Here is a 72089-nt window from a genome sequence, read left to right as displayed (position 1 = left end):
GTGCCAGTTGGAAGGACAGAAATAGGGACAGCGACAGGAGGGGGACACCTGGCTACCAGCCAGTAAAGAAAGAGAAGTGGCAATAAGAAGTCATCCAAAAGTACCAAAACCAAATGATAAATCTCAGGTGCTTGGTCAGGATAAATGGAACAGATGAACAGAGAAAAGGATCACTGCTAGGGAGGTGCAGCTATTTTGTGCTGAAATTTCAATTCCCTCTAATCCAAAATAACACAGATTTCCATTATTATTAATTTCCTGATCACCTCAAACCCTACCTCCTGTTTGAATCCAGAATCACTTCAAATAAAATTAGGAAGGTTTAGGACTGCTTTTCTAAATGCACAGATCTTCTCAAGGAAACACTCCCACAGCTGAGGGTCTCAGCTCTGCTGCTCATTGTACACTCAAAATATCGTCAGTCCACAGTATACAGTTTGGACAGTTGTATGCAGACAGAGAACTGTGCAAAACCTCTGACTATGGTTTTCAGAAGTAACTAATGATGTAGAGGGTGCTTTCAGTGCACAACTTAGGATGGCTTGAAAATGTCTAATTCGCAGAAAATCTAATTTTTCTGCTTTGTTGGATGCATCGCAACTACACACTTAAAATTATGCAGTGATATTGATATCTTGTTCCACACAAACCCACTCAGATAGGCTATCAGGAGACTGTATCACATCCTACATCTTGAAGCTTAAGCAAGTACTCACTGCAAAGTATGAAGTCCTTTTCAAGCAAAACTTCACTCATCACTTTCTCACGAGAGAGAGAGTCTCAGGGATCAGTACTGAAAGAATAACCCAGTTATATTCTTTGCAAAGCATGAACATAAGTTGCTTCACTAAGCACAGAGGCTTTAGTACTAATGACAGACAGGTGATGAAATTCCCATGCACTAAGACAATGTTGTAGATTTATGTCACTATCTGATGTTATTATTTCAAAAAATCTAATAAAATAATGTGAGTTTTAGTCATATAATTGTAAATAACTGTTGATCATGTGATCTCATTTAAAACTGCTCACTATATATGGTATACATGGTTATGCCTGGCAGCGTATATATATGTATAGTCACCTGATAGCTCTTAAATGCAAAGTGTTTGCCTGTAAAGGTGTGCACAAAGAGGTAAGAGAGAGGAAGGCCAGAAAAAGTATGTCACACAGCCATTATAAAAAGGATGTCTTACTATTTGGCTTGATCTGGTTATTTGTGTTCAACAGACTCAGATAAACTAATATTCTGCATTTATAGACATCCTAGTAAAGTACTGTAAAGCAACACTGAATAGGCCTGAAAGCCATCTACTCAGTTCATACTCCCATGGCAACACTTTATAAAACGTTGAGTTTCATCAGATCCTGAATTGAAAAGACTGATTTGCTTGTCATGATGAATAGAGTCTAAAAGAAGTTTAAGGAACAATTGACCCTGAACAGAGCTGCAGCAAAGTCTTCTGGCCATCAGGCAAAAGGCAGCTCAAGATTTCCAAGATAACTCAAATTGCCTCAGTTATGAAAAACAGCAACATAGCTCACTGTGGACTGAAAGACTCAAGAGGATTTTCATATCTAAGACGAAGATAAAAGCTTCTTTAAAAGCTGCATTTGCATAAAGATAGTTAAATCTCCACTTTCATATGCGTGACAGAAGAAAAAAAAATCAATATAGATTTGATTTTGGAGCATTTTCGTTCTTATTTTCACTTTTAAATACAATTCTTCAAATTTAATCCACATTGGGATTCTCAATGAATGAAAGAGAAGAAAAAATGAATCAGTGCTGGCATCTCAGAGTGAATGGGCATGGTGATTGTGCATCCTTGCCAGCACTTAATGATGCACTGCATCTCAGGTTGCAACGCTGGCAGGGGTGGGAGCAGGGGGTCCCTGAAGGATGCAGTTACAGCCTACAATATGCAGTATGATTAAGCTTCTGCTGTCCATTTGCATCACTCTGCCCATGAACACCTGCAAATTGCATGTCTAGAACAACTTCCTCCCAAAAATGAAAACCTCAGTTAAGTCCTTACCTGAACACATAGGAGGTTTAAAAGTCTGTTTCTACCCACCCGCTTTTCAGGCATTCTCAAACTTTTTAATTCTTGGATGTACAGAGACCTTATCCTCTGTGCCTATGCTGAATACACACAGGTGTCATCCCAGATATTTCCAAAGTCTTTAAAAGCAATTAATGCTAGAAAGAAAAATCACAGCTCCCAGCTAGCCCCCACCCTCTGTGATGGTTTTATTTCAAGGATCCTAGCTAGGTCATGGTATCCTAGCAAGTGACAGTGTTGGGCAATAAATTGCTGATAGACAGGCTTGGTCCCCACCAACTGGAACAACATCCTGTCTGGGGCAAGTAGCCTGAATGAATACCTTACAAAAACTTTAACATATGACATAGCAAGGAGCATCTGCTCAGCACAGGCTTAAGACAAGAGCATGCAATTCTTTACATGAGCCTCTTGTAGTTTTTATGTGTATTGCATTGAAAATGATTCAGTGAGAAAAAAATACCAGAGTGTAACATGATAGATATAAAAACCTTACCGCTGAGTTGAGGCACTGAATGAAGTATTACAATTGGATTTTTGTATGATTGGATTGGAGTAAGCTGATATTTTTTTTCAGCTAGAAATACACAGCTAAACTGAAATTTGAAAACATATCAATTTCTCTGAGATTTTCATCAAGAGTGAAGAGTGAAGTCATACAAAAGTCATGTTGCTAAAGCTGAAATATTTTGTTGTTTCAATAAATTCGGACTTCTAGACCATCTCAAAAAATTTCCAATATAAAAATTCTTTGCTAAAACAAACATAAACTGGTGCATTTAGATTCACTCATTACATAACACTTGATGTATGACATGTATATATTAAAAATATAGATATATAAACAACTATATATATATATATTCTTTTTTATGTAGGTAATACACTTATGTAAATCATGGGATTCTTTTTCATTTTAATCATTTAATAATGTGGTGTCATATCAACCTGTCAAATGCAAATAGGTTGTTTAAGTCTTCTGTCTCAGTGAAAAAGAGCAAGCTGAGGAGCATTGCCTGACCTGTAAAAGGCAGCAACTCCTGCAGGCCAGGCTCAGCTGCACATGGGCAACTAAGCAGTATGAAATGCCAATTGCAGCTGTTGACTGACATTGTATTTGCCCATCACCACCTGCCTAAAACACTTTAAATGCTCATTAAGTCCATTAAACTCCAGAGGTGACTGGATGGTTATATGTACCCAGCACCAGTGTAAACACAACATGTAAGTCACATGCTTCTGTTTTCAGGCCATTACTTCAAATTTGGCTAATGAAGAAGGAGTACTTTTACACCAGTGCATTCCAAGGTTAAGCTGCTTTATAGCATGCAAACCCAATCACCTCAACTGGCTGTGTTCCCTCTGGCAAGGAGAAAAGCTGGCCATTAAATTGCTATATAAAGTGATAGTGAGACCGTTGGCAATGCTCAAGTTAAGGTTGTGTCAGCAATAGCCTTTCCATTACAAACGCCCATTTTTCAAGGGGTTTTATGCCTTGAGATAAAATCCAATTGTAATTCTTCATTCGGTGCCTCGACTCGGCAGTGGGGTTTTTGCATCCATCATGTTGCAGTCCTGGTATTTTTTTTCTCACAGATTCATTTTCAGTACTAAACACAAAATATTACAAAATAGACACATGTAAATAATTGCAGCAAGCAGAATGAGTACTGCTTCTGCCATCTTTCTTAAAAAGAAAGGAGGAAAAGGCCTCAAACTCTCTGCCAGCAAAACTTCCCTTTTTACCTCAGGATATCTACCATGTATCAGCTATTCTAAGCTAAAAACACAGTAGAGACAAAATCTTCACCCTTGTGCAAAGATACCTTCTGCATTGCCTTCACTTCTATTTTTACCTCAGGCTACCTGAAATCCATAGTACCCTGAGGTAAAATACAGCTTTTGTCGTAGTAAAGACAAGCCCTAACAAGGATCCTGATCCTATGAACAGTTCGAAATAGGTTTATTCTCAAAGAGGCATTAACACCCCGACATCAGGAGCTATGTCTGCAAAAACGATCACAATCCTTGTTAGGATGAATGGATGTACTGTAGTGTTTTTTCTTATACTCGACTTTAGAGACAGCTGAGGCTTCTTAGCATGCAGAGCAGCTGCCTGTAAAAACCTGGCTGGTGCAAGGGGTTGCCTGGAACAGCACAACTTTGTTTTCTTGTTTCAACTTAGATGATCCTTTATCTCATCTGAGCAGGCGTTGTAATGTTCTTAGATGGTGGTTAATTAGAAGTCAATGCTGGAGTTGGTAACTAAGATGCCATTTATGTAAGAACAAGTAAACTGAAAGAAACCTTAGGTGAAAAGGGCTGATGAAGAGAGAGAAAAATCTGTCTACCCAACTACCTGCCACTGCCTATCTGTCTAACCAGCTCAACTGCAGCACCCATGATGCTTCCAGGACTGCCGCACTTCAGCACAAAGTTAAGAGTGCCAGATATGGTTATAAAAGCCACGAGGGTTTCCTTTGTCACCTTGCAACTATAGCTGAGCTAACCAGGCTGCTGTACCCCTGAAGACAGTCCTCCAAGCGCAGGCTGCTTGTGCAGCAGTGTGAGGGCTCGGTGTGTGTGCCGTGCTCCCGATGCACCACAAACTCAAACGGTTAAGCAGGCAGGAGGGCAACAAAATCTGAGACATCATTTCTGTGTCTGAAAGTTCTAGGCCTTTCAATAGTTTCTGTTTTTTCTATTCAGACCACTTTATCAAAGTTACAGAGAGAACTGCTAAGTAAAGAACTGCTAAATAAATTTTCTGTCTGTGTGTTTTTAATGAGAAAATGTGGTCAATGAATATTTCCTGTGAGTGATATTTTAAATTTGATAACACTCAGGCTTATTTTTTTTTTCTCCATCAAAAAATCAAAGCGCCTTATTTTGCTTTGGGTTGTAATAATTCCAATAATAACATTTCATTTCTGTTTTGAAGCTGAGGCATGACATCTATATACAGCTTTATACAGCTAAGTTCTACCACAATGTGTATTCTGCTGTGGGTCTCAGTTTCTTTTGTTAAAACCTTTTCATTTTCTACAAATAAAGATTTCTGGAGCGAAGACTTACAAGTCTGGCCCAATGAGTGCAAAGAAATTATTCAGAGAGAAACAAGTCGAACAGACAAGAAAGAGACTGAATCTGTAGCCGGGAGGTTTGTGCTGAGAGGGAATTGAAAAGAAGAAAGGTAAGAGCCCCAGCAGATCAGTTCAACAGTTTTCTACGCAGACTGTTGCTGAACTTTGACAGCACAGTTGACATTGCCCAGAGAAGAGAGACACTCACGATCACTTATAAATTAAAGACTTGACCTTTCCAGCGTATATTCTTGTATACTGTATACACCAGTTGCCTAAAGTCTTCAAGTGTTACAGCAGCATGCTTTACTGTTCTAAAGGTTCTGTGCAGTGCTGCTTCTCACTTTAATTATCTCAATTATTTAAGGGTAGCATCAGCAACATTCAAGACACATTTAAATAAGTCTCCTCATTGTGAACAGGACTAAATATTTAATGAGAACACCATCAGCATGGCAAACAAATATGCTGACCTTGAAAATTTTCAAAGCCAATGGATACAAGACCGAATACAAATATTTATTTAGATGAAAATTTACTGCACTTGGCTTTATCATTCCAAGTTACCCACATTTCAATTTTCCTAAATATACTCAGAAACCAGTTTGTGACAGAAAGGAGAAGAGTGGATATTGTTGCCATGGAAACAAAAACATTTTTCTTCTGCTCCAAAAATGTTGTCTATTAGAGAGAAGTGAGGGGGAAAAATAACGTGTATATAATTAATTTTACTCTCTGTCATGTTTTTCAGATTTCAAAGGAATGTTTCTGTTAGGGTTTTCAGAAGTAGAGATACTTAACCACAGTGGCAATCTTTACAGGCAATGGGGTGCACCTTTGCTAATGTAGTGAAGCGAAGGTGCATTTCTCCTTTCTATCCCCATGCTTCAGTTGGAATTCTATTTTCTTGCTGTTGTATTGGATAGGACATTCAGAGAGTAGCTAGATCTGCATTTTATATTTGGATCTTAGAGCCATTGTCTCTTGATGTATTGCTGTTAACCAGTCAAATAAAAATGAGAGAGATTTTTTATGAGCAGACAGTTTGTTAAAATGCGGGTGATCATTGTTTATTCCCTAAAAGCTTTGCCAGCTTATTCTTCCTCAGACTGAGCTCCTTCCTTTGTTCTACAGACAGATAATCCTGGACTTTAACTCCAGTGGTAAAGCTTTCATTTTCTTCAAAACTACTCTGAGTTCTGGCATTCAATAAAATTAGTCTTTTGCCCTAAGTCAGGACAGAACTACAACTCCCCTCATATACTTCTGCATACAAAAAGCATTTAAGCACCATCTCCACTTAGATGACATTTCCATCAGCTTGATTTATGTGCAAGAGAAGAATCAAAAGGAATATATTTTTATGAAATTTATTCTTATGAAATTTTCTAATTTGTCCTCACACCCATGTAGAAGATGTTGATGGAGAAGCACACTGAAATATTCAAGTATCTTCCACTGTTTCAGTTCCCTCTGTTTTGGAAGTAGTAGATACTTTGTGCTCCTCCTGTCTTTCAAGAGTGCATCATAGGTAATTCTGTGATTTCTTATTATTTTTTTATTGATTTGAGCTTATTTGGTGCAGTCACTTGTGATTCTGCAACACATGCTACATCATCTCTTTGATTCTTTTCTGAGTTAATTGAAGAGTCTGATCATCCACTTCCAACTAGTTTTTAAGTACCCTCAATTATTTTTTGTTTGGGAATTGATTTAGAGTTGAAACATGTCTCAACTAATTGCAAGACACAATACTACAAAGCTGTATGAATTAACAAATATTAATGAATACTTAACATCTATCCTAGATACCAATATTTATACACATACACAGAGGATGCTGCTAGAGGCTGAACGGGAACAATGCAATTTATCCAAAGTCTATATTTCTCTAAACTAAACTAAAATCAGCAGGAGGAATATATTTCATTCAGACCAGCTGTTCAGCATCTTCTGTAACAGGACTTTCTAGATGACCCTTATGCTAGCAGAGATTGTGCTTCTAGCTGGTATTACTCAGCATTCAGTGTGAGGTATTTCTCCAAAAGCTTTGACTGCTGTATCTATCTTAAAAACAACAACAACAACAAAACACTGCCACCACCACCAAAACAAAACAAAAAAAAGCACTTTTAATTTCTCCTGTTTGTCATTCAAGTTATGTGTCATAAATTTGCCAAGTCATGCAAACCAGCACCAACTCATATTCTGGGTATCCCAAAATTTTCACAGGAAAAATGTGGTTAGAAACACTTAAAGAGTAAATGGTGCTGTTTTTCAGTATCTTCCATCCATAAAGTTTGGCTATGTTGTGGTATCACAATTCTGCTGTACAGCCATCAGAAAACCAAGAAAAAAAAATCTGGGGGAAACAACGGGAGTGAAGAAAACCATATGTGACTGGTTTTAACTCCTACTCAGAGAATTGTACCTTCATCAATGACTACAAGTCGCCCCCTCATAAAATGTATCAAGCTCTCATTTTTATGTGGAGGGATAGTACCACACCAGAAATGCAACCACTCACTGAGAAAAAGGGTGATAATAAGAATGGGAAAACCATTCAGACAAGCAAAACCAATGCAAACACAAACATTCCACCTATTCCTTGAAAGAGGTTGACAAGGTGAAGAAGTGTAAACACATGGGGCCTACATTTCCCAAAATAACAAGTGATGGCAGATGCTCAGCTGGCACTGACACATCAGGTAGCCATCACTCTGGGAGGGCAGGTGCTTTCTGAAAACTGGGTGCTTTTAAAAAGATTGACAAAGAAAGCAGTCAAACATTGAGGTGTCCAAAAAGATTAATTTGTTTTGCAAATACTGATTTTGCCTCTTTCTCCAAGTCTCTTATTCTTTTCTCTTTGTATGTGTCTTTATTTCTTTATTCTGTCTGAAGCCAGAAAAAGGAGGAGAAAAACAGTATGGGACTAGAATAGTGAGTATATATACATGTACTAACTGTATACATCCATATCAGTCAGCAGGCTAATTTTTAGATGCCATTTTGACTGCATCTTTTGTTTTTTGATTGATTCTGGTTAAGGATATTCAGGAGGTTTTCAGTAGAGATACTATGAGTGGAAAACACAACTTTGATTCTGCTCTATTTAAATTAGTCCTGGCTGTGTACCAAGAGGCTTCACTTTGGTCTGGTGAGAGAGACAAGAGTGAAACGGAGAGCAAACATGCTTTTCAATGAAGAAAGCCATAAATCTATTTCTGGTGCATAACTTTAAACATCAGATCTCTTTATTTTTTTACTCCAGGAAGGCTGAAGGAGGAAAGTAGGAGGCCTGAGAGCTCTGGGTCACTGGGTGTCCATTAACAATGGACAAGATCATCCTAGATCAGTGAAAGAGAGGATTTTGCATCATACCTTTTGCAGCTTTTGCCTTGCTCTGTACTTACCAGCAGCAGAGAGCCAGTCTTATGCAGACAGTTCATTGAAAAGCATATGACAATTTGCTTTAACTGTCGTAGTCTCCAAAGGTTCAAACTGTAAATTAGACAAGAAGTTGGATGCAACTAAGGTATCAAGAGCTTGTGTGGACCTGTGTTGGAAGGAACATTAAAGCAGCTGGGTCTCACATAGCAGAAAGGGATCTTTGACATTTTCATACTCTAAAAAGGTGCATCACTGAATCATCTGGAACAGCCTTTGTCCATTTTGCATCTGCTAGCAACAGAGGGTTGCTGGGCACCCAGGACTGGACTGATGAATCAGTCTGCTGCCTGACACAGCCAGGACTCTTAGCCAGAGGGGTTGCTGTTACTACAGCTTAGCTCTGTTTTGCAGAAATTTAAATTTTGGAGCATTATTTAGTTTTCACAGAAACACTTTGCATAGGAACATCTAGCACCTTAGGCTTACTGCCTCTTAGCTATGCCCATGCTAGCACCGGGAAGCTGTGAAAGCAGGGAAAGCTCCTCACTGGGCAAGCTGGTGATGCTAACCACGTGCATGCTGTACTTCTGTGTACAGTTTAAGCACTTGCTAATCTTATTGTAGTGAAGAGTAGGGATTGCATGTGGTTTTGTTCACAGGGACAATATTATCAGTCTATGGGAATGCACTGCAGACTGAAAACTACAACAGGCTGTAGAGATTTCTGAGCTGACTTTAAACAAGCAGCTTGGGTATCAGAAGCAGCCTGGTGCGGCAGCCCAGAGCTCAGTGCGGCCCAGTTTAATCCTTTTAATTGTGTTTGATTTTATCAGATATATCTAAATGCTTCTTAATAACCTGTGCTTTCATCAGTGTTTTCTCTACGTCTTGTTCTTTGTGAGCAGTACTTAGCGGTTTATAGGCCTTCAGAGAGAGGGCTGACGGCAGCTGTGAAGTAATCATAGAGAGCAGTGACTCAGATTTCTTCCTTTTTAGATATTCAGGCCCAATGCCACACATTCATGATGGAAGTGACTTATACTTAGGTACTACATGATGGTAAAAATCAGTCTAATTGTCATACCTTAAAGAATAAAAGGAGAAATGTCAAATGGCCTCCAACTTATCAAGATGCTAAAGACATGGAAGGCTGACTGACTTGAGATAGTTATCACATCTGTACCCGTGCCACAGGCGCCGTTCCAGCTCTGCCCCTCAGCATAGGCTCTAGCATCACTAATTGCAGCAGACCCTGCACCCCACCAAGGGCTGTGCACCTGGGTGCCTATAGCTGGCCTTCTGTGTGTCAAATGGCATCATCACCTGCTAGAAACACAATGCCATGCACCCTTCCAAGGGCTCATTTGAGGCTGTGCACGTAGGTTCCCAGGGGATACCACAGAGGAGCCAAGGTCAGAGAGAAGCCGGTGGCACAAAGGGAAGAAACACTTCAGAGGAAGCAGAAGGTTCATTGTGTTTTCTGCATGAGCACATCTTTATACCTTTCCCTACTCCCTATGCAGCATCAACACAAAGTTAATAGAGCTTCGTCCTGCATTTGATTTGCCAGCCTCCATCCTCTGTCTAGAACCTTCCCTTAAACTGAAGACAGAGGGATACAGCTGGAACCAGCCTGCCCAGAAATTAACAGTCAAATAAAATACACCGAAGAGAACATGGGGCAGGAGAGGATATCTTATGCAGACATCCCCTGCTCGGCAGTCTCTGGAAAGAAGCATTAGATATTTTGCAGGATATAGAACAAATCTGGAAGAACTTATGGGGCTGATTTCTAAATCATAGAGGTAAACACGTGAAAGAAAGTGATAACTAATCAAAAAGGAAAAAATAATAAAAATAAAATATAAAATTCCTAAATATATGTGTTAGCCAAAGAAAATATGTGACTGTGCACTGTGGACAAGGGGACATGTGGACATTCATCAGAAAAATCCAGTTTTCATGGGACCTGTTGGCGACGTTGCTATAAAGGCAATAGCTCTGTTACACTCCCAGTCTGCACATCTGGAAACGGATCTGGGAAAACACTGAAATACGGACAAAACCAGCATAAAGCTTCCTTACCTCCTTCCTAGTTCTTGCATTTGATCACATGATTACAAATTATCTTTCCTGCGAGAGTGCAACTTGATCTAGACACAGAAATCCCACTGACATTAGGGTAGAACATGGCCAGTCATTTGCTGCTGTAAATTGCAGAGTACTAATGGTTGAAGATACCGTGTTATTCCATCTGTAATTACTATATAATTTGCAGCATTACAAGAAGATTGCAGTGCAGAAGACAGAAATGAGTGTCTTGTGGCTATTCTGTAATAACATGGAATTTACTGTATAAAGTCTTGGTCAAATTTCAGTCTATAATTATACAGCATTTTACATAGTCGTTTGTCTGCACCCAGTAACATAAAGAAGAAACCAATAGCGAGGACTGATACAGGTGTATTTGAAGCACAAGCTTCTTGAAATCTCTTTTCTAATGCTTTCTGGTAAATTTCTAATACTTTTGAAACTATTTGTTACATTTTGCATATTTTAAAAATAATCACATAGTGTCTGAATATTTAAAGCAGATCGACCTAGATGGACCTCAGCTTCTTTCTGTTCTAAAGTTTCTTAAAAGGATAATAGTGCTATTTTGAGAGACAGAGAATGTATCGGTCTCATAGCCTGTGAAGAAAAATGCCTAAACTAAGTATCTTGTCTGCTTTTATTTCCTTGTTTCTCAATACATCTTATCAGGAACACTGCTTCAAAACAGGCATTGTAAATTCTCTGAATGCCAAAATAAAATACTTTGGGTCCATAGTTCAGCCTCAGAAGATGAAAGAGCCCAGGAAATGGAGAGTCCATGCTGTGTTTTCAATAGGCACCTCAGGAACAAAAGCAGCTCCATTCTGAAATGTGCCAACCCTGCCCATGTGCTGCAGATTTATGGTTTTAGCTGCACAATGGAATTTACTGACCATGAATATTTGAAGCCCTTAGCTCACCTTAAGGCACTCAGTGGACCCAAGTGCCACAAAGGCAGCACAGAAAATTGCCAGGGAGGGCACAGGCATCAGGAGGAGACAGGAGAGCTGGTGAGATGAAAGAAAACCATTCAGTGGGGAGCAGTTGTGGGACAACAATGACAAGGGGTTGGTCTTCATCCTTCACTGAATTTAATGGCATCACTTCCACCAGCTTTTTCCCACAACACAGGTCAGACCTTGGACTTGAAGGTAAAACCTAAATGTCCCAGAGGACAGATGACATCTCTATGGATGTCAAACCGCAAATGAGGGAACATGCTGCAGCCACAGTGGCAACCTCTACCATTATGTCTTAATTACTTTACCAGTAGAGGGCGTGTGTGTAGAAATCTAAAGACCTTCATGTGGTTTATAACCACACTTAAAATGTTATTGCTCCTCCCATAAACCGTTGCAAAGGTTTGTCTTAAAAATCAAAAGTTTGTAAAAAAAAAAAAAATCTTACTATGATTTTAGAGCAATGTAAAATAGTATTGGTCTGCTATGAAGTACTCTCCCAGTAGGTCACAATGCATCTTAAAAAGGAGATTAGTACCACTATTCCAAGTTTAAAGAAATAGTCTAATATTTTCCCCCATGCAGAAAGCTTAGAGAGAGAGAGAAATAGAGAAATAAACTGCTAACTGGTTGTCTTCCATTTTACTCAAAGATACTAAAGTTACTAAAGTCAGGTGAAATGAGACAAGGTTTTCCACTCCATTTTCTCCATCTCAGGGAAAAAAAAAAGAAAAGTAGCCCAGCGCTAAATTTGTCTTCTGACAGCCTGGTCATCTGAAGCTAGGAGAATACGAGAAGGAAGGATTCCCAGCCATGTGCTTCAGTCTCATAATTTCTCTTCATTGCCTGTTAGTGGCTTCTGTGACCAACAGACCAGGTTCAGATTCTCACAATTTTTATGGCATACTTCTTCCCCATTTGGAAGCTAGGAGGTGAGGTGTTACCTCCCAGAGAGACAGGTACAGAGCCTCACAGAGCTGTGCACAGACTTTTTGCCACAATCAGACCATAAGGGGCAGATGGAAGTGAATGATATAGCTGCAATCTTTCATCTCAGATCCTTTGCATGTGAGGGGGTTAATGGAGTGAGCTACTTCTTTGCTGTTCCCAGCTAGAGCACTTGTAGCAAATACACTGTGGTATCTGTCTGGTATTTGGGGATGTTGCCATGGTCAGAGGAAAGCGCAGGATACCTCAGCTCCTGGTACCTGCAGCTGTGCTGAGGTTTCAGGATAACTGTAAGCTTTCCTCATATGCATCTGTAAATAGCCAAATTCACCTTCCCAAAGTGATGGTGGGAGAGGTATGATCTAATAGAATCTTCGGTTAAGACTTCTCTCTTCTTACAGCAGTAGGGATATTTTGTCTCCACTGTCCTTCTAGCTACTCAGACAAGATACTAAAGACTAAGTGTTCAGTTCTGTAGCTGACACAAGATTACCTAGAAATATTCTTTTCCTCATGAAATGAGATAGCTCTTATGAGTTACCAGAGTCATCTTAGGAATATGCTGCATCACACTGATGCAGGAAATCTGTATGAAAAGCATGAAAACAACATGATCTGGAAAGCTTTCAACTGCTTGCAAATTTGATTTGTTTTTCAAACAAGCATATGGATGGTTTAAGGTTTAATTAGGAAGTTATTTTGGTATATGGGCGTCTGAAGCCAATGAAGCAGAGAGCAACTCTATAGTCTTTGTTCTGGCAGGTAGGTGATCTGTCCTATTGCCACACCTTGCACAACATCCATCCCATCTGAGAGCTGATGCATGCAGTCATAGCCACTTGTATTAGCAGAGGAAAAGGAAGATCAGGTCCTGCTCATTCGCATTATGCCTGTGCTACCTCACCCTTGGTCTCTGGTACCCTTGGCGAAGAAATCTAGATGAGGTTCAGGAGATGGTTCTTTCTAGGGACTAATTTCTATATAGTATGCATGCAACTGCACCTCAACTCTGTCTGACCGTGGGTACAAACTTCCCCACTCTCTTTATACCACAGCTGAGGGTGCACAACATGTGTCTGGGAAGTCACACTAGAAAAACACCACTCTGACATGCTGCAACACAGTCTTCTCACTACTCACTTACAACTGGAAACAACAACAACAACAACAACTACTACTACTACTACTACTACTAATAATAATAATAATAATAATAATAATGTTGTTATTATTATTATTAGTTAATTAATTATTAGTTGCAATTTACAGAGTCCAAATGCTAGACAACATTCATTTCAGAGAAGAATGGTTTTGACCAAAGTGGACTTGAAGCCCACCGTACCACTAGGCCTGAGACTGGTCATCAGGATGGAAGCCATCAGCACAACTGCAAATTCAATGTAGATATTACCATAGTCTGCACCTCATGTCCCTCTAATTCTTTCTGTGAATAAGTACCACCTCAGAGAGATGAACTAACCTGACACTGTATGTAATCTCAATCAAAAAGTTGTTCAGCTAAACAGGAAGTGGAACAATGCCATATTAGTTACCTACATATAGACTTACTGACATCATTTCCCATAGGAAATCACATTACAGTTTGGACCTAGTCATAGTTTGGTTTTGGAATGAAAAGAAGTAGCTAGCAACAGAAAGTTTAGAGGGCACTATGTCCTGAAGACAAATTTATGGCAAAGCCATAAAGGGAAGAATCAGGGGAAGGAAGGGTAGCTGTCTCTTCAGGGAGACAGCCAGCAGCCCTGTTTTCATGCTATGTAACCTTTGCAGTGTAGTTCTGCAGCTACAGTATTTGATGGGAGGAGCCGAAAGGAGTTCCTGAGAAAGACCAAATACACAAAAATAAATGCCATGTGTGCAAATAAAAGTAAAACTGGCTAAAGGCTCAAAGGGATAACCCAAGGTCAAATTAGCAAAATTTTGAAGGTCATTTAATTTCATTAACTCATATGCAGCAGCTTCAAGTAATTTTTAAGCGTGTTTTGCCTATAAAATGTATGTTTTCATTAAATGCATCATTACTTTTACGGCCTCTGCAATCAATCTCCTTTTTCCTCCTTTTTAAACATGAGAAACCAATCAGACATAGACACAAACATTTATGTTGATGAGTTTCTTTCTAAGTGTATGTGATAGCTTAGAGGCAAGAGAATGAGCTATCATTTCATGACATATGATAAAAGAGATTGTTTTAACTACAAGAGGAGAAATACACTTCAGAAAACATGGCCTGACACCAGAGAAGGGTAAAACATCCATGGATGATGGGAGGCTATAAGACTATTTTTTTATTCATGTATTTCTTTTTCTTTTAGTATGTATTGCTCACTCAGTATAGGACTCAGTACCTACAAATATTTCTTTTTTTTTTTATAGTGTTTACACAACATATGCAGCCCTGTATACAATGCACAGGCCTGACATTTCAATTCCTCTCTTCTATTATTACCCAAAACCTTGAAACACACCATCATTTTATCTCCAACCGTGTCATCACCATTTCATCAAACTTCTTCAATCAGTGCCAGCAGTGACTCTTTCTAAGGAATTTTTTCAGAGAAATGCAATCAGGAAAGTGCTCAGTATCAATATAAGATGCCATTTTCCCCTAACCTAACTCTGTGAAACAGAGAAATAATTTTCAGTCAACCTTTCAAAAATTCAATCCATGAGACAGAAGCAGTAGGGAAATTTTGCACAGAATAAGAAAACTGTTTCCTATTTAGACCTGTAGCATACCCTACATTATCAGAGAGGACAGCCGGTTGGGATATTCTGGGAAATGGAGGAAAAGGTAGAAATTGTAAGTTCAAGGGAAGCTGTGAAGAACACAGTGCAACAACAGCTCAGGGTCTCTCATGTCCAGCAGAATTTATTAGCAGCAACCCTGTTCTGGCTGATTTCTTCTTCTTATGCTGAAAGTCTCTGTAGTTTATATAGATAAAGAGTTTGCAGAGTTGTGAGGCAGGGGAATGATTCAGCAGCCTGTGTGCTATCCTGGGCAAGCTTGCTTGGCAGACACAGTCACTGGCTCGGCTGCCACCAGGGCCTGCTGTCACATCAGGGGCCTCTCAGACGTCCATACCTGTGGCCCCAGCACAGTGACTCTCACTCTGCTGCTCCTCAGCCAGCTCTGGTCCTCAGGCTGCACACAGCACAGCCACGTAAGCGCGACATCATGCCCGAGTTTAAAATAAAAATCCCCAGGCTACAGCTGGCTCCATGCACAGCTACCTGGCATGTTGCCCCATGTGTGATACTAGTTAATCCACAATCCAAGTAAATCTTGTATGGATAATTGTGTTGACTAAATTTATAATGAAAAGCAGTAATCCACAGCTTGCAATGTAAACATTTAATAATAACTGTAGCAAAAAAAAAAAAAAAAAACCACAAAACAAAACCAAAAACGACCTATGCCAAATACAATTATGTGAGGTTAGTACATACATGTACAATTTTTGCCAAAGAATAAACATTAACTTTACCATTTCTGACCTGCTTAGAAGCCAAACTGCAGGAACTATCTCTTATATGCTTGCAGTACCTGACAGAGTGGGGCTCCGCTCTCAACCTAGGCATTATAAATAACTATAATTAAATGAATGGCTGAAATCACCATCCCCATTACTGCATTCCTTTTTCCCCCTTTCTCATCCCTGTGCTAAAAACTGTATACCTCACCTCAAGCATAGAAATAAATGATTCAGAACCAGTTTATCACAAACACACACTTTCTCATTGCTTACAGTGGAAATATTTGTTCATGCATTTTTGTTTAGACACCCTATACTTCAGGAATTCGGTGTGCCTTCTGGCCTCTGGGTGACTCATTACACAGCACATCTATATAGCATAAGCAACCAGAGGCAGGCAATGAAAATAATTAGGTAGTCCTGTGGTTCTAGAAAGCTCAAATAGTAATTAAAGTAGACGGCTCTGCAGAATAAATAATTTTTAAAAGAGCAAATTAGCAAGTGCATTCCTGCTGGTTTGGAAAGTAAATGCAGTGGTTAGCGCAGTGGTGAATGCGTGGGCTGGAGTGTTCCCTCTCCCTAGAGGTAAAGAAGGGAGGGAAAACTTTGACCATTCATAACCCACCACAGTTGTCCACTGTGCCCACAAAAACTCTAAGAACACATACTCCTGCTCCTGGGAATAGTGGGCTGGGGTTAAGAGAAGAACCTGAGAGCATTTCACACCTCAGCCAGACATTAAGCCCCCTGAATCCAAGCCTCTGTCTCACATCAGCTTGTACAGTCTTTGAATTTGAGGTCTTTTCAATGGAATAAGGAAAACAATATTGAATTTATTTACAATGGACATTTTTCTGCTTCCATTACGCGTAAAATCTCAAAATGCATTTTCTTTTATGTAATGTATTTAAAATAGAGTGCTTGAGTTGTTAAGATTCCAGTTTTCAACACTTTGTCAATGCAAATCTGCTACTTTCTGTTTGAAAGGGAATCAGAAACATGGAGATAATCGCTTAATTAAAGAAAAAGAGAGGGAGAGGCACCTGCAAGCTTACTCATTTTGCAATAGCGTTTTGCAATACATATTTGAAAGTCAAAGGATGTTTTGAAACACCAAAATTATGTCTGTGGCCACCTCCAGTTTATCAGGGCATCACAATCAATCAAGGATTTAAGCTGACATTTTGGTAGTGAACAATAATTGAGAGAGAGAGAGAAATGAGAAAGGATCTTGAAAACAAAGAGGAGTGACTCATGTTTGACTGAGAGAAAAAGGGTGACAGCTGAGGAATCCAAAGAGACAGTTGATTTCAAATTAATAGAAAAATGATCTTTTCAGCAATATTGTGAATGGATGTGAGCAAGGCAAGAAGGCAGATATCAAAGGGGGAGACTCCAGGAGTAAAGATGTGAAGAAAATCTGCACTAGTAATGTGTATGCATGGATGGACAGGAAAGGTTTTCAGTCTCAGAGGCTCTGTGTGGAACCAATCTCCAAGATGCAAACATTCCTTAAAAGTGAGGACATAAAAAATCTCAGCAGGTCACAGAAAAAAAAAAAAAAAAAAAATAGAGTGACAGCTGTTGTTCAGCAAAAGCACCCAGAGGGGTGGTTAAGGACGTATTCTGTCCAGACACACAGCCCATGTATTTTCCTTTGCACAGTCACTGCCACTGACATGAGCTGGGTTTGTCTTCCCTATCGCTTGCCACTCACAAGCTATTTGTGCCCAGATGGACAGCACCGTATGACACTTGGCACAACCTGTGTCAGATTTAGCAACTACTTCTTTAATCAACTAAGGAGACTTGAACTGAAACTGATTAATATGAATACACATAGGCAGTGTTTAAGTAAATTACACATAAACTGCAAATTAAGAAATCATTCTATGTGTGCTATGAAAGCTTAAATCTTTCAGAAAACTTTTATCAAATCAAATGAAGCACATCTTAAAGCAGAAGTGTCTTTGTGTGAACAGAGCCCTGCTTGATATAAATATCTTCAGACAGTCATTAGATGGTCACTCTTCAAATCCAAGCGTGATACCAGAATTCGGACCTGCACTAATGCAGCTGCCTGTGAGGTGGGTAAGTTTAAAGTCAGCTTAATATAAAAAAAATAGTTGAAATGTTTCATTAACATTCCTGCTTCAAGAAAATATTCCTTGCTGAACTTATGTGTCTAATAATTTGTTTTGTTTAATTGAGTTGATCTTTTTTTTTGCTGAAGACAAGCTTAGAGTCTCTGTGAAAATCTGCTTGAGAAATTAATACAGATTGGAGTTTTCCATGACAAATTTTAGCTTTTAACTTTCTGTCATTTCAGCTCAAGGGTGCCTGAAAGATGTTGTGAGCGTATTACTTTTAATTAAAAAAGTGTGGTTGTTTTGATTCTCTTGCAGAACACTTTTTCTTCAAACTAGAAGAAATAATTCATCATGGGGATGAGACCAAAGCAAGAAAACTTTTACAGGCAAAATGAATTTCATTTTACCTGAAAACAGCAACTACAGCAGGAACCATTATACAGTATAAGTTATAGCAGTAACCAAACAAGAGTGCTAGAATACTCAACATACATTTGATTTTGCAGCTTTTACTGGGTTATCCATCAGCAACCAGTCAGGCTGTATTTGAGAATCTACATAAATGTGAAGTTTCATAATAACCTTTTTCTATTGTTAACACAGTGAAATATCAACTGCAATACAATTTTATAGTAAAATTTTATTCAGGATCTTTCTCCTTAACAAATCTGTGTGAATCAAATGTTAATTTTATTTCGATATTGCTTTGTTAATTCAATGGAAATACCTGTTATATGGACTATCATATATACTAGACTAGACTGTTATATAGACTAGAAAATCTTGTTTAAATGCAATCCATGCCATGCTTTTAGGGCAACTAAAGGAATAAAAGTATATGTGCACACACTTTCAAGTTAGTATAAAATACTAAATGCAGAAATTGCATTTTACCAAGGCCAGCTCAAAACTATATTTCAAAATCTGTGAATTTTAGTTGAACTCCAGGATTTCTCATTAGGGAAGGGACTCTAACTTCAGCACAATCAATTCTGCCTGCAGAGCCTCTCATACGAGCTTATGCAAAAGCAGCCCCCCCGCTGCTCTGTGGAAGGAGGCCACACATCCTGGTTTCCAGCAGTACCCAGCAACCTCAGCAACAGCTGCCTCAGCTTTCCATGGCACACATCAAACAACCTGCATTAAGCCATCCCAAAGAATAGCTTTTCAGTTATTAAAATAGTTCAGTGGAGGAGGAAAGCATGAAAGATCTGAAACTTCATCCTGACAGTGTATGAGCTCAAAAAGAGATAACCAATTTGCTGGAAGCATTTGCTAGTAAATTAACCCCTAGGGATTTTTCGAAGATGAGATGGAAACATCTCATAGCCTTGGAGAAACACTCAACAAGAACTTTAGTGCAAGCCAGAAATATCCCTGGCTTCCTCAACTGTACTTCTAGTATAATGGTACAGTTTTTATAGACTGTTTATCCAAACTGTTACAGGCAGGAGAACTCAGCAGAGTAGGGCAGATCAGCACCTCTCAAGCAGATACTCCCACAGCTCATCTGTGGCATGCAGTGTTGCCTTAACGCAAAATTATTCTAACTTAGTTATCTGAATTAGCTAAAAATAATATTCAGGAAAACAAAGCTTCTCAAAATCCAGATCCAATTTCCCTATCACTAGCTACAAGAGCAAAACACTGTGAAGCCTGAAGTCACCTCTTTGCCCAGCTCACACTGAGAGGGTGCTTACAGCTGCACCCACTCAGACATACAATCTGCTCTTATCCACATGTCAATACTTAGCATCTCCAAAGGAGAGTAAAGCAGAAAGACTCATATGCTTAAGCAAAGGAGACATCTTCGACCTGGCCCTTACCTATGACCAAAGAAGGATGGGTATCTGAAATTAACGGAGGAGTCCTGATTTGTCACACTTCTCCATACTACTCTAAAAAACATACTTGCCTAGTATCTGCTAAACAAAATATCTAAGGCTCCTCGAGAGAAATGAGAATGTTTTTGTGCTCTCTAAAATCTCAGCAGACACTTATGCAAGGAAAAGCTTGCCACAAATCAAGTGTTTCTGGAACAAATCTAAACCTAATTGAAACAAACTACATGGTTTCACTATGACACCAGAAATTTCCTCTAAGCAAGCCACAAACACCCAAAGTGTGACACAGATGACAGCATCTCTACAGTTTACACTCAGCCGTAACAAAATTTAGCCAAGAGCTCATCTACCTGCTTCAGCTGTTGGTGATCAAAAAAGAGAATTTTGGAGGTCAGCTAAGGACAAGAAACATGCTATGTGCCCTTTTTATTCTCCACTCTCCATGGAGAAGGCAGTGAGCCACTGGAAAGCAGCACTAAGCAAGAGGAACAACAACAACAAAAACTAGTTTCTGAGCATTTTTCTGGGGCATTGTTTTGGTTTTAAGTGCCTCTGGCAAAGCAGAAAAGTTCATGAGCAAGCTAGCCAAACATTTTATTGTTCACAGTGAACGCTGAACTCCCACTAAGATTTGCAAGGTGCAAATAGTGTTTACAAAACACATTAGCAGAGCTATCCAAGCCCTAATATCTGATTTTTAAAGTGCGAATATTAACTTACAATCAAGTTAACTTCTACTAAAAAACAGCTAAAAGCCAAGCACAGGGGCAGAGCTGTTCCTCCTGCTGAGATCTGAGGCTCCTACCTCAGGTCCTGATTCAGCTAAGTGCCCACATGCCTGCAAAAACCCCACATGCTCAGCTGGAGCTGTCAACTGACTTCCCGGACTGTGATTCACTGTCCTGTTTGTATGACCCACTATATGCCAGACCACAAGCTAAAGAAGAGAATTAAATTAGCCCACATGAAGGAAGCCAGCTGAAGACTTCAATCTCTGTTGTACTTCTTAGGTGAAGCTGATAGCAAAATGAGCAAGAAGAAAAATACTGAAGATTTAACAAAACCCATTTTTATTTACAATGTGCAACTACAGAGAAATGTTAATAACCTTCTCTGATTAAAAAAAAAAAGCAGCACGGGTTGTCATCCCAGACCCCTGAAGACTTCCTAGAGCAATTGTACTGCAGGTGTGACTATCTGCTCAGAGAGCTCCCTACACAATATGGTAAACCTTTGATCCAGTGGTGATGTGGGAAGGGGTGGATCTTTCATGCTGTGGGCTTTTGACATCCACTTCACAATCCCTGAAGTGCAGTACCAGAGACAGGACAACCCTGAATATGTTTGGGGCACCAACAGAGCGGCTGCAAGCGCTGCAGAAAGAAGGACAGGAGAGCTCTGCGATGGTGGAGAAGCAGAGGCTGGTCAGTGCAAAGGAAAAGCCTAACTTGTAGCTTAATATTAAGGCAAAAGTAACATACCTCTCATGTCAACATAGGAAAGGAACTGCTCAACCATGTAAGATAAAAATGAAATGTATACGCAATATAAGCTGTCATTTACTGTCATGGAGAGAAGCTGCTTTTGTTCACATTCATGTTACTACTGCAAAAAGGGGGAATTGCTTCTCTTCTTACCACTCCTTTGAAGAAAGAGAGGATATATATGAACAGCAGTTCATGAGCCTGATAAAACCATTTAAAACAAGTATCAAGAAGAAACAAAGTTCCTCCACGTAAGAATTACCAAAGGAAAAACAAATTTTCTTGATATTCTCAAAGAATTTTAGGACTAGCAATGTGTTGTGGATGTAAATTAAGGTAACTATATGAATCTTAAGCTGATATTGACTCCTAAACAATTAAAAAGCCAGTCCTCCAGCAGATGATCCAATGAGTGTGTTAAATTTTGGAGAGATGCAAATTACTTTTGTCCATAGCAACAAAAACTTGACATACATACATATATACATACATACATACATACATACATACATACATACATAAATAAATGTCAACCAGTAATTCCTCCAGTCCAGGAAGCTACTGCAAACTGTTCATAATGAGCTAAAAGAGAAGCAATAGGCTTGCCTTGGGGACAGACAGACTTTAACTGAATAGTCTTCAGTTCTGGTGTCTGCAAGAATGTTTCTTCTCATGGTTACATTCAATTTTTCCCAATTGCCATCGCCATTCTGCACAAATCATTTCTGCCTGATCTTCTGGTACCTTCTGATACCACTTGTTCCACATCCTTGCTCATTTTCCCCTAAATTCATACCCTGTTTGTTTTCTTTCTCTCTTCCTAATCTCTGCATCTCAGCTGCACATCTTTCCCTCTTGAAAAGATTTAGCCCAAATGCCTGTGATGAGGTCTGAGCTGTTCAGATCAGTATCTTCTAGTGGTATGTATTGAACAAAGTGAAGGGCTCATCTCGCCACCTGCTCTGTCTATAATAAATAGAAAGATATACAAAAAACAGCAGGAGAGAAGATAAAAGTCTATTTGCAAATAATAAGGCTCATTAGCCAGTTAATTTCCTAAAGACAGTTCAGTAACTTCAATCTTAAATGGAGCCATCTTGGTCAGGTAGGAAAATACTAGAGATGTTTGTGCATTTGGAGAAAACTAAAGGGAGTTTGAGGAGACTATAATGTGCTTTCTAGAATTAATACATATTTTACAAGTATATGCACAGCCTTTCACAAAACCTTTAAGCTCTGGGGTTTTTATCTGGCACTGTTCTGAGAATGGCAGGAAACTGATAAAACACTCAGTGGAATTTGCCATTCATTTATCTGTCCTTCTGTGGCCTTCAGATTTTATAATTTTTATTTTTGGGGGACTCTCAACAGTATAATTATATATTAAAAGTCTTCCCATACCCCACAAGCTCACATTATGGCATATTAGAATTAAATGAGAGGAAAAATCTTTTCATTATACAGTTTCCATTGTTATTCATTCATGCATTCATGTAACAATACTGACTCAGCCGTCTGTGTGTGTACTCTTAAACTTCAACAGTTTATCTCTTAGTTCTTCATCCACCAGCCAATGCTAATTAAAAAGGAAGAATAGTCCTTATTCCTGTTATTCTAAATAGAAATTGATGAACTTCAAAGGTTCTGATTTTTATCACAGCCCTTGGCAAACTTTCACATGCACTTTTAAAGCTTGTGCTCTCAGCAAGCCTGGAAAAGCAGCTTAGTCTTAATATGAGGCCTGTTATATTCAGAAAGGAATCAACTCAGTTTGATGTGTAAGATCATACATATTCTGTAAGTGGACTACAGGGCAACCGATTCTGTACAAGTGTTAAGAACTGAAAAATGTGCCTTACTGTGTCAAATTAAAATCCATTATAAGCACACATGGTATAGAGCCCTACATGGTATAATCTAGATGACATGCAGAATCAATATTTTACAAGCTTATTCATACAGCCTGTGAGCACCAGTGAAGTGGAACAGACTTATCCTGGTGTTCTCCATCTCTAACTTGAAGACTAGAAACCAAATCTGTGGACCTTTGAACAAAATGGGACTTGTCTCTAATTTTGAACCAAAAGAGAAAAGTATAGAAATTACATCTTGAAATCAATGAACACTGCAGCTGTTTAAAATTATGAGAAAATTTGGGGGCTTATTTTCATCCTAACCCTATATCTATATAGATATATGTACACATATTTATACCCATGCTGTTATTAGGCATGTAAGTTTCTTAGTTCCTTTGCAAAATGTGGCTTTGAGAAAGCCAGAATTCACATCTTAGGTTCTGTAATACACATACAGGTCCAGGCTTCTCGGTTAGTGCCTGCCTAACAAAAACATACATAGAAAGAAAAATCACCCAAAAAAAAAAGTTTGTTGCCAAAAATATTATGGAGTGAGCTGGAAAAGAGTTCTAGAAGATTGGACATCTTTCAGCAAAGCAATCCAGCCTCCAACAGTAGCCTTGCTTTGTAAAGATTTGTGGCTGTCCTTGTAACAATTTTCATTGGTCATTTTATCTTACAATAGGAATTACTCTTACGTTTCTGATTTCCTGTTTCTTTTACAGATATTTCTGTTCACAGCACATTTTTCCAAAAAAAGCATAGTGAAGAATGACTGCCTGTCAAAAATGCAACAACTTGCCAGATTTAGGAGAAGCTCAGTTACACCGTTATAAGTGGGAGAGAGACCTACATCAGCATCATTGTCCAGTAGCTCAACCAAGATACAAACAGCAGTAGAAATCAGGATAGAAACCTTATTCACCAGTAAACAAAGTAATCAGGGAAAATGCTGGGAAAAATAAACTTTGGCTCAAAGTAGGAGGCACTGACATTGCTACCTGACCTGTGTCTGCTGAACGTACAGGATGGGGAGGAAACAGGAAGAGTTCAAGTTCTTACCGTAGTTGAGTGGACTGTCATCCAAGTTAAACTCCTATGGAACATTTTGATCTTAAAACCCAGTAACATTATTAGCAAGGACATGATCTTATATATCTTTGTTGTGGATTATGTCAAGATCCCTTTTTACAGAAGACAAGGTTGATGCTTCTTATGACATTTTACTTTTTAGATTTATCTACTGACCTTACATTATCTGAAAGGACAGCATGAAAAGCCCTAGAAATTACAGATTTAACTTGATTATGCTGTGAGTCATTTCCTTTCTCCAGGGTATATATTACCCAGAGAAAGCAGAGGCCAGCACAGGTCTCCACTTACTGCAGTTTTTGCCAGTCTCTTTATGAAGGGGTCATTTGAACAGCATGCTGTATTGGAATTCAATTTAAGGGCAAGATGGTAGCTCAGATACATTGATGAAATTTTGTAACATTTTCTCTGGTTTCCCCCATTCTTCCAGCATCGCAGTACTAAAGGTTGGACATCAAATTTATTGACGTGATCAGAAATTGAAGAAAGGAGGGCAGTTCTGGTTATTCTAACTGCTGCTCCAAGTTTTATTTTCTTTTTCAGTGGCTTGGTTGTGACCCTTTGTATTTTTCTTGGTCTTTCCCTTCAGAACTGTACAAAGAGCTTTACCTGGACCATTTGCAATGACACTGCTCTTCACTGATCCCACTCTTATCTTCTTAAAAGAAATATTATTTATAGTTCCTGTTAGCCTGAATGACTTGTTTCCAATGTAAAATTCCTTCTTTATTTTTAATGTACTGTGATAGCAGATAAGTGGTTCTCTTGTGAATCCTCTCCCATTGTGCTAGTTACTAAACAAGTATACACAAAGTCCTTCTCTTCAAGTTTACAGGCAATGCATAATGGAAAACAGCATCCTTTGAGGCTAATTTTCACATCATTTATAATACTTTATCCAGCTAGTTTTGCAGGCTTCCTTTAAAGTCAGTGTAGAGGGACAGACTCCTGCAGAAAGCAATTCAGACCAAGAGCTAATTCAGTCTGAGTCAACCTCTCCCTGAATATCAAAGGACCACAGAAATATAAGCCAGCTACGTCTGTTACTCACACTTGGGTTATATTAATAAAGCCTTGGGTATTTACTAGAGCACTCTTTTCCCCTTTTATTAGCATCCATCTTTTCTTTCTTAAAATCCACTTGTTTTTCCACACACATTTTTTGAAGACAAAAAGAAATCCAGTAGGACTAGGAAAACTAGGATGTTTCATGTAAACATAGGGAGAGTTGCAGAACCATGGAAGTTAGAGGGACCTCCACAGCCACCTGCTTCAACCTTTTACTCAGAGCAGACTGGACTGAGCAAGACTCTTGTAGGACTGAGAGTTGCTTCTCCCTTGGCTTGTCTAACAGAGAAAGAAAGAGGTGAGCTAAAGTCAGCTGTTTCAGACTGTTGACCTCATGCAGGTCTCAATGCCTTTCCTGTGGTTGCTAGAAAATAGCAAGCAGGAAGGGATGATGAAGGTCTGCAACAAAGATCTCCTTCACTAGAAAATATGTTAAGGTGATCAAATATTTTCAAAGGGGCTATCAGAATAACAAAAATAAAGGAACTTTCAAATTATTATTAATTTTTAAATAATTTCAGATACACCAAGTAAAAATAATATTTCATTCTTTTGCAGAGCCCAAGAGACACTCATGCAGTGTATGACAACTTTTCTTATTAAAATTCTGATAAGTTATACTAAATATACCGTTTAAAAGCAAAAAGACTACACAAACTCTTGTGTGATTTAAAACCTGACTCAGCAATAGGATTACCCACACTTTTGATGTGAGCTGCATGCCAAAGTCACTCATGTGCTTACAGGACTATTTTACATTACTTCAGCTTAGAACTCCAGGTTTAAAGCAAAGATAATAATCCTGTTTTCCTCTCTATCACCTTCTTCAGTGACAGAATCATTTATTTAGGTAGTCACATTGTGTTTTCCCTGGGAACAAATTAATTTTAAAAGCACCTGACTGTCCTCCCACTTCTTGTATCCCCCCTCTTTTCCAGCCACTCCAAACCACCATCAAACAGTTCACAACTGTGGCAGAGCAGCTACTCCTGGGGATCTTTTGTAAACAGTATTATTTCCAGAGCCAAATTAAAAATTATCATAAAAAGAGCACTGGAAGACTTTTTAGTTTTGTTTCTGCTCAGAACATGACAGTGAATCAATTTAGAAATGATTGTGTTAACAAAACTGAAGAGAGCTCAGCCTGAATGCAGGAGCATGGAGCAACAGTTGACAGAAATAAAGCAGCTTCAACACTGAAAACATGGAAGGCAACTTGAATTTAGGATCATAAATCACTTCCTGGTGGAAGAAAAGGGAAGAGTCAGTGACCCAAATGTTTAAATTATTCATATAGAATAATTAAATTCAAATATTTACTTTCATGTGTTCTAAGAGGTGATTTTATTCAAAATGTTCATGTTTCAAAATTTCATTCCTTAAGCATTTTTTATCATCATAAATTGATTGAGTTATACATGAAATAACTAATTTCAGATCAAACAGGATCAAAGGCTGTTTTGAAATAACCTCACTTTGGTTTTGTTTATTTCTGATTGGCTTGAAATCAGATTATTGAAGTCTGATAAGTCAATACAAAATTTAAAAAATATTGCTTACCAAACTCTGGTTAGGCCTTCTGGATGCTGTATGATTATAGGTAGACAAGCATGCTCCTAGCACATTTTGATCTATTTCTACAGGTATTTCCTTTCTGTTACCAGAAAATATGAATGGCAATATGATATTGAGAAATTAAAAGATAATTGGAGAGGAAGTGACAATACAGAAACATCGTTGTTATCCAAAAAATTTCGTATGTGTAGAAGCTAGAGGAATTAGACACAGCTTAATTTTTAATACAGTTTATTTCTCCTATAATTTCAGGTATAAAAAATTGAAATAAGAAGAAAATTTTTTAAAAAAATTATAAATATGCTACTTAGTCATTGTAAGGCAATCATTTATCTTTCAGCACTCAAGTGAATTCTCCAGTGTATATGGACCTAGTACAAACTCATTAGCTAAAGAAACACTTGTTAGGAAAAAAAAAATCAGAATTTTTGTATAAATAAAAATCTGTACCTTTGCAAGATAAGCAGTGCATAATTGCCTCTACTCAATTGCTAAAAAGGTATTTCCAACATTACAGCATTGCTTCTTTGTTCATAAGGCAACAGAGTTTCTGTTATATTTCTAAAATTCTTCACTCTGTCTCCTAAGCAGGTTTTGCCATGTCAAGAGCTGTGAAGACGTAGCATATCCACTTGCTCTGGAGAACATGTGAAAATCAAAACCAACCCTAGAAAATGATAGAGAGGAACATCAATAAACAGCACTAAGCATGCAATCTTCTTAAACAAGTGGGTAAACAAGCTCAGGGAATTAGCAAACTTGGCAACAGTGTTTGTTGTGTTGCTAGAACTATCCTGTAATGAATTACAATGATTAGTACCACCAAAGTGCTTCAGTTTCACAGAAAATTTTCCCAGCCTTCTGCCATTAATCTTACCTGGGCTTATTACTAGCACTGTCACTTGCCGCTTGGGTAGCTAAACTCCTTAATATGCAATCTGTGCTGGCAGCTTAGTGTTCATTTCCCATAGCAGAACACATGGGCTGAGGTTGCCATGCATAGAATCATAGAATCATTTTGGGTTTCTTTTCACTTTGCAGGCAGTTCTCACTAGCCCCAAGGAAAGAGGGCATTTCTTTTCCACCTGCAGCCTCTGAGGAGGAGAACAACATGCCTGATCGGTAGTGATAACTCTGAAAATAAATCATTGATTTCATAATATTAAGCCTCAGAAAGAACAGAGGTGAGCCCTGGGAGGGGCTCCTCCTCCCATGGGGCTGCTCACTCTCATCACCCTTGAGATTTACATTTGGCAAAGTGAGTCCTTTGTCTTCATCTCCCTGCCTTGGTTACAGGCACTGAGGTATAAAGACCACTGTGAAAATAATTAAGTGACCTCTTAGTCTGAAGAATAACAGGTCAGAAACTTGGTCTAAATCTACAAAAGCCATATAATCAATTTGGTAAAAGGTAAGACAGACAGAGATCTAGACAGAGATTGTATTTGAAACATACATGCTATACAACAAAACATAAAATATTCAAATTCAGGTTTTCTTTCAAAGCAGGCAGTAAAACCCGTGACTTTGAAGGGGCTTTGGATTATTTCAATTAATTCATGTTTGATCATCAACTATTGAGTTTTTTATTTAGGTAGTCATTCATTATACTGAATTATAAATTGAACTTTCAAATGCAGTGAAATTTATGTGTTTTATTGTACACTACAATCCAGGCAAAGAAGTCTATGGTGAAAAATTTAATTAACAAGTTTTCTGTGATTAAGGTTGATTTGCCAGCCATCTTGAGGCATAGGTTCCCATGGGGCTAGATAGACAAAGCTCACCTCTCTCATTTCTCTGCCTGAGGGACCAACTACAGAAGGCTCAGCTGGAGTCCTGCACTCACCTATGATGTCAGTAAATATAGAAAAACTGCTAATCTAGGGGCTGGGAATGTCATTATTCTCCCCTTCTCCCACCCACTTTGGACTTGCATATAGAAAATGTAAGTTGCACCCATGTGTGCCACCATAGCATCAGGAATGAGTTGTTTCTCAGGAGACACGACAGGACTCGTTCTCAATCTCATGCACAATATTCCAGGTGGGTGCCCCCCAGTTCACGGAGCGCAACCATCCAGCAAATCCCCTCTCTCCTCCTTCCCCATTGTGTTTCATCCTTACCTTACCCTCCTCCTCCTGCTACCTTTGTTTCAGCTTTCAGTTAAATTCCATCTGTAGGGTTAGTTAAGTCCTGTTTCTGAAAACATGACACCTGTTTGAAAATGTCTGTGCAATTCCCTGGCTCTAAAATGGTGACAATCATTGTCCACTCAACAAAGTGTTACAGGAAAGTTTTGTCTAGGCTATACCGTGTTATATTAAGTTTTGATATTTCTCTTTCCCCAAAATCCAATACTACTGAACTAATATTCAGCTTAATTCTCCCTGGAGGTCAGAAGCGGGACAATAACCAGAGGAAAGATTTATTCTTCAGCCTAAAAGCTTTCAAAGGTATCATTATCATTTGATTTCTACAGTAATAGCTTTTCATCATATGACTTCACATCTTCTTCCTTCCACCATGATTGAATCCAAACATCTTACTAACCTTAAGTGAAGCTGGCAAGCTTTCTAGCTGCTCTCATCCTGCAGGCAGCAGATAAAGTACTCCTTTCTTACTTCCTAACCTTCTGTTTCTTATTTTTCACTCCTATTCAAAAAACAAACTAAATGCATTTAGATTTCAATGGCAAAGAAAAGACTTCTTACAGGGAGACAAATCATGCAGGTGCTCAAGTGGTTTTGCTGCTTGTTTTCTTGTTCAGAGTTAACTGCAGCCCTTCTTATTACTATTTACAGTGGTATTACACATATTCATAAATCATATCAGAAAGTGTGGTGAGAGATTTTGCTGTGATTATGAGACTATGCAAAGCACTATGTACTATACACTAAAATGGCAGGTGAAATTCGACAGAGATAAACACAAAGCTATGAATCTATGGAAAAATATGTCATAACTTCACACATATAATGAAAGATTCTAGGATGCCTTCAGGAGTGAGATCTCCGGGCTGCGACAGACAGTTCCATAAAAACACTGCCGACATGCTCAGTAGTAGCACAAAAAGTGAGTTAAGTATTAGAAATATCTAGAAAGGGAATAAAGAACAAAAGAGAAGCTAGACCACCTTATAAATCCATGGCTTGCCCACAGTCTGAGTACTGTGAGTTGTTCTGGTCTCTTTATGTTAGAGAAGGTATAGTGGAATTGAGAAAAGCTCTGAATTGGAAAAAGCTTGAAGACAGCAAGAGCAATGAGAGACAGCCTTGTGGTGAGGAACAAGGAAGTGATGCTTAGTGTAGGATTCTTCAGCCTGGAACAGAGACAATCTGGTTTATGGCAGAGGTCTGCAGAGCCAGGACTGGTGTAAGGAAAGCGAGCAGGGATCAGCTGCCCCATGTCTCTCCTTGTACAAAACCAGGGGTCATCTCAGAGGAAGCTGGTAGGAATCAAGGTTAGCCCAAAGGAAAGGAAGGGCTACCTCCTGCACTGGATGGAAATACTTCCCAAAGGATATTGGGGCTGTGAGAAGGTGTTTTAGTAAAGAGACAAAACCCAGCACATTCAGAAAAATTTCTAAACAGAAAATAGTTGGAATATGGGAGGCTATTAATGGGATCCTTCATGTATACATGTTTCCCTGTTCTTCTTTGTCTATAGGCCATTCTTGGAGACCAAATTCTGGACCTTTGGCCCAAACTGGTACCATGACTTTTACATTCTGCATACATCCTTATTCACTGAGTAAATCATGGTACACAGCTCTACTTCCAGGCCACAGGACAACACGATTCAGCGTTGGATGCACCAAGTCCATCAAACTCAAAACACTGTCTCCAGCATGTGTTAGTCAACAGTGACTGGTGTGAATGCTTCCCTCCAAAGGGGAGACATAACAAACACAACATAAGAAGCACGACATCATTTTTTCCCAAAATAGCAAATTGTAATTCAGTCTCTCCCCGATCACTGTCGGTATTTTTGTTTTTATTGGTTTATCTTGGGTTGTTCTTCCATTGATTTATTTGACCATTGAAAACAAACAAACAAACAAACAAACAAACAAACCTTTTGACAACTGTTATTTCATTCTACTCTGAACATCTAAGACTTCTCAAGGAATAATGCACAGTTATCACTCAGCCAATTTAACACCATGTCTTCTCTGCCTATGCTGCTATATACTAATGACGTATACATATAAATAATAGTCTTTCATAAAATAGCCGTCTTCTATCCTTACCACCTTGTAGTAGCAACTACAAGAACTCTAATACATACAATAATTACTTGGAAAACTATTGATTTGCATTTGCCATTAAATTCCAAGGGCTGCTTAACATAAATATAGCCACAGTAAAAGAAATAAGCTTACTTACTGGGATCCAATCCTTAAAAAAAAAAAATAAGCTGCTTAAAATCAAATTGCTTTTGGCAAAAGTTACATTGTTTTACATGTAAGGAGAAACAAAACAAAAACAACAAGAAAAGTTGTGCAAGTTATTACATTTAATGATTTAACACAGGAGAAATGGACAATTTCTCTAACTTAAAAATATTAAGGAGCTAATTTATTAGCTGGATGCCTCACATTGTAGAGGAACACAAATTGTACCTTCCTCCCAATATTTATAATGAAATGAGGAACCCGATAAAGTATATAGGTAGAAGTTATCACTGGGTACACTGGTAGAGATAAACAACACAGAGATAAAATAAAAATCAGTACGAACATTTCACTTTGCTCAGGGGGCGAAAAAAAATGGACTTTCTATGGTCCTTTGACATTTGCTTTCATTCAATACTGGAACAAACATGTTTTATTTCCACAGACAGTGGCAGAAAGCACATTTTACACTTGCTTTTGCAAGTGTTCACACTGGCAAGCCACAGCCTTCACAATTCTTGTTATTTCAGGTCTTTCACAATTCTTGTTATTTCAGGCGCTTCTCTTCACCAAGCGAAACAGGAAACAGAAATATCACCTCTCAATTTGTGACTAGTCACAAACATATGCGAGTACTTAGGAAACTTGATTTTGAATGGCCACCGTAAAAGGTTTTCCAGTCATAATGTAAGAGAAACTAATGCTCACAAAGCAGCACACAGCAGCTTTGCCTGGCAGAAGCCAGCAGCTGCCTGACAGCTGCCTGTACACAGCAGTGGTGGCCAATTTTGTCACATGCATTATTCACTGTGAGCTACTACCAACTTATTTGTTTATGTCACCAGTGATTAAGTTCTACCACCAGACACACTATAAACAAGATTCTCTTAGAAACACTTCCCTTTACAATTGGATTGGGAAGAATACGTGACAGATAGGAGTACAGTAGCTGTCACAAGCGGTTAGGGTGGTGGCCCATCTGGATCAGTGTCCTGACAGGAACTATTCCCCAGGGCAGAGATTTATCTCCATCATCATAAATTAGTCTGGTTTAAGTTACACAGTTTAAATGTCTAAGGCAGTAAGACTTCTGGTTGCCTTTAAAGCATCAATCAGAATCTCTGCAGAGGTAAGTTGGTGAGCCTGCACACATCACTTTGCTAATATGAAGTCACCAGGAACTTTAAGCTTTAATAGTGTTTTTTTCAGAGCAATATTATTAGCAACGCATCAGCTGCAGCAGATCTCAAATAGGGCTGGAATCTCATTGTCCTAACAGGGTACAAAATTTTTTGAAAGGCAACCAAAAGATCTTATGCCATAAATTGGTTAGAAAGAGAAGGGAGGGAAAGAAAGAGGCTGACAAATCCTTTTCTGAAAGCACTTAAGTTTTCACAAAAACAAACAAACAAACAGAGAATCATAGAATAGTTTGTGTTGGAAGAGACCTTCAAAGGTCATCTAGTTCAACCCCCTGCAATGAGCAGGAACATCTTCACCTGCATCAGGTTGCTCAGAGCCCCATCCATCCTGGCCTTGAATGTCTCCAGGGATGGGGCATCTACCACCTCTCCAGGCAACCCGTTCAACTGTTTTACTATCCTCATTGTAAAATTTATTCCTCATGTCTAGCCTGAATCTCCCCTCTTCTAGTGTAAAATCATTACCCCTTGTCCTGTCATAACATGCCCTTCTTAAAAGTCTGTCCCCATCCTTCTTATAGGTCCCTTTTAACTACTGAAAGGCTGCAATAACATCTCACCAGAGCCTTCTCCAGGCTGAATAACACCAACTTTCTCAGCCTGTCCTCACAGGAGAGGTGTTCCAGCCCTCTGATCATTTTTGTGCCTTCCTTTGGACCCTCTCCAACAAGTCCATGTCCTTCTTAAGTTGGAGACCCCAGACCTGAACACAGTACTCCAGGTGGGATCTCACCAGAGTGTAGTAGAGGGGGAGAATCACCTCCCTCAGCCTGCTGGCCACGCTTCTTTTGATGTAGCTTTCTGCCCTGCAAGCACACATTGACAACTAATATCCAGTTTTTCATCCACCAGTATCCTCAAGTCCTTCTCCACATAACTTCTGGATGGCTAAAGTCAAAGTAGAAGCAATCCCATCCTACTGAGCTCTTCTTAGCAGTCCCTCAGTTACATGCAAACATTCAGAGCCTGTGCTACTGCTACTGACCACCAGCATCCTTTGGACATGTGCAAGTCACCGAAGTAATAAAATGCTGAATGGTGTGGGAGTCTCACATGGAAATTTTGGGGTTCCAAGGAGGCAGAAATAGCTCTGGATGCCATGTCCTTTGCATACTAATGTCATAGTGCAGAGACATGGTTGGGACACACCCAGACAAACACTCACTTTAATCTTGCGATGTAGTACTGCAAATGTGGGAGGCAAGCTTATCATGCTCACTGGCCAAACAAGCACCTGCTTTCTGAGGGCCAGCCCCAGGTGAAGCATATGTACCCTTTCTTCAATGCTACTCATATCTGCAGATGTGTAGGTGCTACAAACACATCTCCCAGTCACTCCCCATGGGAAAGCAACACAATCCACGTGAGAAGGAAATTACCAGTTTTGCCGTGTGTGCCCAGGTTCACATTCTTTGTGCCTGTATGGTTAAAAAGGGCAGAAATTCAATACAGCTGGATGTAATTTTATTGTTATCCTTGTAATTTCACTTGGTCAATAAAGCATCCAGAATATGAGAGTGGCCGAATATAAAATTATTATTTATTCAAAAAAACAGACTTCTAAGATGCATTCTCCCCATGGTATACCTCTATGACAGTCTCAAACACTAGATCAGCTATTAAACTTTGCCTACTGTTTGTTTGACTTTGGCAAAGAATTATCATACCTATCCATTCATGCACTTTGTTATCAGCTTTTTTCAGGGACAGGTGGTAACATGGAAATCAGATGAGGCACAAAGTAATCCAGGACATACCCTATGTTTCATTAAAATATGCTGCATGAGATTACAAGTTCATTGATAGCTAACTGTGAAGGAGTCTGCCTGCATATCCAAATGCTATTCCAATTTCTAAGATCACGAAAACAAGAAATAGGTGCTGAACATGTACAACAATGCAAGAAACCTAAAAGTACGGAAAAAAAAAGGATGTGGAAAACAACTGCAGCAGCACAAAGCTAAAGAAAATTAAAGAGGCACCACCTACAGGAGGGCTCCTCTGACAAATCCTCTATACTACACATTGTGCATAGGCACTGTCTTACCTCTTCTTGACTCGGGCAAAAGAAATAGAAAGCTGTGACATTTCCTGAATAAAGTCCACACCCTACTTGCTGCTTTCTCTCCTTCCACCTGACCAAAGCATTGCCTTTTCAAACACTCAGACAGACACTCATGAGGTTCAGTCTTGATTTATTCAAATACATCTGGGTGTATGGCAGATGCTTAAATAAGTTGTGCACAATCAAATGATGCCACTGAAGATGGTACCCAGTTTTCTTAGTCTTTTTTAGCCTGCATTATGCAGTGATGAAAATAACTGAACCAGCTCAAAATGCTAGGGATAAAATGCTCAAAAATAAAGAATCAGTTCACACAGAAAAGCTACAATAGTTCCAGATTTGCCATTTCAAGAGAAAGATTTCCTTTGTTGTTTTGCCACAGCAAGACATTAGTGACATTTAGAAAAAATGATCATTCCTGAACAAGGCAGTTATGTTACAATACAGTTTACAACGTTGAGATTTATTTTGGCTTGAGGCGAAGTTAAGATTAAAGAGATGGTGCCGCTAAGACTACAAAGGCTCATAAAACACTAAGCCATTATCATGACCTTAATATAGAACTTAGGATTCAAGACATCAGTGGTTATAATAGTCTTATATTCATTTAAAATTCAGCTACCGTTTGTCACAGGCCTCTTTTAGTTTTGATATAAACTACACTGAACTTTAGCTGCACAAAGTATTTATTATTTCTTTATTAGCTGCAAAATTCAAAAGGTTCAAAGGTGGGAAGCATCAAGTCCCTGAGAAATCCAAGAAGCAACTGTAGTGTTATCCAGGCTTTCCTCTTCTGCTGCCTTTTTATTGTAGAAGGTCAATTTGCAACATAATAGAAAACAGAATTACTACAATTTCAGGCTTGCCGTGCAGGAATACATTTGCAGTGAGTTGACGGCTGAGACAAATTTTCACACTACAACCTTGCAGTCATTAATAAAGGAGATTGTGGTCTCTGTCAATATGTGTTGCTCTCACAAAATATCAAATCAGCTTTTCCTTGAGGATGGAGGGAACAAAAGATGTTTGCCCATTGAAGTTCTTGGTTGCAAATCTCTAAAAAGCATTATGCTAGAAAACTTAAACTTTTGCACCTTCTGTTTGAAGGTCACCCTCAATCCAGTAATTATCAAATTGTAATTATTTGAATGTTCCATTCAGAACCCTACATTCACCTGTAATCCTGCAAAAGTAAGGATTGTTTTTATGGTGTGAAACTGCACAAGCAAAAAATAGGTCAGTCTGCTGAAAGAAAAAAATTCAAAGTTTCAGTAATGCAAATATAATCAACAACAAAAGCTTAGTGGAAAACAAACACTTGCTGCCCACCTGGCAATGACTCTGGTGGAGGGCAAGGACAGGAGTACATCAACTGGAAAACCTGAGGCATCAGGACCAACAGATATTTACTCTTATTACTTTTTTTCTGGCAGGACAACAGTGGAAACATTAACATATATCTGAAATGCAGACTGTAGGTGGCAAGCAAGAGGACTGTATGACAACACCCATGTCATAAGATTTGGATATCTCACCATAGTTACAGGTAATAGGAATTTTGCAAAAGGGTTTTTGCCTGTTCAAGAGAAATTATGAAATTATGAAAGCTACTAACAGAATCCCAGCTGCTATAGAAATACACTCCTATTTATATCCTTAAGCTAATACATACAAAGCAGATGTTTCCAATAGGAATAAGAGACACTATAGTAAAGGTTTCCTAGAATCATGCTCCTGGAAAAAAAAAGGCGGCTCCTGACTCCAGTATCACACAACAGTTTGTCTCTCTGTCTAGGATGTTCTGACAGTGCTCCTCCCTTTCTCTGACCTTCTTCCTCATCAGAGTGCCAGCATGATTTTGGTTTGATGTGGCCTCATAGTGTGCTCCCCCTCACAAATACTATCTTTCCAGGGTAATGCAGTGGATCTTCAACTTAAAGGGTTACTTCTCCACCCTAAAATCTAATTAGGTGGCCAAACCTCCTTAAAATATAGCCAGCACATGTCTGTGGGGTCTAGCAGCCAGGGACCCCTCCACAGCCACAGCTCCCAGCTAACTGCCTGCTGGTTAGATCACCAGCAAACCTTGACCATATAGAGTTTGTACCAAAGGCGAGGGCAGGGGATTGAAGAAAGTGCAACTCTTCACTTACTGTTAAAGCAGCGTGTGACTTGGCCTCTGCTTGGCCTGAACAGAAGGTGGCTGGCATGAACATTAGCCTGCAAGCCACTCGTGCAAGAAGTTTTATGATTTGCCAGTCTATTAATATTGGCTATATAACCTTAAAGCTATATAACCTTAACCGAGGTGTGTAAAACAAAGGACAGGCAAGAGGCTGGACTGTGAGCAGAAGAAAAATCTTCTGCCATTTCTAAAGAGAGAAACTGAACTTTCCCCAAGAGTGTGGAAGTACACAGGGCTTGTGTTTGTCTGAGTGTTACTCATCACCGCTAGTTTTTCAACTCCTAACAGAGTCATCCCTCAAACCCCTGGCTATGATACGAATGATACAATATGATTCAGAGCTCTATATTATGAGGAGTTGAGCAAGATTTTAATGATCTTACAGTATCTCCTGTTTTCATTACTGCCATATAAATATGAAATTGCAGCAGGACATGGGGAAGGAAGGAGGGAATTGTGTTTACACCATCAGTATTCTGTCTCTTCCTCTCCTCCAAGCATTGACAGCTGGGAGGTAAAAGAAAGAAATTATTTGTTTTAGAAAGAGTTCTTAACAAGAGTAAATCACAGAGCTTATTTTTTCCCATTGAGAAATTCTCTATCCCAAGATAGGGTTTGCCAGTATTTCAGAAATTATTATATGGTTGTTCTGTGATTACAGTCACCAAGGGAACAGAATAAAGCAATGCAGTTCTGTGTCAGCTGTGAAGTGGAAAATGTTAAACAAAGAGTTTTGGAGTCTGAAGTTATCCCAGAAAAAGTGCTGCGTGCTATGAGAATCAATTGCTTTAAAAGGAAAGTACAAGGCCAGTCAAACTAAATCATTGCTAAATCCTCTGGAAATTCAGCTATTTAACCTATTCTTAAAAGGGAGGGGGAAAAAAAAAAAAAATAGGAGAAATTTTGGAAAAAAATTTTAGAAAGGACTATGGAGGTTTTAATGACAGAATCTTAGTCTTTCCTCCAGCAGCAGTATCCAAAATATCTCCAAGAACACTCGTTCACCAACCCTTGATTTTTCTGGAGAATAGACCTCAGGCTTGTAGGCTGACTTTTTCAATCCTAATTAGGAATTTGGGGTGTTCATTCACTATATTTAGTTATTTTACAAGAAAGCAAGACAGCGCCATTACTCTGAAGTTCCAGTACGTAAGTTGTGTGCAGCTGTGTAATTATAAGTAATGATTTTTCTGGAAACAATCATTTAATTGTTCAAGGGATCAAACCTCTAACTACACATCAGCAACTATGCACTGGAGGTGATTCTTGAACATCCAGTGTAACCTCAAGGAAAATACCTGAGAACAAGGCTGCATCATAGACCTCCATAGCAACTTGCGTCGTGATTTGAACCTAAAAGATCAAGTAGTGCAAGTCCTCATTATCTATATAGTTATGTCTGATGGAAAGAAGAAACTTTAGCAAGGCAGGTCATGGAAGAGCTTTTGAAACTCTGCTCACTCTCAAAATTCACCATCATTTGGACTTCAGGCTCCTGATTTTTATGTATTCATATCTCTCGAAAATATTGAGAAGCTTCACAGTTGATAGAATGCAATCAGTCTATAAATCAATCACAAAAAGAGCCTTACACAACTGCAACTCTCAGTATACCAAATTTCTCAATGGATATGAATAATAAGAGTAAATAACACAGTACTAAATGTGGTTCTAAACATATTATTATAGAAGCTTGCAATCCAGCTATGAGACTTGTTGTCATTTTAAACTAATATGCAGCTTTCAGAAACAACATAATTCAGAAGGAATTGCAGCTCTACCAGCATGGTTGGCCAGGTGATAAATCAAGCCAGCAAAACCATCATTGAAACAGCCAGTTGACACTGTAACAGAGGAGCTTTATTCAAATCATATGTAAAAATAAGAAGCTTTGTAATCTGAATTAACAAGATCTCACCGATCTTTTGGACAGATATCTGGGGAGTCTTGGGAACCTGAAGATACTATACTTAAGAAATACATGCAGACTCATCTTCTTTACATTCAAAATTATCACAAGGTCTTTATTGTTGTCACTCTTTACAGTATCTAGATCTTTGAGTATAGTAATACCTCCACTCACCTCAGAAGCTGCTTTTTCTACCTCAGCTGCAACACCCTTTCCATTATATTTCCAAGCAGACTTTCCTTGGCCTCCTTTATCTCCTTCTGTTCTGCTTAAGGAGTTTTAAATCACATAGTGGCAGCTATTCTTCCCATTATTTTTTATGGTTCAGTTATTGGCTCCTCATGCAAACGTGCTGCCAGAAACAGACTATTTGGCCTAAAATCCTCTCTCTGATGGCCCTCTTAGGATAAAGGTGATTTGGCGATCATCCAAATCAAGGTCTGGCATGGAAAGTGCCTCCACCATTCAGCATTTCCAGCGATGTAGCCAGTAGCAGAACTAAAGTTCTTTCTGGCATGTGCCCTTGATCAGCACAAGAAACACCTACACAGCCTCAGTTCTTTGGAATGGTCATCAATTGGGCACTTTTTGTCACTCAACCAGCAATGACACCATAAGTCATTGGCATGACATTTCCCACATTCGCATTAGCAATGCCACTACCCAGCTGGACATTTCAGAAGCAGGAATATTCCCTTGGAACTGCTTCTTGGCTGACACAGCCTGCTGGAAATACACAACATAAAGTGCATTTAGAGACCTCAGCTACCTGCATCATCCTAGAGGAAAGCCAGGAGCCTTTGGTAGATTTCATTAATTGATGCTTTAGGATCTTTTTCTTCAAGACTACAGCTTTTTGGAATGAGCCCTTGGAATAATCAGTTCTGACAACATTCATCCCACTTCAACCTATTCACTCAGTTATCCAAATTATGAATCAATGCTTACTCCTTCTCATTTGTTCTCTTGAAGAACAAAAAATAAAATATTAGTAAGCATCATTCATGAAAATATGACACTACTGGAAATGGTCTGAGAGCAAATGCAGTTGTATAAACACTACAGTCAATTTTATGTCTCCTAAACAATAGCTGACATGAACAATAAAAGTAAATCTTCCTATTGATTTCCTATCTGGAATTTTTTTTCACTCCCAAGGTATGTTAATCAAAATATTTCAGCACAAATTCTCTGTGATGAAAGAGACAACGATTCACTCCAAATTGTTATAGTCACTAATAGAAAGACTCTAGTAAATGAACAGGATTTAACGTTATGAAATCATGTCATCATGTTTTTCTTCATTCATTGCATCTATATGGATAACTTCCAGTTCTCTCCAAAAATCAACTAATATGTTTTATTATTGACATATTGTATCAGGTACTAAGCAGTTCTTAGACAACCTACGCACCCGTAAGACCCTGCATGAAACGAGTTAAAGTCCCATTCAGTACCATAGACTTCTTCCTATCCATCAGAGAATAATTCGTCTTTAAATACTCAGTGAAAAACAGCTTTCCGCTAAGCAAACAGCACATTGCCTGCTCTGTGCATTCAGTCACTGCTGTATCTTCTCTTTCTGCTGTCTCCTGCTGCCCAGGGAGAGTGGCAGTGAAGGCCCAAAAGGGCAGACTGGAACCAGGAGCTCCTGAGAGTCTGTGGTCAGCACAGAAGTGGAACAGGACAATTGCAGGTCCAGCGCTGCCTTACATCTTCCTGAGTGACAATAAAAACGTGAAAGGGGGCAAATATGAAATGAAATTTTAACTAATCTATCTGCAGACTGCAAGAATAAATGATAAAAGGCAAATGTCAATAACAGATATCTGAAACTCAGCATCCAGATCTGTTTTCAAAGATATCTAAACAAAGTGCTCAGGTGTCACGAATGAGGTACAGTACACCAAAGATTTAGCATCTTCGGCTCACTCCTGAAATACAATATTTAACTCAGGAGGTTTCCCATTTCCTTTGGGACCACAACGGTTGCTTTGCAGATCCATAACATTTTATGCTCCAAAATTAGAACAGCTGCTGTTCAGCTCCAGCACACCAGCACCTCACTACTCTGCACCTTCTTTCATTTCCTTGAGAATTACCTCGGTGCCAAACAGTACAGTTCATACTAACCACATGATTACCCTATGCCTTTGGACAAGACTGGCACGAAAGGCAGAGTGAGGAACTTAATGTTTCACATTTGGGTGATTTTCTATAATTAAAATGACTCTCATACACAAAATCTAACTACTCTTCGTGATTTCTGCTCTGTATCTGTAGAGCATCCTGTAAAAACCCTAAAGTCTTTCTCTCTCTCATTACCTTAGGTTAATTTTAGGCTTGTTCCCTTTATATAGAAGGTATTATAGTACTATCATTACAGGAAAATGAAATGTGCTTCCTATCATCATCACTACACAATTAACCTTAGAGCCATTTAAACCTAATTGCGGAATTTTGTTTGAACAGGTGCTTTCATACCATTGTCATGGCACAGCACTTCTGGCTACCATAAAAATAACTTTTGATGGCACACCTCATTTCTTTCACAAAATTATTCCAGTTTTATATACAAAATGCAGCACTACAATTTTTTTGAGTCGTAAAAGAAGATAATGGGTTCCAGGTTTTCCAAATCCACTTGCAAAAATTTGTGCCCATGTTCCTACCACCACCTCAATTAAATGGACAAAGGGTGAAGGCACTAAGAAGTTGACTCACTAGAAATCCAGTAGAAATGTTTACGTCTCTGTGCAAGAAAGCACTTTTAGGACCAGATCAATTATTCTAACTTTCGCATCTAACTGAAGGAGCACTATCACTTAACTCTCTAACAAAAGGATAAAAATAGGTAATTCCAGAAGAGGAGCCAGGCTTTAGATGGCTGGAATTAGGTAGCTGACACCCACGAGGCTTCCTCTACAAAACTGCCACTTTTAAGGAGATTGTGAAGGACTATACTTTTATGTTAAGTACTTCAGCTAAACACCTTGAAAAGCTAGGGTAAATTCAAGCCTTGATAGCAAACTGTAAAATGCTTGTGTCAGTTGAAATTCATCTTACTCTGAGACCTTCTGAAATTAAATAGAGCCTTCAGCAGCAAATGGACTATTAATGGAAACAGCTAGCCCTGTGAGTAATTCTACCCACATGTACTCAATATTATTAATGTTTATTACATCTATTATTATTGATGACATCACAGCCTAAATAAAACTTAACACTGACTTGGTTAGCACACTCCAGTTCTTAATACAGTGAAATACCCATCTGCTCTCATGAGATCCCACCTAGAATACTGTGTTGATGCGCCATCCCTGGAGACATTCAAGGCCAGGCTGGATGGGGCTCTAAGCAACATGATCTAGGTGAAGATGTCCCTGCTCATGGCAGGGGGTTGAACTAGATGACCTTTGAAGGTGCCTTCCAACACAAACTATTCTATGACTCTATGAAAGAAATAACATTATCATTAGCCATTTAAGAATTAGAAATACTACAGTGTGTTTCAAAAAGATGGACCAAATTTAAAATAAGTATATCTTTGAAATTGGGTCCATCTATTTGAAACACCCTGTATTTTAAAACACTTGTATCACATTAAAAAGGATTTTTAGGATAGTCTACTCACAAGGCTAATTTTACTTCACAACTACAATCACCATTAAATGCTAAAATTAATATATTTAATAACTTATAAGAAATTTTGATTTATTACAATAATTCTATCTGACTGAAAAACTTTAAACACCTGTCGAAATTGTGGTCAATTAAGTTTAGATTAACATGGCCTTCTTGCCACTGACTTGAAAATTCCTCATCTAGAGAGGGCAAAAAGCTAAACATCTTCCCTGGACACCTTTACCAACAAAACCACCCTTTTCTGTCAAGTCTTGACACCAAGGATAGACGATTAGATTAACTGAAACCTTGAATCTCCTTTCAGACTCGTAGTCTATCTAGCCACAGAACCAGGGGTTCATTTCTGAGCCTCCATTTTCTGAAACCCTGATTTACATTTGAATAAAGGAGCTTTTCTTGTCTGCTTACTTCCTACTGTTATCAGTTAAATAAAACATATTATCTCTTCCTACAAATTCTGCCTTTTTATCCGCCCTTCAACTTCAACAGCTGTAACCTTACCACAACCTTTTCCCTATCGTAGGCCACTCCAGCCCCTCAGTCATGCAGTAGAGATGGCCAGATTTCAATTTGCCTGTTTCAAGCATCCCAAGATCCCCAAGCTCATACAGTGGATTTCATGCCTAGGAGGCTTTTCATTGCCTAATAATCTTTAGATTGATGTGTGCTGCTCCTCCTACCAACATCAGGCCCCAGAACTGTATTTCTAAAGACCTGGAGGCTGCTCCTGATTAGGCAGTGAGCTTGCACTCCAATCTGACAAAGCATTTAAAAACTGCTTCATTTCCAGGGTATGCATATACATGTGGCATTCCTCTGCACTGACAGAATTTTAAAAACCCAGTTTCCAACAGATGGAGGTCTTAAGCAGCTACATTCTTCTTATTTATGTGCAAAAGTCCTATGTCGAGATAGACAAAGATTCATTTGTTCTCCTGGAAAAAAAAAAAAAAAAAAAAAAGTAGACTTCTATATAAGTAGTAGGAATACAATGCATACATTCAACCTTTTGAAAGTTGAATTCATCTACTCATTGTCTCAAAGATCCTCTCAAGGTGTTGACACAGAAAGCCACAGCACTTCATTTTCAAGAAGATGAATATTACCCGCATTTGTAGAGTTCAGCCTGAATTCCCAAAACCACCCAGGTGATTTAAAGTGGCTTCACATTCTATTTCCAAAAGCAAACAACTGCAGGTTATTAGGGGTCCTTGACCTTAACAGCACCCATCTGCTATTTTCTCATGTGTAGCAGAAGCCTGTCCACATCTACTTTCTTGTGTGGGTGTTCATCACTTTGAACATCCGCCTTGGCTCCAGGTCAGGTACACAAAACCAGAGGATCCCATTTGTAAGTTGCTTTATAAATGTGGACTCAGAGACTTGTTCAGGCACAGGCAATGATGGACAGTACAATTGGTGGACTACTTGTTATAATCCATATGCCATGCAGCCAACACTCACTTTAGCCAAGCTTAGCTGAAGTCATGCTAACTCAGCATGTGCTGAGTTAAGAACTCATATAATATCTAAAAATAGTTGCTGTGAATAAACAAACGTAGATATCAGTTGTGTCAAAAAACATGACAGTTTGTCTGGAGGTAAAGCTGAAATGTTAATGAATTTTAAAAGTGCCTTTTTAGTGAGAGGCTACGACTTCGCATATAAGGAATTGGTTTTTTGCTTGAGTAAGTTTAGTAATAAAATTTCCCTTCCTTTTTGTCATCTACCTTTCCATGAGCTGTATCTTCTGCTTTTAAGCTTCATTGTTAAACATATTCTGAAGGCAATTTAAAAACTAGTAGAAATCATTTTTTCCAGCCATAGTTGCTATGGTTACACATATGCCAATATACATCTGGATAAAAGGAGGAAGAGCATCTGACTGTTTGCCTTTTAAAAATGAGAGTATTATGTTCCACAGCTAAAAGTACAACTGAAGATCATTACACCTGCTCTGCTTTAAGTCAGTGGGAGCAGAACTACTTGCCACCTTCTGTCCATCTCCCGTGCACCACTGACCAGTGAGATAATTGACCACCTTGCAAAAGCATCATGGCTACCTCATGGCCATTGTGCCCAGCAGGGCAGGAAGGATGCTGCATTCACCAGGTACATGTGGTGGACATCACACCTCAGAGTTTTGCTCTGCACCCTCATTCAAACCATCTCAATCATCATTCTCCGTTCTGTTCCCTATCATACTTCCACTGCATGGGCTTCTGGTCTAAGGTGTATGTACTGTGTCACCTCCAGTTTTTGTTTATTTTGCAAATAAAGAGGGGGTTATTTACCCTCCTTTCTTCAAACTTCACTACCTTTGGTAATTGAGACTTGACCTTATGGTTATTGACTCAGACACACTTCAGTGTTCAGTAAAAACACAAGCCTGGTCTCGCAAGCTATTGTTTAGTCCCAGGGTCACCAGTGAATAGCATTATGTGCCAAAATGGGGCCAGTCAGGTTGGCTGTAATTAGATGTTTTTTCTTGCTTGCTTCAAAAGGTATTTTGTGGCAGTTTCTTTACAGCTGTTGTGGTTTAACTCCAATAGGTAACTAAGGCCCACACAGCCACTTGTGCACTCCTCCACAGTGGGATGGGGAAGAGAATCAAAAGAGCAAAAGGTATAAAACTCATGGATTGAGATAAAGGCAGTTTAATAAGGAAAACAGAGAAGAGAGGAGTGAGAAGAGAGCGAAAGAAAGAGGAAAGAGAAAAGAGAAAAGAGAAAAGAGAAAAGAGAAAAGAGAAAAGAGAAAAGAGAAAAGAGAAAAGAGAAAAGAGAAAAGAGAAAAGAGAAAAGAGAAGAGAAGGAGAAGGAGAAAGAGAAAGAGAAGGAGAAAGAGAAGGAGAAAGAGAAAGAGAAAGAGAAAGAGAAAGAGAAAGAGAAAGAGAAAGAGAAAGAGAAAGAGAAAGAGAAAGAGAAAGAGAAAGAGAGGAAGAGAGAGGGGAGGGGAGGGGAGAGGAGGGGAGGGGAGGGGAGGGGAGGGGAGGGGAGGGGAGGGGAGGGGAGGGGAGGGGAGGGGAGGCGAGAGGCGAGGCGAGAGGCGAGGCGAGAGGCGAGGCGAGGCGAGGCGAGGCGAGGCGAGGCGAGGCGAGGCGAGGCGAGGCGAGGCGAGGCGAGGCGAGGCGAGGCGAGGCGAGGCGAGGCGAGGAGAGGAGAGGAGAGGAGAGGAGAGGAGAGGAGAGGAGAGGAGAGGAGAGGAGAGGAGAGGAGAGGAGAGGAGAGGAGAGGAGAGGAGAGGAGAGGAGAGGAGAGGAGAGGAGAAAGAGAGAAAAAAAAGTGATGCAAAGAAATCATTTACCACCAGCTAACCAATGCCCAGACACTCCCCATGCAGTGGCAGCCCTGACAAACATCCCCTTGAGATTTTCTTGCTGGGCATGATGTTAGAAGGCAGAGAATATCCTTTTGGTCAGTTGGGGTCAGCTGTCCCATGTGTGTCCCCTCCCAGCCTCTTGTGCACCGCCAGGCCCCATGCTGGTGGTGGGGTGTGAGAAGTAGATAAGGCCTTGACACTGTGCAAGCACTGCTCAGCAATAATTAAAACAACCCTGTGTTACCAATACTACTTTCTACACAAATCCAGAACATAGTACCACACAAGCTGCTATGAAGAAAATTAACTCTGTCCCAGCAAAAAACAGTACAACAGTACTTTGCCACTTCCATGTTCCTAAATATCACAGTGTTTCAGGCCATTACTCATTATTTGAAGATTCATATTTTTGTTACTGTAGAGGAAAAGTAATTACTTCTCAGTTACATTTGATTTGCAAGATCAGATTCTGTAGCACTAGTGCAAGGCATTGATCCTGACACAAAGAGCTTAAGTACATGTGAATTGGCTTCACATCTCCCAAGATGGAAGGTGATTCCTCTGTTTGTCTTGCAAAATTATAGCGCAGTTTTTCTTAAATTAGCTTAGTTATTACTAGAGAACAAATCAATTGTGAGTATGCTCTAACTTGAGTGGTTTCTGAGAAAAACCTTACAGTTCTTTGTCCATCAAAATGATTGAAGCTTCTCCCTGTTGCATACACAAAATGTAGCCTTAGACAAGCCTCAGAGCAAAGAAGCTCCACAAATAAATATTTATTCCCATGAGCAAAAACCAATGGCAAAGCATACAACACAGCCTTATGAGCTGATCTGACCAGACCGAGCAAGAAAAATTCCTTCTTACTAACCATTATAGGGACCAGGTAAGTCATGAATATGCATGTGCTACCTCTTTCTTTGCATCTACTGGAGTGAGAGGAACCAAATGGCAAAAAACCCTCTCCCTTGGGAAACCTCCACTCTACTCATGTTTATGTTCTCTTCCAGTGCCATGAAAATTAATATTAAATTTACACTGTATTAACACATTTGCACAAAGCCTGAAGAAGGAGATACTCATTACTGATATTAAGCTAATGATATTTAAATAATGACTTTCCTTTATCAGCCTTATTATCAAATGATCTTGTTACAGCTAAAGAATTACCTATAATCACTTGCACAGAGAGGATTTTAAGCCTGATCAGAAAAGAATCATTAAACATTAATTAAAATACAGCATGTGCACTCTGTATTTGGCTTGACAGTTTGCAGGAACAGCCTGTTAAACAATTCTTGCTAAGTACAGAGATAAAACAAGGTACGTCTGTACTGAGTGCACAACTGGGAACTGGAAACATGACTTCAGTCCATTTATAAAGTTTTCTCATTAGGTTTCAATTCAGGAGCAATGCCACAATGGTATTTAAAGGATATTCAATCACACATGACAGAAAAGCTGGACTGACATTGTGCAAATAGTGTTTGATTATTACCAATCTATCATGTCAGTTAGCAGGAGGAAAAGATACATTTCAATTGATCTCAAAAGACCACCATGACAAATGTGTTCCAGAAAGCTGGGCAGCAACAGATTTCGGATCCTGATTAATTTGGTATACACAAAACTGTATACCCCGGTCTTTTCTAAGCACACAACACACTCTTCAACAGAAAAGTTGAGCAGCTACATTACCAAACACTGGATTGTTTTCTTTCTAATCTTTTATTTGATTCTTGTGGTTTTAGGCTCAAGATGACCAGCATGTTATTCCATTCATCTCTCCAAGAGGTAGTGGTTACAACATTCATCAAATATCTGGTCTTCTACTTATTTGTTATACTGTCACCATAAGTAAGAAGTAAAATAGTCACTTTGAGAAAATGATGCAAAATATTTGTGGATTGGTTGGTTGGATTACATAGGAGAAGGTAACACAATCAGCTTGGCTCTGCTCCAGACATGATGGAAAGGGAATGTTACCCATCATCAACACATTGCACAATCTGCTACCTCCAGATGCTCTGAGGGGTGCTGGGTCTACTGAGGGGTCTCCCTCAATAAGCAGATCTGTTTGCCAAAGAAACATCTCTACTGAGTTATATTTTCCTTCCTGTGGACACTGGTGAAACTTGGTGCATACTGTTCTCCAGAGACAACATGCAGGTTTTTGCATGTCTTCTGTGTTCCCAGTTTTGTTTTGCCAGGTAAACACAGAAGAGGTATTGACCTGGCAAACAAAAAGGAAACCTGAAGTAAAAATAGTATGTTCGAATCCAACATTGCCCAAGCAGAGAGTACTTATGCAGTGGTTATCAGCATATGTGAAAGGGTCCAAAGGGTCCCTTTACAACAGGGAACAACATGGAAGTAGGTTAGATTTATCTGTTAGATCACTTGGTAATTAAGACATCCTCACAGGAATTCCATTTTCTTCCCATACGAGTAAGATAGCCAGATATTTTTCCAGGTCTTCTCCACTCAGGATACCACAGAGACACAGATCCTTTAGAAATACATTTTCAAGGGTGGAGAAAGGAGGGGAAAAGGGAGAATATCTTCTATACAGGCCATTGCATGTCTAGTTAGAACCATGTGGCTGGGGAGATGGCTTTGACTATTGCTGTATATCATGGAAGACCAAGTGCAAGAACTCAAAAAACACAAGCTCCTTCATCATGCTCCTTTCACATTAACTCTGATGGTCAGGGCACTCAACAGAAAGAGAAGTGTTACCCCTTTTGATAATGTGACTAATGATTAAATAAGACTGTCTAACACCAAGGGAAATATTCCAACAATTAATGGGGAAAGTGTGAAATGCAATCTGCTGGCTGAGGAACTTGAGAAAAGAATTAAGTTTAACAGTAATTGATGTGGGCTGATGTATTGAAAAAGCAGGAGAATTAATCCTATGGTTCAAAGTCTTTTTCTCTAATGCACGATTGCAATCATATAAAAACATCTTTTGCCTTCATACTGGAAAAATGAACCAGAATGTGAATCAATGTGAGACAGTCTGTCATTGGAATGACTGTACATAGAGACCTTTTTGGCACTTCCACCACCTTTCCTCCTCCTGGCAACTAACAAGAAGCATATTACTGTTGGATGACTCCCAGTAAACTGGAACATAACAAAGGATTTGGGAAACTCCCTGAATTCCAGACAAGGCTCCTGAACCCTGTATTGTAAAGCAAAAAGGAAAACAGGCAACCATGTCTTCCATGTATGCCCATAGTTGCTGCTTTCTCACTGAAATTACACCTATGACTGAATGTTTGAAAACCTGAATTCAGGTTTTTCTTAAGGTTGGTTTCTCAGTACTGACGTCTTTATTCCTAGCTGTAATGGTAGCAACTTTCAGAAAAAAAAAATCCCTGGATTGCCTCACAGTGACATTGAGCTACAAGGTTTAACCATGATCAGCTAACAGGATGCTGAACATAGTTTATCCTGGTCTAGTAAAGCTATAAAATCACAGTCAGAAGCACAGCAGCCATGTATTCTTCAGAACAAATTTTTCATTTTGATAAACTTTTACTCATGTTTTCAGTGACACTCTTCATAAAATGAGGGACTGCTCATTGAGAGCAATGGAAGCAGAAATGAGATTGACACGATCCTTGTAGTCATGTCAACCACAGAAAGGCATCTCTCTCCAGACAGATCATACAGGGTGTTCTGAGCAAATGCAAAAACAAAACTGCTGAACTAATTATTTCACACTTCTCATAACAACAAAAAACAGATCTACTCTTGGGTTTGAAGTCTTGTATGACAAGTTCCAGTCCATTTGCTAAAACCCCTCAACGTGCAGAATTCATAACCACTCTGATGGCCTTAGTTAAAAGTGTGCCACTATAATCTGTCACTCAACATAACTATTACCCAAAAATGATGTTTCTGCATATTCACTTTGTGAAACATGGGCAAGCAGGGAAAGAGGGCAGCATGGCACCTGAAGTGGGCTAAGCTGTCTCACACGGTTGTTGAAAAATGCACTTTGAAGTTAATCACATTGCTTTCACCTCAATAACCAATGTAGACCCTGAATGTTTAATTATGCTACTGGTTTTATACCTAATCAATCTTTTTCATTAAAATCCAATGAAGCAGACAACTGAGATAATTACTGAAGAATCATCTTAATTAAAAATTTTAGCTTCTAATTAAGAGTCATTGTTTACCTCATCAGAAAGTCATTAGGATTCAGGACAAGGTTGCCCTGTTCATTATGTTTTCAGCTTTTTTTTTTTAAAAAAAAAAAAAAAAAAAGTGCTTTGGGCAAAGGGAGGGATACAAGTTTCTATGTTAGGAAATAAAAAGAATTATTATAGTTGGCCCATGAAAAGGGACAATATGCACAAGCTAGTGCCACCATTTGTCAGAAGCCCTATAGCATACTTACATCCAAAGTAACTGCAGAATATCTTCGCAAATAAATTGACCCTGCCTTGTCCCTTGAAGATAAAGCCACGTCTACATTTAAAATGGACACAATCTCCTAAATGATTTCTTTATTGCTTTCCAGCTCTAATGAAGATAATTTTGAAATCCCTCAACACTCCTATTTTGCAATCAGAAAATTCTTCCTCTTTTTCACTTTTCTTTTCACAAATGCCTGACAATGACTGAGGTCTACTTCAACTTCAAGAAAGTACAATCAGACATTTCAACTAGGGAATTAGAAATGCATAGCAGTTAAATGACACCACGGAAGATGTGCAGTTTTAACATGCTCACACTCACTGCAAGGTTTCAGCACCAGCTATACAGATGCAATGATGCTTCAGCTGACAGAATTAATCAGGGCAAACTATTACCCAGTCCTAAACCTTGCAGGTTTCCACATTCCATATATTCCAAGGCAGAAAGCAAAAAACAAAGACGTCTTCATCTGGAAGTTTTTCCCCCACCCTCAAGTCTAGAAAGCAAACTTTCAAAAATCATGAACATGTCAGACATTTGAATGTAAAGCTAAACATATATAGCTAAAATGGTTGCTGGCCATCTGCTATAGATGAAAAAAAAACTTTGTTAGGATCAGCAGTAAAGCAAAACAAAACCTATTTTATAAAAACATCTTGTTCCATGTGTTTATTTATTTACTTTTAGTGGCATACTACAGAATATAATGCAAGCAGCATTACATATCTTCAGTCACACTCCTCAGCTGACCAGTATTTTTGACACAAGGAGTTTACACTTTGGAAAACATACTGATTCACACTTCCCACGAGGAACTGATAATACCAATAATATGGAGAATTTCTGTTTCCTGCAAGTTCTTTGTTACCATTTAAGTAAGTAAAGGTAGAATTAATAGCTGCCAGGGAATTCATGTAAGAGTTTCAGGTACCACCTGGGTGTTTTTAAGTAACGATTGCCTCTATCAGTAAGAATGACATATGCCAATAACAGAAAGTAGCCAATTATGGTTCAGAAGAAAAGTATCAAATTGTAGGTCCATTTTAAGAGAGAGAGACAGAGAAAAAGAAAACATTTAAAAGAAGCTACACAGAAAAGTAAATAACAGCAGTTCCTAGTTGGATTCAAAGTTGTGATAGCTGCTGCCATCCCTTGATCAGAGTTGCTCTAACCTTTTAATAAAGTCTGATTGCAGTACCCTGAAACAGTTCTTATTCCACTCAAGATGTAATTTGAGCATGCACAGTTGAGTGATAGGAAACCAGCTATAGTACAAGAAAGTGGCACACCAAGACAGAGTCTTTAGGGTTCTGAAATGCCAGTAGGCACATATTTGCCTAGGACACTAACACAAAGGAAAAGCAAGATAAAAGGTTACATCTACAGATGCGCCTGGGCGGCCTCACTGAAGTTTCAGGTGACCTGGTCCAAAACTTAGATATTCAAGTTATTGTCAGATGCTGACTGTACAATTTCCGATCCACAAATATTTCTATTATACTGCCACTGACCTAATGAAAATTTCTTCTCCAGTAAGAATCTCAAAGCCTCCTGGGAGGCCACATCCTGTAAACATGTTCAGATATCAGAGATCAAGTTTAAATCCTCACTCTCTCTGACTCGGAGGAGTAAGCAGAGAAAGACCCACACCATAGCCTAACCATTAGGGACTTTAGACCCAACACACAATTCCACATTTCTGCTTCCAAGTAAATATGGGATCTCATCACTGGGATCTTGGATGTAGAGAAATGACAAAGAAAAGCAAGAACAAATCAATCCTTTTAAGAAACAATTTAATCCTCTACCTTCCAAAAGAGATTACTGACTGTTCATCCAAAAGGAGAAACAGCCCTTTCCAGTCAAGGGCTGGGTGCTTGCATACCCATACTAGAGAACAGAAAGATTTCAGTACTGTGTCTGCAGCAACTTAGTCATCTCTTCACTCAACTTTCTTGACTCTCAGTTGTTGGCACTGCTGCCTCCCTGTGCACTACAGAGGAACCTGCATATTAATAGCCTGATCTACAACAGATATGTTCTAGTTACTAAGTTAACAAGACTAGACCTTGTAAAGCTGAGCCCTATCCACCATTACAAATTTGGTTGTGAGTCACTTCTACTGGTCACTTTGAATTGTGCACATATAAAGCCTTTATTGTAGTCACTAATGAAAAACACATGCCAAACTGGTTACATATTAAAGCTGCAGGAAAGTTAATGACATAAAACAGACACAGTGACTTGCCACTGACCCCCTATAAAATTTCAGGCCTGCCATTTTAATTGGCGGAACTAAATTAATTTATCACTTAATTATGTGTCAATTTATGAAGAAAAGTGATTCTTTATTTGTTTGCAATCCCGCTGATCAGGGCTGCAGTGGCTAGAAAGTCAGAGATTTAAACACAAAAAACTCCCACGTTTGCTGTACCCACCCACTTTTAAAACTTCAAGAAAAGGAATTATCTGTTTGCCTGAGAATCCAGATTTCAGAGGTTCTGAAATGCAATGGGGGGTTGAATACCAGTTGTAAGGAGTCATGAGGTCAATGCAAAGATTTTCTAGGCTGGGAAAATGTATTTACCTTTAGGGTAGATGAGCAAACACCCTTCAGCTCAGTCTTTCACTATCTAGGAAAACCTAAGACAACCAACAGAATAAAAAACTCAGCATTTTAAGCATTGGAATTACTTGGGCATAAGTAGCTCCAGACCCTCATGCAATCCAAATTTACAGAGGGATTTCATGAAATCTGAATAACATTTAACATTGTATCCATGAAAGGCAGGGGAACTGAAAACACCCATTCTTGCACTGTTCCTAGGGCAGTTTTTCTTGGTTAGTTGTAGGTCATTGCATCTGTGCAGTGACAGCAATGCCCACTGCGCAAATGGATGATTTTCCATATGGCAGCACAAGGTCTGGCAGAATAAGAAGAACCAGGAACTGTCAGCCAGCAGCAGGCTCTGCTGCTAATTGAATGAAATACTAGTAATAAAGAAGCATCTCCTCAAAGGAGACCTAGTAGAAGACAGCATACTCTCGTGACCATTGCAAGAGAGGTGTTCACTTGGGTTATTTTGAGGAAGGGGAAGAAGAGAGGGGCCTCTATCTACAGAAGAGGGTTGTAGTTATCCTTTCTGTGGAAAGCTGGTGGGCTTTCCATTCAAGAGACAATAACACCCACCTAAAACACTAAAGGGGATGGGCAAAATGCATAAAAACTGCTCTGTGCAGGCCCACAATTGCCTTTAAAGCTGAGTGGCTACAAAGCTATGAAACAGAAAAAAGAAAGAGGTAAGAAGGAGCTACAGCTAAGAGGTATCTTAATAGATCCAGGAAAGGTACAACCAACCCTCAAAACTTCCTGAAATGCATTAGTAAACTGTATCCTGAAAAGAGAATGACAGAACAGCCAAGTCAACCTCTAGACCCATGAACTGCATGAATGTGAATGAGAACAGCAGGACAGAGGAAGCATTTGCTACACATAGCAGGGAAATACAGTGTTAAAGGAAAACTGTCAAATATCTAGATTTCATTCTGAGAAATATGACAAGAAAAAAATACCAGGGGGACTGAAAGCTGCAAAAATCATTAATCTTAGCAATATACAGTGGAATCCACGTAAGAACAGCTCAGAAAATAAGAGATTCACTGATGTATTGGAGGGCATGAGAAATCTGCAAAGACAATGAAGAACTCAAGCTATCACTGAATGCAATGTCAGTGGTGCATGCAGAGCAACATGCGTCAGTAGCATTAAGGCCAATGTGGGAGAGTAGCTCCAGCATATGGCATAATTAAGTGTAATTGCAAAGGTGGAGGAATCCTAAGAATGGCTTCACTTGATTGTTGCAAGTAATAAAAAAACAAACACATGCTGAGCCAATCTGAATGTGCAAAGGCCCTTGGGACCCACACACAGCTAAAATGGGAAAAATTGTACCACAGCCACCTTCCCAGATCTAACCTGTGAGGATTCCACAAAGGCTGGGTTCAGTAAATACAAAGAGATACAGCCTGTTGTCATCTGCTGGGGGAAACAGAGAGGTCGTTACTTCCATTACTGTGTTAGGCGGAAGGCAATTCTATACATTAGAAGCACTTCATATCTTAGAAAAGGCAATAAGATTAGGAGAAGGCAAATGATCTGATCTAATCCTCAAAGGAGAAAACTTGCAAGACTTTAAAACACCAGCCTCCACAAAATAACTGAACCACACTGGGGCTGCGGACTCCCTGTTAGTATTTACACAAAGACCAGGAAAAATGTCAGCATTTCCATGAGGTCCGAGGGGATAGAAGAGAGCAACTGGTAGTGAAGGAGATGGACAAGAGCATCCAAAATACAAAGGATGGCAATCATACTCAAATGACTAAAATGAATTAAAAGTCAAGAGAAAAAAAAGAGAGAGAGAAAATCCTGTAGCAGCTCTTCTCTCATACAGCAGAACGACAGCACACGAAAGAGAAGGGGCAGATATTCAGTCAAACCTATGATCTGCCAACAGAAGATGGAAAGGGAAGCAGAGTGTGTAGATACCATTGATTTCTTTTAAATACAGCCAGTGTGGTCTGGATGTCAGCCATGCAGCATGGCCATCAGAGATGTTTGGATTAAAAAGAAAATCAAGATCTCCATGTGGGATATGAACAAGTCCAAAAGTGCTTTAAAAATAATCCCAGGGGATTCCAGAGAATCTTTCCTCCAGACATTTGGAAGAAAGTCTCTGAGGGATGTTAAGACATGGCACTGTGCAAAAGGCAAACAAGTACACAGGAATTTTCCAGAAAGATTTCACAAATAACATAAATTCTCATAGACTGTTTTATTTATGTAAAGTATCAGAAAAAAAACAGCAAGGAAGCAATGATAGTTCATGATGCACCTAATAGAGGCTTGGCAGCAATTGGTACGTGATTTATATTAACATAGGCAGAACCACTACCTGCTGATACTTGATTATTAGAGTCGTTTTGTCAAAGTAACTCAACTTAGAAACACATTATACAGCACTGCAATGAGTCAGACCACAGCAATATTCACCAGGCATAGTATTTACAGCAAGCTAATTTGGAATAATGGCTTGCAATACATACACAAGGAATTCCGAAAATTTGCAAAGGACAGTATTTTGTTCACACATGCAGCACTTTATATAATATTAGCTGCAGTCCAATGGAATGGCTGAAAACACACATTTGGGTAACTGAGTGAACATTACTCAAGACAAATGAAGAGGGATGGAAATTCATACCTCAATTTAGTACACTACCCAAACCAAGTTGTGGAGCTTTATCAGCACTGATGCTAAAAGTGCAAGAGAAGTGTGTAACATCCAGAGCTGCAAATCACTGAATACAATAGAGAGTGGTCGACAAAAGAAAATTGAAATTTCACTACAGCATGTCAGGCTGCTAAAACCTTTAAAAAGAAACATCAGTGTCATGGCATCACATCCAGGGAACAGTAACAGGAGGATAAGTCTATTTCAGGTTCTTCCTTAATATAGAATATTGTAATATATATAAACATGTTTGCTACAACATGGAATACTACCTCATGTGCAATAAATAGCAGCTTTTAGTCAGGTGCACCACACAAAGAATCTACCAAACCCAATTACCTGGTTAATTAGTGAGAAGCTGTCATTCTTGCAAATGCACCTGTATAATTTCCTCATGTTATATATTTCCCACTTGTAGCTGATTAGATCTGCTTTGCAAAACCTGCTGATGTCCCCAGGCAACTGCCCCCTCACATATAAATATAGGATTCATAGAAAATGAAATATAAAGCAATGCAGGAGTGAATATTAAGACCAGTAAGTACGTTAAAATTCAAGCACTCAGTAGTTAGAGAATACCAAGATAATGTTAATTCATGCATGCCTCATTCTGTCCCAGCAGGTATAAAGATCATGAAAAATGTGTTTCTTTGATTCCACACATGAAAAGTGGTAAAACCAGTGCTGCAGAATGGGATTGGACCCAGAGGTGTTGTGCAAACCATTCAATTACAAGGCATGTCCCACTCTCAAGGGTTTAGAGTTTAAAGTTATCAAATGAACAATAATAGAAGGTAAAACAAAGGCAGAAGAAACTTACTTGGGGTCATGCACCATGTAAATATTCAAACTGAGACTAATACGAGTCCTCCTGAACACTGGTTCAGAATTTATTCTTTAGATGTTGCATCATAAGAAAAATCAACCATTGGTCAATAACTTGGGCACACCACAGGATTCCACAAAGCCATCAATGTGGTTCCAAGTTCGACTGTAAGAACACCAGCATATTCATAGGTAACGAATCCTTCCTCCCAAGGTCACAAGTACTGTTGACTCAATGGTAAAGCAAACTAGACCTGCTGGAAGTAAACAGGCCTTTAGTTCATAGCTATGTAACAGAAATTCAAATATTATTCTAATCTTTAAAATAATGAGGACATTTTAAATATCTAAATAATACAAAGAAGCTGACTAGAGGATGATGCCTCTCCCCAGACAGTTATGAGCAATGTCATATTTCCAGTAGTACCTCAACAGTAGCCTGAATATGTAAAAGATTAAAAGTATGCTGAAAGAGATGATTAACAGACAGTCCATTATGGGCTCCCTAAAGTAACATTTTCTGAAATATTAATATTTAATTATGGAGGTGGCAGCAGGCTGCAGGGTTTCCCTTCTTTCTTTTCAGTGTGTTCTCCTTATCTGTCCCTAAAATATTAGAGATAATAAGAAATCATGTACCTGTGTAAACTCTAATAGCAGTAATATGGTAAAGCAGAACAGAAAAATTTAAAAAAAGGATAGACCTTAAGCTGTTCATGGGGTCTCTAGTAATTGGAAGAGTCAATGGCTATATGATTCAAGAGAATATCTTCCCTGGAGAAGGAAACTGATTGTCCCACATTTATACAGCAGCTAACCAACACTAAGCAGTCTTTCCTTTGCATATTATTGGTGCCAGCCCAATGAGGCAGAAAATTGCATCGTGTCATTTAATTTCCCAATCTTTGTTTTCATTGTATTAATCTCTTGGCTTTGCTTCATTTTATAATTTGAAGGCTCAGCAAGAAGCAAACCAAATGGAAATTCAGCTTACTTTCATGTCTAGCTGAATGTTCATTGCAGTTTTGGAAAGCTTAATTCTGCGTAATCTCACCCATGAATAATAATCATCTGGTTTTGTATGCAGACATATTAGTGGTTATTAAAGACTGTCTTAAAAATTCCTGGGATTGTGCCCAAAAGTCAGTCACCAAAACATGATTAACAAATAGGTTACAGGAAGAGAGCAGATAGGTTTTTTTAAGCAGAACGATGTGCCTTGTTGTTATAGAAGTAAAGAAGTTGGCAAACTTCCTGAACTTGACTAATGATTCTAAAGTTTACAATTTGAAAACTGGAAATTCAGATACTGAGGATGCTGAGAGAGAGTGGTTATCTTGGAAAAGGCACAGGAAATGAATATGGAGGTTTTCCTTAGATATGTGGAAGGAAAAGAAAAAAGAAAAAACACTGATTATCTCCTTGTGCTCAGAGTTTGTTGATTCACCAAGGGCTGTGTTGTTCTGGGTACTGCTCAGACAGCAGGACCCTACTGAGATCTGTTCAGAAGCAGAAACAGATTAATAGGATCATCTCAGGGATAACTGCCTTGCCTCCACCTTGTCCACCATGCCAGGGCAAAGTCAGGAACAGATCCCAAGTCCAGGCTTCCAGTTCACTCTCTTCCCCCAGATACACACTGACTCCTTGTAGAAGGCCTGAAGGTTCACTACTCAGTCACCCTTGGATGCCTTATGTGCATTACTCTTGTTTTCATTTATTGAACTATTGTGAAGATGCACTGCAAATTTATGAAATGCATCTGATACATTTCATGCTGTGGTTATATGATTCCCAGTTCATCCAAACAGGATTCATGAGCCATATCCAATGAACAAAACTATTTTTGAAATGAAATGTTTTTTTCACCATTCTGTCTCAGTTTTGACAAAAAAGGGGGTTTTCTTTCAACTGGAATCTCTTGTAACCATGAGGAAGAGTTTAAAGCTTCCTCTGCTCAGATGTCCGAGGATGTTTTACCCAGAAAGGTCTAGGTTTTTTACTATTATCTTTCAATTGTGGAAGTTTCCACGCTTGCATGCACCTTAGTCATATGAAAAGAACCCAGCAAATATTGCTACTGTCTCGAGACCTAAACAATGAAGACCTAAAATAATTAAGCTCACGTTTAAAAAAAGAGTAGAAGGTACCCTTCAAACGTTCATGACATGGGAGAAAAATCTCTGACCTGCTGCTAGCTAACTGATGGTGAATGGAAGGACCCAAAATAAACCATTATCTGACACAATACCCATGAGATCCAAGTTTCATTACATGTGTATAGCCAGCACATTTCATTTCTGTCAGGGTGAGTAGCCCTACCCAATCACTTCTCTGTTTCCCCAGAAAAGCTCTCCTCGTGGGACTCTTCAGAAAGCTGATTGCAATTAAAAGACTCCAAACATGCCCTGCTGCTGTCACTTGTTCTACTTGTGTCCCCTGAATACACAAATCAACTAGGGGTGCAATTGTTTCTTGCCACTGGAGCTTGTTGCAGGTTTCTACAATTAAAAATGTGTTGAAGTACCTGCTTATCATCATAAAGTAGATAAGATGTTTTAATACGTCTTATGAGATGGTCATCATTCATGGAGGTGATTTTTGGAGTTTAAAATCAGATTCTTATGGTACAAATTTTGGAATAGATGGTTCAAAAGTTTAGGAAAACTTTGCTAGAGTCACTCATGCTCCAGAAGGTTTTGGACTTGAGAATAAAATGTCAGGTAAGTCTGTATCTATAGTATTCTAGTTGCATAATCAGATAGTCATAATGGTCCCTGTAGCTCCTGAATTTCACAAGAAAAGATGAGCAGCAACTCAGAGCTCTATTAGTCTTACTGAAATCCTAGAAATGCAGTCGTCTCTCATCTGAGTTAATCTAGCCTCAAGCAAACTCAAATCCTGTAGGGCTGCTTGAGTTTGCATATGGAAATAATCATTCTTCTCCCATTGTAGATTTCATGTGAGCTCATTTAAAACAGACCAGAGATACTGAAAATAGTTTCATATACCTCAAAACTGCCAGACCTAAATTCAAGTACTCCACAAGCTCAGTTCAATGAAGATTGCACAGTTCATTAGCAGCAAAAAATTGATTTAATTCCACATACCTAGAATAAAACAAGTTCCAGTAACAAAAGGAATTTATTTTTTTAACATTCTGACTTAAAATGTCAAGAAATGCAACAAGAACCAAATTGTAATTGAGGCAATAGATGGACAATTGTCAAATATTATGACATAATATAGATTCAAAAGGTCTTCTTATATAAAGGTTCATGTGTCTCTGAAAGTTAATTACTAGTATTTCATGAAAACTGTCAAGCAGTTTTCATAGCCAGGACCTGCCATTAATATATTGCTGATATTTAATTGCAGAACTGAGAGAAGAGGGCACATGTATCAAGACAACCAAATTATAAGTGACAGTTACAAGTCCTGAAATCTGTAATTTCTAATTGTCTTCTACACTTGATATCACTATTTAGTGGACTTTCTACTTTCTATAAGGATGGTTTTTTGTTTAAATTTTTTTTTTCCAAATATTTGTTTTTCCTTGTTATCATTGTTTGATGCAGAAAAGATTAACCTTTTCTTTTGGAAATCTTGGCTGCAGAAGTAGCATGGGTATTTGGGGGCTGAATTATTGAAGGAGGAGAAATAATGCACACCTTCTCTTCTTCCCACCCTACTTGAGAAGACCCTAGGATGAATCCATCAATCTCCAAACACCTCTCTCATACACGTTTCATAAAATGTGAGTAAATTACCTCTTTTCAAATCTTCCTCTAGTCTGCCCTGTTGACAAACCTATTGGGAAGCAAGGATTTTAAATACCAGGCTTTTGCAGCACCAGAGCATGCCTGGTGGATCTCCAAGCTGGGCACCAGCCAAGGCCAAGACAGATGGGACCAAGCCTTGTTAGCAGCCAAGGAGATCAGGCACAGGTCTAGAGCAGCAGGACAAGCATGTCTGGAGGATGAAAGAAGGATGTGGGTTAACCCTGGTACAAAAGGTTTTCTGCTATGGCTCAACCTAGATGTTAGGGAGAAAAGTACAAAAAATGAAGTGTTAGCCCTCCACAAGAGTCTTTCCCAAAGACCTCACTTGACAGTTAATTTCTGTCTTCATGAAGATCTGTATGTGTGCAGACATATTCATCAATAGCTTAAGGCAACCATGAATACACAACTATAACTGGAATAATAATGAAGTAAACAGAAGTACAACATTAAGTAGGTTGTGGACATCTTCAGTAAAAGAATAAAAAGGCTTTGCAAAATGTTAAATAAACTAAATACACTCACAGATAATGTTATATTGTACTATAGACTCACCTTCATGAGAAATTAAATGTAGTCGAATAGCTTAATAAGCACATTTATTATAATGGGGAAAAAGTAGTTTTTGGCAAAAAGAACTTCATAAGAAGTGTCATTTACATTATATTAATAATTATGCAGGAGTTCTTTTTCATCATGCCAGTTATTCTTACTATCCAGATTGCATTTAGAGAAAAAATGAAAGCAGACTTGGTCAGCTAGTCTTCTAACCTACACAAATTTGTAAAGACTTCTCAGTTACCAGAATTAAGGCTTGCCATCTTTTTTTTCCAAGTACAGTTCCTTGAAATGTTAGCAAATCATTTAACAGCCATTTAAGTCCTAAACAGTTAACAGATGGTCTTCTTAATGCACCACAAGTCACAGAATCTTTCTAACAAACTGAACGGCTCATACCACCAAAAAAACCCAAGCCATAAACTATAAGGCAAGAAAAGAATGCAGGCATCATCAGTTTTTTAGGTTGTCATAATAGCAGGACATTCCTTAAGAGGTAAAATCCTTTTCTTCCTGGAAAATGAGCAAGCTACGAGAAAGTGTTCACACTGGCAGAGAAAGTTCAAAAGAAGCGATGTTAAGAAACTATTTATGTATAAAATCATTATAGCTTCCTTTAGTTTGCAGAGTTTAAATTTGGTCTCTAAGACACACTGATAGTATGTTTTAGCATACATAAACATATACTTGTTCCTTGCCTATCTGGAGATAAAGGTTTAAAAGAGTTGTTATTAAAGAAACATCTCACCATTTCAGAAAACAGCTTTCAGAATCTTTACGATGGAAATTCCAGCACTGTTTCCAGAATTTGTATGTAACTGCTCTTGCGAAACTAAAACTCTCCTACTTTCCACGTCTATATTCTGGATGGACTATAATTTTCTCTTACAATTAAAAATAAAGGGAGAAAGACTAGAATAGTTTTAATTTCTTGGGAGGGAATGTGTATCTTCAGTGCAACCCACAAGAAACAGATGTTACAGCTAACAGCACTGAAAATAGTATTTTATGTTTTCCTGCATTTTCCAAGCTTTGTATGGGAACATCAGGTACAGTAGTCTGCTTCATTTTTTTTTAATTTCCACAGACGGTAGAATATTATTGTACTTCCCTACCACTATAATACTCTGCCTTAAATAGTTAGAGTGGTAAAATACCTTCAAGCTTTAAAATGTTGAAGTAACTTGAAGAACAGTTTTTGATTTCCCAGTGCTATGCCCCTGAGACTGCTGTAGCCTTGTAATGCCAATAGAAATGATCTTTTGACTTTTCTGGACTTTCAATCAGACTCTAAAAGTATTCTTTCAGTTCCAACTAATTGTCTCAGATGAAAGGAAATGGTGATAACCATTGCCCAAAGTGTCAGACCCATATGCACTTCCATACAATCTAGATATTAAGGCAGAAGCCCTGTGCCCTCTGTGATTCTGGCCCCCGACACCATTTTTCAGGAAGACTGTCACATTCTTCAGCAGTGGTAAGCTCTAAACAATAAGGGATTTCCAATGGGAGTAAGGAGGAGAGATGCTGAAGTTATGGCTACAGGCACTGCTGTTTTATTACTCCATAAACACCTGAATTTTGGAGCCACAATCTAGAGAGGATCCCCTTTCAGAGAGTCTGTGCTTATTTGTACACCACTGCTTGTCAGTGACTGCTGCTGTGTTTACGCTGGTGTGTGTTGCAGTCCTACCATGTCCCATGACCATCCTGGGACTTGTGGCTTCTTAGTTCTGCTCTATTTGGGAACAACACATCTCCTAAAGTGTGAGAAAAGGCCAAAAACAACAACAACAGAGAAGTTCTGCTAATAAGCATTATAGTCTCCATTTCACACATGAGCAAACAATGGCAGAGAGATTTGTTTGCCTGAAACCACAGAAGGAGTCTATGCCAGAATCAAAAACTGGAACCAGGCTCTGTGCTTTGACTGTAACCAACCTCAGGCAGGTAAGCTCAAATCCTATGTGATGCCTTCAGTCAATAACCAAATTACATCTGATTCCAAGGAATCATAAGGAGCAGTGATGGCACCATATGAAATTCCTCAGTCCAGCACCATCAGGGTGGTTTTTCCTTCTCCAGAAGATGTGGATCACCCCACGGCAGCATTGGAGTGTGAACATTGAGACAGCACACTCATCCTAATGTGAAGTGATCTCCGCAGGGAAGAAGAAGGGAGCACTTTCAGGGAAATGAGCAGGTGTGTTGGTAGGAGCAAGAGGCAGCCTTGCCCTGACAAATGTCCCACTGGAGAGCCCCATCACCCAGACAGGGAGGAAAGGAGGAACAAGAGGTGGGAACCAGCTGGAGCTATAAGAATATCCACGGAAGAAGTGCAGTTGGAAGAAGTAACCTCTCAGAAAGAATTTTGTAGCTGGGAAACGTGAAGAGATCCACACTCAACACTTTATGCAAAGAATTTGGACAACCATTTGGAAGAAAGATTTCAAGTTTGCATTTTAAGTTAAATTGGAAGAAACAGCAAATAATAAGAAACAATGCACACAGATAAAGAAGGTCTTAGAGTAGATATTTTAAATACCAACACAGCTAATAAATGCAAATGAAGTTCAGTACAGATAAGCACAGAATTATGAGACTGAAAGAAAAGAATAAAAAAGAGGAACTATCTGCTTAGCGGCAATCAGCTGCACTGTAATGACCAAGAATGAGATCTGGGGAATTATTCTGAAAGAAATCCCTAAAGCTTTCAGCCTGGTAAGGAAATGATTGAAATAAACAAGATGATAGGCTTTATTAAACCACCAGAGTATAATGTTCAGCCTCTACACCCTGCAAAGGGTAGGAGTGAAATGCGCCAAAGCAAAAGGATTAAAACCAGAAAAGCAGCACTAACCTCATAGACTAAGATGGATTTTTGCCCTTGGCTTTTGTCTGGAGTCTGAATCTTCTCGATTGCTCTGCTCCTTTGTTACTCTAATGTCTTCTTTTATTATTTCTCTTCCTTTTATTATTTTTTAATCTGTCATATAAAAATTTATGAGAACTTAGCCAAGAAAGGACAGCATCTCCTTCACAATCACTGTAATCTATTGTTCAGGTCAGGCAGATTTTTAAAACATAAATCCAAATTCTACATTGGATGTCTGCCTGGATTACCAGATGACCTCAGAATTATGTACAGAAAGAAAGTTAAAAGCAATATTACTATAGTATAGCAATGTGCATAGGGGGCGTCAGCAGAGCCTGCAATGTGGCAAGGAAGAAGCAGGTTAGACAGAAGAAGAGAAGGTGAGAAGCCCTTGCATTACCAAATGTCTGTCATGAAGATAATACAAGATGTATATGCAGAAGGAATCTATAGCTCCATCAAGTCAGTTTGCCCAGCCAGCTGCCACCACAGGACCTCCAGTACTGACTGGGCAATGCCTGGAAGCCATTGGCGTCTTCTGGTACACCCTGGTGCTCTTTCACCCACATACCTCATCCTCATTGCTGACTCTAAGAACATGGCAGAACATAAGAGTGGACATAGAGTGGCAGCCTGAAAATTCATTTAGCTCAGACTTGTTAAGCACAGAGCAAACACGTAGCAATATTTCCTTAGGATGCTGTTATTCAAACAGGACACTATTTCCATTTAGCTTGTCAGGTTTTCTTTTAAACTCATGTAAACTTTTAACATCCACACAATTTTGTGGCAAGAAATTCCATGGGTCCACCCAAAATAAGACTATTATTCTAGCCAAGGCCTTTCCCAGAATCACACAGAATCACAGAATGTTAGGGATTGGAAGGGACCTCAAAAGATCATCTAGTCCAATCCCCCTGCTGGAGCAGGAACACCTAGTTTCTAGTGATAAACAGAATAGGGGATAAAGTTTTCCTGCTTGCTTTTTTGTTGTTGTTGTTGTTGTTGTTGTTGTTGTTTATGATTTCATATCCTGCCTCAAGAACATTCAGCTTGTGTTCCACAACAGGCTTGGATTTTTTCAGAGCTGTTTCACAGCCAGTTGCCCTTAATCCTGGTTTTGGCAGCAGTAAAAAAAACTGCACTGAGCATGGAGTCCCACCTTTGCCATTATCTTTTTTGTGTTTAGACTGTTTCTGCATGTTGCCAACACGATTTAACCAGTCCTTCACATGGCTGCTCTCTCCTCCGCATTTTGTTTCAACTTCAAATTTAATAGGATATTTCGTATCCCTCAGGTAGAACATTGATGACAGCACTGACTTGTACCTGAGCAACAGCAGATCCCTGCAGATACATTTCCATTCTGTCAGTGAAATGTTGTCTGAGTACTTTTGTGATGTATTGTGCATCTAACTTGCAGCAATTTCATCCAGCTCATAATCCAGTGTACTTCTAATAATGTCATAAAGACAGACTCAGAAGCCTCACAGACTTCAAGGGTTTTTTTCGTTTTGTTTTGTGGTGTTTGGGTTTTTTTTATTTGATGGGGGTTTTATTTGTTTGGGTTTTTTTTTTTTTTTTGCTTTGTTTTGTTTTTCCACCAAGTATTTCTATGTTGTTCTACTCCAGTATTTTCATACAGTTGAATTCAAGTTGACCGGCTCTCAGCAGCTCTTCTACCTATTTCATCCTTCATGAAAAGAAACACTACCTGACCTTCTCCTAGAACCTCATTCACACTCCCTGAGCTTTCAGGGATAACTTTCTACATCTCCACGATCATTTCTGGCTCTAAAAACCCCAGTGCTAAACTTTCTCCTGCTCAGTAGGAGCAGCAAATTCAAAAGCTTGAACTTCAGATAACTGTCCTCCTGCTTCCCAAAGTTAATTAGGATGTACTTAAACCTGCAATGAAAATTAAAAAGTAAAAGGCTCTAGGCACTCTGTTTCAATTACATTTTGGTCCCCAGCTTTCCTGCTCTGTTGAGCAACAAACCAACCCTTTATTTGGGCATCATCTCCTCCAGCAAGTATGCCTGAAGAATGAATTCTTGCTGCTCCTTATGTCTCTTGTGAGTCAAGTCAATACTTTTCACACAGAAGAGTAACGAGCAACTAAAATGACAGTGACATGGCACTGATGTGATCAGGGATCAAACTCCCGAGCTACAGGTGCTGCTCCCCCATTGCCTGGTGATGTATTAAAAATGCCTCCTCTGGTCTGTTCCTACAGACAGTTGTTTTCAGATGGATTCCCGCATAATTGTACTTTCCAGGGCATATTGCTTCTCATTCTGTTCTAATCCTTCTATTTTGGTCAGTCCAGTGTACGAAAGCTTAAATCGAACGTTTTCAGGCTGCCACAAAGGTTAGAAAACCTATTTACCACAAAATTAGACTCTCACTCACAGGAGATGCCAAGCTCCTTTGGACTCCGCAGCGCTCCAGTCTTCATTAGGACTTCTGAAAACAACTATAGTCTTAATCAGGAGCTCTAAAGGCTGGGTCTTTTTGTTCCAGCAAGACTACTTTGCGCTCCTCAGTTGGCAAAATGGAACCTAAAACCTGTAGTAAGTGCTACCTGGGCATTTCCAGAGGGCACAAAGCCTCCATAAACAATTGTAGGACTTTACCTGAGCATTCCCAACACAGTAGTACAAATCTGCTTTCTTTATCCCTTTGAGTCCTTGTGTGTTTAGAGGGAGCTCACCAAGGGTATAGAGATGTCGTAATTTTTGCATCGCCGCCAAACCACCCAAATGTCTGCAAAATGTGCCTAGCTCAGGGTCAGTTGTGCCTCAGCATCCCCAAGGGGAGATGGCACACGTGAGAGCAAATCCAGAGGTGCAGGGGGAGCAAGTGTTGGAAGGGGCAAATATCCCATCTTTAGCTCCTCTCAAGCACAGCTCTGCCTTGCGTCATTGACTTTGTGACCTTCTTCACACTGAAAAGAAAAAAAAAGCCACTAAAGAAGGACATGATGAAACATAAGCACTTGAAAAGTACACATTTAATAGCCTCTTCTGGGCAGAATCAGCTCGGATGCAAAACTGCTTTTTGCCAAACTGCATGAAAGCATCATAAGATCTCATTTTATCTCTGTTCTCTAGATTTATTGTTGTGATGCCCTCTCAGACTTTCACTCCAAAAAGTATTTCTATTTTAAACCTCCTCCCTTTTTCATAGATTTTAACTCATCTCCGTATGTGCATGATGCTGTAGCTTGGCATACAAAGTCCTTAGTCTAGATGTGATTTTTTTTTAAAGAGGCTAAAATGAGTTCTGCAGTTTTTGATTTACAGACACATAAAAACTATAAGATTTACACTTTAAAGAGCTAGGAAAAGTATCTGAAAAACAGAAATGATTGAAACCAAAAAATGAACTATCCCAGATTTTAATCCTGGAATCATCTATTTGAAAGGCAAAATATTTTTTCTCAAACCTCATCTTCTGTTCATCTGCCTTTTTTTAGATATACCAAAGGCTAAATTAATTCCATCTACAATAAAGGTGCTGGGGGATAAAATAGTAGGAACAGAGAACTTTGCCTGTGATACATGATATGAGGAAACAATTTTGGTGGTTGTAGTTATGACTCAAGGAGTTACAAGGCATGACCAAAGGAAGGAATATCATGTCACGATACACAGACAACAGCAAAAGGGTCTGTTAAGAAAGGTGGCACTGCATGCAAAAGGTAACAACTGCTGACAAGTAAAGAACCTGGTGGCTCATCCCTTAGAAATACAGCTACTAACAAGCTGTCCATACAGCCACACTGGGCAGTTTTCTGTGGCTGGTCTGAGCCCAGTGTAATGTTCAAGGTAGCCCAAATAAAGCTAACTCAGTTTTGCTGAGAAGAAAAATCTGCTACGCGCCAGTACTCATGACACTCCGGAGGGGGCTGTAGGTGCCACAAAGCAAAAAAGGGTCCACTTCTACTTTCCTGCATTATTGCCTGAGTCCACCCCTAACCGTTTAAACAAGTAGGCAGAAAATCTTGAGAGTTAGTTTACAGCAAAAACGAACAGATGCACCTGGTAAAAGACGTAAAAATCAGTGTTTCAGTGTTAGCTGTTGAAAACGTCTTGCATAATTTTATAACTGGCAGAATGCAAACCCCCCTCTCTCCCCCTCCCTCCTTCAGTATGGAAGGAGTAGGCACGTCTCCCTCTTTCTCTGCTACTTGAGGCTAACAGCTTCTTTTGTTTGGCCCCAGAGCACCCTGGCCAGGGCCATTAGGAGAAGGGAGTGCCGAGGAGCCAGTGAGCCGCTGGGCGACTGTGGCCAGTGTGGGGGATGTTTTGGAGGCTTCAGGGGCACCCACAGCCAGTGTGGGGGTGCAGAGAAGCTTCTAGAATGCCTACAGTCAGATCTGATCAGTCAGATAAAAACGGGATTCTCGTCAAGACTCCGCCCATTCGCGGGTCTCTCGGAGCACGAGCAAGATGCTGCCGCTGAGAGCTCCCCTCCCCAGGATGGAGACTCCGCTTGCCTTGCCGCCACGGGTGTGAGTAAAACTTCTCGCAGAATTGTGAGTATATTTATATTTTTCGTGCACATATGCACGTGTAACTTTCCGTGCACATTTGCACGCGTAGCTTTCCGTGCTCAATACGAGCATGTGTATAAATTATTTCCTCGCACAATCACGAGTGGCCGCCAAGAGCCCCTCGCACAATCGCGAGTGTATTTTCCTCCCCTGCTTCCACATAAGCACGTGTAATATTCCGTGCACATTTGCACATGTAAGTAAATTAACCCTCGCAGGATTGTGAGTGTATTATAAATTTACCCTCGCGGAATCGCTAGTGTACACTTCCTGTACTCACTACAAGTACATGTATCTCTTTAAAAATAATCCCGCACCGTGTTTAGGCAAGTGTGTACTTCTCCGGGACTCAGGGTCGGCTCTGGCATTGTTTTGGGTGAAGCCACGTGCATGCACACTGTGGACCACCTGTTGTATTAGTTGCTGCCCCTTAATAATTTTCCTCAACTGATATCCGAACCTTTATTTAAGTCACTTTTGGAGTGCTAAAACCCTGTTTCTCACCGGTTTAATAAAAGTTGTTTTGGACCCTGTTGTCCCTTAAACTAACCTTGGGATGCCTCCGTGACAATAACCCACAAGATGCTTTCTGTATTCAGCAAATTAAACCACCAGTGGCAGCATCTTTTATACCATTCTGCTGTTACGTTAGAGTGGATAACACAGGAGACCTGCTAATCAGATGTTCAAGACCAGAACAGACCACTGGTCTCATTTACTGCCTCCCTCTTATACAGCTAAGCACGCAATGCTGCACTCTGCATCTCATGCCTCAGCTCAGCAGAAGCTAGCAGAGCCTAAAACTCTCCAGGGGGTTGCGTACGTATTTTGGTTGTTATCAGTGCCATCACACCTCTGCTGCTGCAAACCAGTCTTGCTGCTGCTCTCGCTGTGCAATAGCCCAGGTTCTCCTTGGTCCTGCAGGCGCACTGTTAGGAGAGTGAGCCAACCGTTCAAAAGTTGCATTAGCTCCTTGGTAGATACATTGCTGGTCTTTCCAAGCAGAAAACCTAATCCACTAGTCTTTCTTCTGCCTTACAACAGAGGGAGCCCTTTTGCATGTATGTAGCCTCCGTGTAATTTGAAGGACACCCCAAGCATGCAAGGGAAAACTGAGGCTGTCTCACACCCATTCTCACATCTTCTGAATACTTTTTTTCTCTCTCTTTCACAGTGACATGTGCACTGAAACAGTCTTTCAGCTATTTCAAGAGCCATGCCAAAAATTCGGTATTTTACTAAGGTCATGTGCTGTAATATTGCTACCATAGACTTTGTCTCACGCTTGGAAGCGATCCTAACAAGAGAAAGCAGGAACTTCACACTTACATTAGACAAGTTCAGAAGTCAGATCACTGAAGGTATTTCAGTAGCAAATCAAAATGGATGAAGACACTGTTTATGGCCTTATTAATTGTTTCTTGCAAAGTGAGTAATAGAAGAGGTAAAATAATGACTGTTTCATTGTGTTCCTTTCTGATACATTGCCTGAAAGACCTGACATATTTTTAAAGGACACTGTAATTGAACACTTCAGATTTCCCCTGGCATTATTTTACTATCTAATCTAGAAAATATTTAGCTTATTGAGACATAAAAGAAGTGCACAAGGTGGTAGAAAAATGGAAATGACATCACAGTTTTAAGGTGATTCATAAAACAAAGTCCTGGTAATTGCTGACTGAGATATTTTGGTATGAACTTCAGAGTATTCAATATGGAACTTCCCCAGTTTGTCCTGCAGCAAGCACGGAATGTGGGAGCAGGATATTAATGAAGGTGCAGCTTTCTGTCAACCCATGAAACCAATAACTTACACTGCAGTTTAAAATGAACTGCATTTGCCCTTGTATTCTGGTTACATTTTCTCTTTGCATTTACATGTAAATGGCTTTTAGATGCAGTGTTCTCACTACCTATCTCCTGCAGCTGTGAAAGTTTTGTTTTTCTTACTTAATGGTGAATAAAATTATCCCCCAATACATGCCTCAATGGTAGGACATGAGATTTAAGTGTTTTTTGTTTAAGACAGTTCTAGAAAAAAAAGTGTCATGGTATTACAGTAAAAAAAAAGAAAAAAAGAAAAAAAGTAGACTAAGTAGTCTTTGTTTTGCAGTTTCATTTTTCAAAAAACTTGAAAACAGAATAATTTAAAACTAAGTTAGGGAGCTCAGTATTTTTCGCTGTGCTTTTTCCATTTAGCAAGCTCAGTTGTGTGCAGGAACTTTTCCTCCAGAGCAGTGAATCCTGCAATAACATACAAATGTAGACCATTTACTTTCCCTCATAAATTGTCACAGTTTACAACATCAAAAAATGCTTCTATACTCTCTTTAATCAAAATTGGTTCTATAAAAGCAGAATACAGGTTTAAAGAAGGTAAAGAAGGCCTCAAATAATACATTATCATGACACTATAAAGCACAGTGTGTATGAGGTAAACTACACCAATGTTGCTACTGAGCAGGAGAGACCTGCAATGCAGTAAATGTTTGATAGGAAATGAAAGGCTAGGCAGGTTTTCATTTTCCCCTGTATGTACTCAAAGCATTTCATATTTCAACATACTTATATAAACACGCCATTGTTTCAGGCCTTTAGGAAGGAAAAAAAAAATGGCACAGTTTACTTCTAAATGACTTCTATTTTCCAGCTAGCAGTCTGTAATTTGTCAGGGACAGATAACAGAACACTGTTCTACTGCACCTGGTTAATCCAGCCCAGTTTATCTTGTGTACATGTCTGCACAACCCAGAGATGTAAGTGGTAACAAATCTCATGGCGTATGTGCACATGCTGTTGCCTTCTTCATCAGATTTTATTGTATTTTTTTAAGCCCCATATAAAATGTTCTTCCAAGGTTTGCTGACTGTAGAATGTACCTTTGAACTCCAGGACAACTAAAACTTAATGGGAACCTCAACTCTCATTCAGCTGTTTTGAGAGAGGTAATGAGAGAAGTAGAAAGATTTTTCTAAACAAATGAGTTTTCATATTGGAAATGGTCTACTTTATGTTTTAATGCGTCATGGTGGAACATTAAAGTGTGCTGTGAAGGCTTTTAAAAGAGAGAATATTACCATTTGTGGTTAGTCACCATCCACAGCACATTATTTGAAAGAAAATATTATCCACTAATGGCAGCACATAGGAAATTGCTCCCTTGATAGAAATGGTTTACAGCAAGAAGGAAACAACTTTGGAATGGAGATTTGCTAATAGCTTTACCTTGTCTTTGCAACTTTTTATATTCTTCCTTGCCTTTACTGCAAAGCTCACTCCTTAATAGGATAGAGCCTTTATCAGAGAATATTAGTTATCCATGTAGCTTCTGTGAGCAGCAGAAATAAATCATTGCAACTTGAAAATGTTTCTAAAAGACCATGAAGAACACTTCTTTTAAGCTCCTCCATTAGGTACAATTATTTTATTTACTTCTGGCTTTAGATTTCTTAGTTAGTATCTCGTTCACTTTTCTGACAGACAGGTTGTAATTTGTCTTATCAAAATCACCAACCCAGTCTAAAGTTAAATTTAATTGGGAAAACAACTGGTAATTATATATTAATCTTCAGTAAATATGAGATAAGTACAGGGTGGCCAGACTTTCACATTAGCAGGCAAACCCCGCACAGAATAGCATAGATCCAACATCGAATCTGGATGCTGCATCTTCCATTCCACCAGCAGACACTGTAAAATGTAGGCATTTCAGGAAAGGTATTTTTCAAAGATTTAACTGTGTAATCTTACACACTACTGAATGTGCATTAATACCTTTTTTCCATATTGTCTTCCATCTGAAAATCTCAAGTGGCTTGTGAGATATTGAAGCATAAACCAAAAATTGTTAATATGCTACTGTTCTTGATCTGTTTGAGTTTCTGTTCTCTTTATGACCAGAATGCAAACATGGCTTAGTTTGGTTTTTTTTCCAAGACAGCAAAAGAATTCTGTTCAAAGGGGTGTTCACTCTGACTCGTTTTGAACTGCT

The sequence above is a fragment of the Streptopelia decaocto genome (genome assembly GCF_964273445.1).
Source record: "Streptopelia decaocto genome assembly, chromosome: 3".
NCBI lineage: Eukaryota > Metazoa > Chordata > Aves > Columbiformes > Columbidae > Streptopelia > Streptopelia decaocto.
This window is presented reverse-complemented; position numbering follows the sequence as displayed.